Source organism: Sturnus vulgaris, chromosome 4 (genome assembly GCF_052056855.1).
Source record: "Sturnus vulgaris isolate bStuVul1 chromosome 4, bStuVul1.hap1, whole genome shotgun sequence".
Taxonomy (NCBI): domain Eukaryota; kingdom Metazoa; phylum Chordata; class Aves; order Passeriformes; family Sturnidae; genus Sturnus; species Sturnus vulgaris.
This window is the reverse complement of record NC_142246.1, coordinates 22,873,259-22,945,347: the sequence shown is the minus strand read 5'-3', so window position 1 is coordinate 22,945,347 and position 72,089 is coordinate 22,873,259. Positions and strand designations below refer to the sequence as shown.

The 72,089-nt window shown below is 42.5% G+C and overlaps 1 protein-coding gene across 2 annotated transcripts; it reads left to right on the top strand.

Annotated features, from left to right (window-relative positions):
* The first annotated feature begins 56,602 nt into the window (after positions 1 to 56,602).
* RBM47 (RNA binding motif protein 47) lies at positions 56,603 to 67,055 on the top strand. 2 transcript variants are annotated; one of them, XM_088163296.1, is made up of 4 exons: positions 56,603 to 57,763; positions 59,199 to 59,402; positions 63,622 to 63,824; positions 64,205 to 67,055. In XM_088163296.1, exons 1-4 carry the CDS (start codon positions 56,635 to 56,637, stop codon positions 64,451 to 64,453), a joined length of 1,785 nt encoding a protein of 594 aa, XP_088019422.1. In that variant the 5' UTR covers positions 56,603 to 56,634; the 3' UTR covers positions 64,454 to 67,055. The 2 variants fall into 2 exon arrangements, with proteins under 2 accessions (XP_088019422.1, XP_088019421.1); XM_088163295.1 differs by having other exon boundaries at positions 59,196 to 59,402.
* The last annotated feature ends 5,034 nt before the right edge of the window (positions 67,056 to 72,089 follow it).

Sequence of the window (72,089 nt, the reverse complement as noted above, 5' to 3'; positions counted from 1 at the left end):
TCATCTTATCTGTTTTGTGTTGCAATCCTTGCTATGCTTCCCTATTTCCAAACCAAAGCACAATCTTTCTGAAAAAAAATCTGAAAGCTGCTGCCATTTTGAAACATGGTCTTTTTCAAACAAAAAACATCAGGTGGTAACACATTGGTTTGTTAATCCTTACCTGGAAAGTAACCGCTGCCAAAATCATTGCATTCTTAAAGCTCCCACAAATGTCAATCACTATTAAATAAAGGTTTCTTCTGAGTTCACAAGTACTATTGTATGCATATGTGCAACAGGGTGTAGAACAAGCCAGGCAAGAAGCAAAAAGTATACCAATGACTGGTTTTGCAGGAAAAGCACCAGTATAAAGCTTAGGAAACCTGGGTTCATGTCCCTGCTTTGCCATGGAAAATAACATGCATGAGTTAGCAACGGTACAGTCAAGTGGTTTTTGTGGATATCTGTACTGGTCTCTGCTGGTATAGCTGAACATCCCATCAGGTTGTGAGGTCTACTATGGCCAATCTGTGGGGAACTTCAGCAAATCTCAGGGATTTTTGTGTGTTTGGCTTATGCCTTCATTTTAATAGGGCTGGGCTGTTGTGCTGTGGGAGTCCTGGGGAAGGATGAGGGAAGGTGCCAATCGCAGCTGGACACCAAACCCAAACCTCTGGCAGCCCCTGGGTTCCTTGCCTCAGCTCCCCTTCCTTCAGTGCCACAGCCCTGGGGTGAGGGGGACTCCATGAAGGATTGCAATGGCACAAGCTGTCAAGGGATGGGGAGGGGGCACTGCCAGCAGGCTGCATTTCATCATCCATGAATCCATGATCCATGATTTCATGTGTCACTGTGAAGTGAGAGCAAGGTCCTGCTGACAGAGCAGTGAGCAGCACTTGCTGTGAAACTCCAGGGACAGGGGACAGCCAGGAGTCCCCGGGGTGCTGGTGGGACAAGTCCTAGGTTTCTGCTTCAGATCAGTGGTTTTGGAAAAGCAGTTTGAAATGTACTGCTGAAGTGCCTGTAGCTTTAGTTTGATAAATAGATATAACTGTTGTAGCCCACTCCAGAAAAGTGTCCGCACAATATAACATACAGAGATCTGGGACTGTAGCTGCTTCAAGTGCGTGACATTTTGCATCCAAAAGTTTCCATTGTAGAAGCAGATGTAAAAGGAAGAGGACAGAGCAACTCTGGTTAAAAAGGATGTCCTGCATTTTCTATTAGGAGACCATTTTTATCTGCTCATAATGTTGCAAAACTTTGCACTGCATGGCAAGACACCTGAGGCCTGTGAATTGCTCTGCATTTACCTGTATAGAGGCCCAAGAGGCACTTAACCTAAAAGTCTTTGACAATTTCTGAAAATCCAAGCTAGAGAATTTGCTTTTTTAAAAACTTTTGCAACTTCTTTCTAAGGTTTCCTAAGTTCTTGACCTCAAGCAGGGAAGTGGCTCTTTTGCAGGGGTCAAAGCAGGATATTAACTTTTGAAAACAGAGTTTTCATGCGTTTCGTGGAAACTTCAGTTTTTAACTTCCAAGTCCCCAAACCCACTGTTGACACTGCCTATACTCTGAGAAAAACTTGAGTCAAAGCTCTAGTATGAGCTGGCTGGGCTCTCTGCCCTGAGTTCAAGAGCAGCCTATAGGGCATCTAAAGATAAAGAAAGCAAAGAAACAGGTACTGGGGTGTGGGGCTCCTGAAGAACAGGCTGAACCTAGTGGGGAGGGGAGAGAGAGAAGAGAGACAAAGAGGCAGGAGAGGGAAGACCACTGTCTGCCTTGGAAAGCTGACGAAGAGTCAGAAGGCTGATGGAAAAAGGGATTTGATAACTCAAACAGAAGTGACTGAGAAGTGGTGGCTGGGCAGGGAGACAGCACATTTGGGAGCAAGGTCTGACATGGGGGGGGCTGCACTCAGAGCCAGCCAGGCAGGGGTTCTCAGGGCTAGAGACAATGACAGGAGAAAGGAAATGTGGGAGTTTGAGGCACTGCTATTGGACAAGGGCAGGATCAGAAGAAAGGGCAAGTGATCCAAGGAGACTGGATGCAGCCCAAGCCAGAGCACTTTGGGATGTGAATCCAAGGGTTTTCATCACTCCAACTTTCCCTCAAGAAGTTGTAAGGAGTCCCCTAGTCCTGCCTCTTCCCTCTTTCTCTGCTGCTGCCCTGACTTTGTCATTCACTGTTCCTTTGTGAAACAGAAGTCCATGCAGTAAATATCATGTGCTACCTCTCTGGTGACACACGCATCAGTAGGATGCCTCATGATGGAATTTGGGGTTGAGTTTCAGTTTGCATCCAAAAAAAAAAACCGGGAAGCTTAGGAAACAGTGCACAGATATATCCTACTCATAAAAAATATGAACAGTGGAATTCAAATGGTGCCAGATTCATACTCTGCACAATCCAAGTGAGCTTTCTGTTATATATATTATTATAATATGATCCTGTTTTTTGACACATTCGGTACTGATCAGGTTTTTTGAAGTAGCCTTGCCATATGCCATGCATAAAAATGAGGGTGGACAACGAACTTTATATAATTTTTTTTCTCCCGCTGTTCAGGATGTAAATGGTTCATGCTCTTAAATTCCTTTGCTCTGAATAGAGATTTATTACTCTTTGGCTTTTTAGTGGTGCTCATTGCTATAACATTTAAATATTTACAAACAGTAATGAGATAATCTGCATAACAACCATTTGATATTTATTTACTAAAAAATAGGGACACAGGATATAAATTAAGAAGTTTGCCGCAATTTTGATTATACAGTTTAGGATGCCAGGACCAGGCACAGGTGAACTTGCTTAGTTAAAGGTCATCTTCACTGAACAGTATACTTAAGGGTAAGCAAGCTCTAGCTATAGGCTTATGTCAAGCTAAGATAGCTGCCTGAAGTTAAGCTGTTTTCAGGTGAGGAACAGGAGACTGGTCAGAGACTGAGATAATGGGACTGTGGGCTCAGGGTTGTGCACCACACAGGGCTGTGTTTCTGTTTTGCACTTCGCCTTCAGGCAGCCTTGGGCTGAGGCACAGCTGTACAATGGAGCTGCTTTCCCTCCCATGAAACCATCCTAAAAACAACTCTGACTCAAGAAAGGTGCAGGATCAGAGCATGAATGCATTACATTTTCCTAGCTAGTGCATACTGGCAAAGCTTTGGTTCTTTTTAAAGCAGAAATAGATAACTGAGAAATGCTTGTTGCACTGGGTACCTCAGGGAAGGCATCCACTGGTCAACCAGCTTAAGTCAGAAATGAAGCACGCAGAGCAACCTCCCTCATTCATAGAAAATGGCTCAAGGACAAAAACTCCTGTTCTCGGTGGGCTGCAACACAGCAAATCATGCTACAGCCTTCATTGAGCAAACCTGAGGTGTGAACATGTTTGTGGTAACTAATGGGTGAATGATTCACAAAAAGAGAAAAGGACATCCCAAAAATATAGATGAGTATGCACCTCTAATAGGGGACAAAGCAATCAAACTCTTCTCCTAACCCAGGGTGGTAGCAGTATTTCCCTTTCATGCACCTATGCTTGTGCTCATCTGCACTTTCTCTGTTCTTCTGCAAGGCTCTGAAGAGGACCTGCAATGCCTGGTGATTGCTTTGTAACACAATAGTAGCTTTCCAAAAGATGCAGGACTGACATCATCATTTAATGTCTGTCCCTTCCTCTCTTCATTTAATAGAACAATCATAGAGAATGCAAACCATGCTCTTTTCATCTTCAAAGCTTTTTCATCAGGTCTGTAGGCTGGCCCAGCTGTGTTGGCCAGATCATATTTAGTTCCTTCTTCTCTGTGTGCTTCACCCCTGCTGCCTCACACTGACAATACTAGGGGCCATACCTGACCACCATACTAGGAAATGTTCTTCATCTACTGATCAGATTTTGCCTGTCTAGGCTGCATGTGAAGTGTGCTGATACAACAAACAAGGAAAATGCAGTCTGAGTTTTGTGTGAGCCAAGGCACACGTAGCTACAGCTTGCAGTAGCTACACCAAGCAGCAGCTCACAGCCACCTGGGTAGTGTAAGGCTAGCAAGAAGAGCCTGTGTCTGCACACGTTGTGTCCACTTACTAGAAACTGGTGAAAATCAGCATGTGGTTTTCTGACTTTCAAAGCTGAATTGGTGTCAACCCCCCCGGAGAAAATATGTATTATTACTGTTGTACTAGAGCAGGGTGTGTTTTTTTTCCCTTTGTATTCCCTCTCTGTTCTGACTTTGATTTAATATTCCTTCTCTCCCTCTGTTTTGGTTACTTTGTGTCTTAGAGCTTAGAGATTTCCTGCCCTTATATTGAAAGTTTTTAATGAAGAATTTCAGCAACACTCAGAGTAAAAGCCCTCCGCAGATTTTGACAGAAGGAGTTATATGAAATTACTTCTAATCTCTTTATCCTTGTCACACCACTCTGCTATGCAGTAATACACCAAAGAATTTCCAGAAAGTGAAGGTTGGCGACCTACAATACCTACCCACTTGGTTGAAAAAATAATTAATAAAGGAATTGGGAGGTGAATTCAATCTGCTGCTTTGTTAGCTAGGGGACAAAGGAGGGGGAAACTGGGGAGAGAAGACTAGAAAAAGTAAACGTTTTCCCAGTTTAATTTTTTTTTCAAATAAAAACTTGAGGCCAAGCAAGCCATTTCCCTCAAAAGTTTAGATTATGTTCTGAAAGTTAAAAAGTGAAGTGTTTTGGTTGACTTTATCATGGCACCTATCAATGGCATGTGGTTAATCCCTGTTATAGTGGCAAAGCTGCAAAACAAATCACAGTATGTCCTTGAGTGCACCAGTTCAGTGCCTGACAGGTTTTCATTTTTCACCCCGTTGCATAATGCTGGCACGCACATCCGACACGTAGTGTATGAAACTGTCTGAGCAGGGCTTGGTCCTGCTTCCATTCAAGTCAAGGCCAATACTCTTCCAGTTCTCAACAGAGGCAAGGTCATGGCATGTGCTGGAGCTGACAGCAGCCCAATGGGGAAGCCAGGCAGCAATATTTTGGAATAGGTCAGCTGTCTCCTACTCTAGTCCAATCTTACCTGCACTTGTGTTAGGACTTAGCATTTGAAATCCCATGGCAACTAATGACTTTCATTGCTTGTTTTTTGTTTTCTCAGATTTATTTCCTTGAAAATAAAAACAAGAAAAGGGGGGAAAACCCCAGGTATTATTTCCTCCTGAAATACACACATACAGAAAACAACATATTGATTTTCTTGTAGTCTGTTTGTCAATCTTAGCCAAGCATTGTGTGTAGGTGTAATATGATTTAAAGAAATAAGATGAAGTGTGGGTGGGACTGAAAATGCAGTTGCTATTATTCATCTGTTTATGCCAGCAAACACGTGTGATCAGGCTGTGATCTTGTGCAGCAGCCTAGGAACCTACAGATTGCTTGAATCATCTTCTGTAAAAGAGCCAGGAGATTTGTTATTTAATACTTCTATTAGATCAGCAAGATCTGTATATACTACATTTGTATTTCATAGCTACAGCCAGCCTTAGCCCAAACATGTGATGAAACATTAGCATAGAAATCCATACCCATTCTTTTTTCCTTACAATATGCAAGCTCATCAGGATTCCAGCTAGGATAAAAATATGTGTAAACAGCTTACATACTTACCAGAAGTGAAGATTTTGTAAAAATAAACCTATTTTAAAGTTTGGGCCAAGTGTACAAAACAGACTGATCTGTATAAAAATTAAAATTCCAAGGAAAATATTTTGAATTTTCAGTTGTGAGCACTTTATGTGGAAATTGAAGAAACCTCTAAAGTGCTGGGGGAAAAAATTAAACTGAAATTGATTTTTTTTTCTTTGGTTGAGAAAAGCAAGTAAAAAGAATTTTTCTTATTGTTGCTCCTGGGGTCAACTTGTGATATTAAAAAAAAAAAAAGGTTGTTTCTACACCTTTAGTTTTGATACATCTCAGAAGGAGTAAAAACGTGCCACTAGCACTTGCTTGCCAAGCCATCCTCAACTGGGTAGAGTAGGGAGTTTTTCCATGGGAATCCAGTCCTGAATGCTCCTTCAGCTCTGTGGAAACTTACCTGTGACGTATGCAGACCATCCAAAAATCTTAGGTACAGATCCCTTATCAGGTTTTTGCAGGCTCAACCACATTCTTGCTTCCATGGAGAGCAGTTCTTCTAGCTGCAGGCAGTACAAACTTGCAGTGCTAATTATTTGATCATCTGCCTCAGTATTTCCAGATGTAAAAGATTTCTTTATTTTGCTTGTTAAATTAGGAGTTTGGTTTTCTATCTCTGTTCCCCATTAGCTACATCTCTGCTAGTAAATCAAACCTGCCCAGAATTGCTCTCTGGCACAGGGGCTGGTTGCCTCCAGAGGAGGATGCTGTGTCACCTGCCAAAACCAAATGACTGCACCCACACTGTGTGTAAGGTACAATCCAGAGCTCACTCTAACCCTCGGTTTGTGCCTGGGAGAGTGATGATCTGTCCTCTGGGTTGGGCAAGTAGTATTTAAATGACATGGGTCTAAAAGTGTGTCAGCTGTTCTGGACCTTAAAAGGTGCAATTGGTTTCCATTTCAGCATCGAGGAATGCTCACTGACGTGGTTTGACTTCACTTACTTTTGTGGAGGTAGTTCTTACATCTCTCCCTTCCTCATTGGCACTGATCAGCTCAACAACCTTCTTTCAGAGGCTCCAAAATCAGGTGTATACTTATTATGTCCCCAAGCAAAGTATTTACATTCAAATAAAAGTATAATTAGTGCTAGCAGTTTTAACAGGTGTTCCAGAATGAGGCTGGTAGGGGAGTATGAAGCCATCAAGATAAAAACCTGTGATCCATGGGATGCCTGCCCAGAAAAGAGTGAAAAAAGGCAAAATGATAGGTAGCAGCAGATGATGATGGAGAGGGCTGCTACTGAACAGAACAGTTTCACTGGGAATAAAGTCAAGAATTTCTAAGCAAGCATAAGACATGGGTCTGTTTGCAGAAGAGGAGAAGGAGGAGTCTGGAGGCTCTAGAGGCCTGGGGTTTGTGGGGTTTTTTGTAGGGAGGAAACGCTTGTTCAGCACAAATATGCTGTAGATCCAAGTTCAATTTTCCCTAACCTATTCTTACTGGGGATGCAATTGCAAGCAGTACCCTACTGGAAGAAGAAAACGGCTGATTTCTGATTCCTATGAAAATTTAAAAGAAGCTGATTCTTTTTAACTGAGACCCCCCTGGAAGGACAGGGTAGAAAGTCTTTGAGAGGTACTGACTTCCCAGCTGGTACTCACTGGTACAGCAAGAAGACCCTTCCAGTTTCTCAGTGTAGTAGCAGACAGTCTTTCCGATCAAAGTGTGGAGTTGTGTTGTGCTTAGCCAGTTTCTAGGGCTATTTGTATATGCCTGTTTAGTCGATGGGCTATAGTAGTAAACCTACAGAATAACAGAAAATACCTGCATGTCCTTTGCAAGAAGAATACATGAGATCAAGACCAATTTTTACTAAAGCTGTTTTTTCCATCTGTATGTAGAATAAATATATTCCCCTGTTTCATAGCAATATTGGATTCAATGAAGCACTTTTTCTGATGGCATATATCCATCATCTGAGACTTGTGTTTCACCTATTAATCTTGTTATCCACTCCTTTCACCCACACACAGGGGGGTAGCATTTTTAAGAATTAACAGCAGCAACTTTGTTTTCTCAGTTATGTCTAGTTTAACTAACATCTAATCTTCTTAGCTCTTATACCCTCACAAACAGGGATTTGTTTGGCTAAAAACTTTTAATTAGCCCAATCACATGGAGCAGCTATTTAACAACCCCAAGGCAAACCCATTTCAGACATCAGAGGTGTCTCACCACCAGATTGGGAGAGCTAATTCTAGGAGCCTTCTGCTGCAGGCTGCAGAACTTGAATTACAGGGTTGGTGAGCGGCTGGCACCCAGTTTTTCTACATAAGTGGGCAGCATTCTTTAATGGTAATTTGCTGACTCCAAACAGCGTTTCATGATCTTTCACTAACCCCTTGTCTCTGCTCTGCCTCCAAAGCAGCCCCTCAGTTTGTGCCTGCACAAGTCAAGCCAGCTCTGAACAAAGGCAAACATCTTCTCATGGGATTGTTAAGACCTGTGAGACCCGGCAGGTTACTCAAACAAATAAACACATAAACAGACAGATAGAACCTGAGGATAGAACCTGTTGAAATTTTGATCTTAATAATTTGAATCGAGGAGAAACATGTCTTGAGCAGTATACAGGTTCTAACCCAGGAAGCACAGGGTCACTGCTGCAGGACAGGCAAGAGAATTCTGGGGGGAGAATGCTGATACCAATGGGACCTGTGCTCCTGTGATGTGTGAAATCAGTGAGAAAAGGAGTGGCTATCACAAAGCAGAAGAATGGATACTTGTGAAAAAGCAGGAATAAATGCTTGCATAATATGCTAAATATGCAATTACTAACTTGAGACTAGCTCTGCCACAGCCCATCCATAAGTGATTCTCAGGTCTAAGCTGGTTCTCAGGAGTTTCTCTCAGAGGGGTCCTGGGGCGCTATGTGAAGTATTTAGCAGTGCCTCTCCCGCAGGTCCCTGGGTAAACCAGGGCAATATTGTGATGGGTTGAGAGTGGAGGGAAAGACCATGAGTGGTGACTCCCAGGGGTATCACTTCACTGCACTTTTAAAGCAGTATTATCTTCCTCCGCTGTGTCTGCTTTCACTGAGGTGTTTTTGAAACACCTGTGTCAGTGGAAGTGATGCTGATTTCTGGTCTATTCTATCACCTTAAATTTGCTTTGGACAATTGCTAAACATACTACACATAAGTAGGTAAGTAAGTGAGAAATAATATTAGCATCTTCTACTTAAATTTGCAGAAATATAAGCCCTCTGCATCTAGCACTTCCAGCCCTGAGTTTGCAATATCATGAAAGCTTTCCTAGGCATTAACTTTAATTGATTGTCAATTAACCTGAGGTATTTGATACGTTTGTTCCAACATTCTGTACATATTTGTTCCTGGCTCCAGCTGCTCTTCTTTAGGATGCTTCTTTACTCTCAGGGCTAGGTGGCCCTGCCTCAGCAGGGGAGAAGATGCCTGGAAGGTCTGCATAGTGAGCAGGGCAGGATATGCTCTTGGGATGCTTCACAGACCTGTGAGGAATATGACTGGCCAAGCTGAATTTTACAGATGTGATATGATGAGCTGTCCCTGCTGTAAATAATTTAAAATGCCCTCCTGTCCCAGTATGGGAGGTAAACTGGGTAGCCATACAGTGCACATGTAAACACGGGGTACCTGGTTTAAACATATTTGCTTGTGTTTTATCTAGATGCAAAATCGGTTTTTAAAGCAAATTATTCTGATGAATGGATGTAAAATAAATTGAAGGTATATTGCCTGAACAAGATCTGCTTGATCAGGCAGGACTTCCATTCCACCCCACTTACTGAGAGAAGTTAAAACAGCAAAAATATGGAGCATTAGAAATCATTCCTTAGGAAGCCAGCTTTTAGAAAAGTCTGCTGAGCTCATCCTGAATTTTTGGTTTCCAGAGGGCAACTGAAAAACCTATTCAGTAGCATCACGTGCAGGTATTTGCAGACAGCAATAAATATATGAGTGCTTGCAGTGCTGATGACCATTAAAAGTTCTGTTTTCTGGCTTACTTACAGCTATCAGAAAGCAAGCCATAAGGCAAATTAAAACGTGGCAGAATGATGTGATGGAAGGGAAACATGATGTCAGGTAATATAATTAAAAGCTACTGAGTGCACCTAAGTAATGAGGGGATCTTAGCTTTAATATCCCAAACTCAATACACCAGGTAAAGCAAAATCTTTGTTACTTTGTGGAGTACCATGAAGAGAGCAATTCAGCACTCACACTCTGGCAATTAAATATTTGAGACCAGTGGCCCACACCAAGCTTTGCGTGGCTGTTGTGCTCAGCATTCTCAATGTCCAGCCAGTGGGTGAGTGCTGAAGTTTTGCCACAAGGATGTGCAGAGACCCTGGGCAGCAAGAACATTTCAGTAAATTCCCTAATCCCTTGGAAAAAAGCAGCCAAAACACATGTGATAGTCAGCCTCTGGCTGAGTAGGCTCAGGCTCAGGCAGAGACCACCACGGGGGTTTCTTTGATTCAGGTCTATAAAATCCAGGGTGGTGTGGAGTGCATGGTTTGGGGTGTGCTGTTCACAGTCTCTCCCAATGCAAGAGGTAGTGACTGTTAGACAAAGATTTAGGAGGCTTTTTCAAAAGAAAAGGAGATATTTCTTCATGCAGCAAATATTGGATTTGTAAAACTCTTTATGGAAGACAGTTGCAGAAATTTTTTCAGACACTCAAGGGAAGACTGGGCAAGCTTGGAAGAGGGGTCCACCACGGGGCAATCTAGACCAGGCTGGAGGAGTCCCTGAGCTGAAAATGGTTGGAGGCTGTGAGACAACTTAAAGAAAAGATCAGTTATGTTCATCCTATTGCTGCTGTTCTTCAGGGATCAGGTTTTGGTCACTGCTGCTACATGAGCCCCAAAAATCAGAAGTAATAACACTGCTCCTATGCTCTTATATTTTTATTTGAATTGTGAGCCAATTGCATATCAGGTTTCTGATATGTAGATGAATTTAAGGTGCTCTGTTTTCCCATCTGTGCCTGAGCTGGAGGGGAGAACACTGCAGGGAGAAATGGTGCCACAGTTCCTCTGGGAGGCAGGTTGTTCTGTCAGCTACACCATGGCTATAGGTACCAGATGCTTTGGGCATAGGAGCAGGGCTCAGTGGCAAGGGCAGCATTGCATGACAGTGTATTTTGTCTGGGGTCCAGTAAGTTGCAGGCTATGCTTTGTGCAGTCATGTGCTGTAGTGTTTCCATTTATTTACACTAGGATGGTTTTTAAACCTTGTTAAACTAGCTTGACAAGATTACCCTAGCCAAGAGGACCTTCTTCTCTGTCTCTTTGTCCCTCTTTTCATGCATAGGGAGAAGTAACATCTGTGCTTTCTTTTATGAAACTAAGATAATTTTTGAAAAGTTTGTGGATTAACAAATGACCCCAAGTTCCTCTTTTGTCCTCCAAATAAGTAAAACATACATCACAGCAATACAGCAAAACTTGGATTGCCCTTGTGCTTGAGAACATATAGCAAGAAACATTATATTCAGTAGTTTAAATTAACTTACTTATCTTCAGACTACCAGAAAAAGAAAGTATTATTTATCCCCCTCTCTTATACTGCAGCAAAGATAAGCGCTTTGTTAAAAACATTGGTACAATTCCATTGCCTTAAAGCCTGAAGCTGTGAGCAGGGGAAGCTCTGACAAGCTGCTTCTGACCTACTGTGTTGTGTGGGTTTATCATTGGAGTGCCAATGTGGTAAAGTACAAGCAAGATGTGTTATGAAGAAAAAACCACTCTGATATTCCTATGGCTTAGTAATTGTAATTAAATACTATTTATTATTTAAATAATAAACATTCTAAAATTTTGAATCTTTAAATAAACATTCTAAAATTTTTTAAATCGAATTTTTTTTATTTACAAAGACTTTTAAAAAGGGATACTGCAGTTTTTGTGCACACATATATACACAAAATCATGAGAATTGTGTCAAATATGTGCACAGCCCTACACTGGCATCTAAGACCTTTTATTTACTAAAAGAACTTAAAACCCATTCTACTTACTTGTTTGCTTATGCTAAAACTTAAACTTACACCTCTACTTTATGTGTGAGTGGCTTAACATACTTCAATCCATCCAAAGGTTTTAATTCAATCCCTGTATTCTGATTTCTCTCTGAAGAATTCAGAGAGACTCCTGACTTACTGACTCCAACAATGTAAGCTTCTTTTCTGTGGCTGCAGGGAGCTAAGGCATGTTTTTACATGGGCCTTTTTGAGATATATATATATCTGTACTGCCTGGAATACAGGTTTTTATAAAGCTTTTATAAATGGTATCTGCATTATTTAAGGTTTTATATAAGCATTAACTGCTATAGCTCTTTTAGGTTTTGTTTCAGAGGGGATAAAGCAACTTATTCCTGATATTAGTGACATTGCTTAAAGCTCTGCTGTGAAGCCCTCTGAAACAGTACCATTACCTTGACTCTAGTGGAACTGTGATAATTTGTTTTAACGAAGAATGCACACTCATTAGGTTAAAAAAAGTTGTGTCAACCCATGATCTGATATCCCAGGGATGGCAGTGGATTCTGACTGACACATGAATTTGCATGACTGAGCATGGTATTTTTCTTTAGGTTAGAAATGCAGACATTTAGCTTGGATATTCCTTCAGCATCTTATTCACAAGGCAAAAAGGATATTGGAGACACAGGTTTCTGAAAGAATGTCATCAAAATATGATAGGACTGAAACCTCTTTTTGAGTGACTGCCATAGTCCCACCTTTTCCTTCTTCATTCAACTGGAATGAAATCAATAGGAAATTTAGGTTCTAGAAATCAATTTCCCAGGAATGTGTTCTTAATGAGGCCATAAGAATTCCTCTCACCTTCTCTGGAACATCATATATCTTCTTTTCTTCCTTGCATATACTACTTCACATAGGCCTACAGGTGGCAAGGGAGGGATTTTAGCAAAACTAAGACAATTCAACCCCCTTGCCTCCATTTCCAGTTATTGTATAGAAGGAACAGAGCTATAAGACTAAACAGACATAGATTCCCTGTGTTGGCTTATCCCATCCAACACTCAAGGGATGCTAACCCAGGGCATGGGACATGTTAGACTGTTTGCTCACTAGAAATAAATTCCCTCAGAATACCCACCAGCACCTCTAATGGCTGCAGAAGTCCAGAAGCTTGCAGAGCTCCTGATAGTCAGCACCATCATGAGCAGGGATGGAGTGAACTTTGTCTTAACAGTGACAATTCCTCGGTACAGTTCTGGGATTATAAATCCATCTCTCCTTTGCTTCTCCCCTCAGAGATACATCATCACAGGTGAGAGATCTGCTCACCAAAGGAGCTGCACACTACCATTTTATTTACTCTTCCTTAACAAAGAAAGCAATCAGCAAGATGCTAACACCCAAAACATTGATTAACACACTGATGAGAATGAAGTTTCGACAAGGCTTACTCCATTTTTGTGCAAAGGATCACTAAAGGCTCTGCCACACAGTCCACAGTGATTCACAGTCTGGAATTTCAGGCTCATAAACAGTGTGATCCCACAAGCTTATATTCATTGATGCTCTGCCTTGTTCATGTTTTTAGTGGGTTTAGCACTGCAAGAAAATAAAGATTTTCACTGATGATTTACTTAACTACAAGCAAATGAAATTATATTCAACCTATTAATAAAGTGACGTCAGTGAAGAACAAGAAATGGGCTCAGTAACTTGGATTCAATCAATAACTGAACCATGGCACCCACTGTAATAACATTTAAGTGTGAAATTAAAGTGCACATGAAGAGCAGCAGCAAATCCAAAAGGTGCAATTTTTCCTTCCTCTGTGCTTCTATTTGTTTGTTTAGATGGGCTGAGTTGCCCTCACTTGTTTGTATGGAGGAGTGCCGGTGTTCCAGCACGCCGTTCCTGACAGAGGCCCCGTGAAGAAACACCTCACCTTTCCCCTGCATGTGCTGGGGTTCCACCTCAGCCCAGCCGGGCTGGCAGGCGCTCCCCAGCTCTGGCTGCTCTCCCAGCACCCTCGTGGCCATGTTGGGAACCAATGCCGGGGCGGAGGGAGGATCACAGGGGATCTGCCTGGTGGCAGCTCTCAGGTCCAGCTCTTGAGCCCCAGCCTAGAAGTGCAGAGGGGAGTGAGGCTGGTCAGAGCTGGTGCCAGCTGGGAGGGCAGGCTCACACTGGCTTTGTATCCCTGAAAAAGATGCTGAGATGGTAATTCTTACCTTGGCTCGAATAGACCCGGTGTCTAGCAGGAGATAATCTATTTCTTCTAATGAAGCAAGTATAAGTGGCAAATAGGAAACTTTTAGCAGCCTTGGCTGCCCCCAAATAAAACACAGCAGAGACGTTGCTCCTTGTTGTGTTGGACCTGTTCTTGTCCTCTACAGTTCTCCACTTTTGAGCAGTCTGGTGCCCCCACTGCCAGCCCAAGCAATGGGTGAAGGTGTGGAAACACTTTTCAATTTCAACCTTAATAATTAAATAGATGAGAGAATTCTGACTTTTCCTATGATGAATGGTGCATGCTTCTGGTATGTTTTGTCTGGAGACAGTATTGCTCTTTAGTAAGAAGAAAATCTTTAGAAGTGGCCAAGACACTCAGTTTCCCATCCCTACATTTTTAACCAGTAGAGATAAGATAAATGGCCATCCTATACTCAAAATTATCTCAGTAAGCTTAGCGAAAACAAGTATTATATTTTTTTAATTTCTGATTTTAATAATTTCAGTGTTCTCCTTCAGAGCTGACTGTATTTCAAAGGAGATGAAAGTACCATGTGAAAAACAAGTGAGCTGGGATTCCTTCAAGGGAAAGGCTAAGGAAATGTACACCATTAAGAGGATTTGAAAGCCCACGAGTACGTAGCTGTAACATGAAATACCAACTATCACTGCAGAATACTTCAGGATTATGCCAAACTACCAATCAAGTTTCAGTCTAGATTCAGGTGATAAATTGCAAAACACAAAAACCAAAAAACAAACAAAAAAATAAAACACAAAAAACCAAACCAAAACAAAACAAAACAAAAAAAAAAAAAAAAGAAAAAAAATAAATCATGAAAAAGCCCTGCTAACAGGTTTGTAGGTTTGTAGCACTGTTCTCATACTTGGGGACAGGACACAGGACACTAACAGTTTGGGTTCAGAATTTGATATTTTGATGATGATAAATTGAGTGACTTAGACTCTGCCCAGCAATCTTTACTAAGGCATCTTCTAAGACCTTTCTCATAATCTGGTGATGCTCAGAGTCTTGGTAATCATTAAAACACAATTCATCATCTCTCTTCACAGTGGTCTGTGACATCCATTTAGGACTCTATATATGTTATTTCTGAACAGCTATTTTCATATATCTATTCCGTTGTTTAAAAGCCAGGAAAAAAATGTAGCTTTCCATGATGTGCAGTACCATAAAAATGATTCAGCTAGGAGTTCACAACACAGGCAAAATTTCAGTGCTCTTCAGTATCCTCATGGAACAAATGGAGTTGTGTTGAATCAAATTAAATAATTTCAGGTGTTTAAATCCTCACTGTTTTGAAAGCACAAAGCCAAAGAGTGCACTCTCAGCAAATTTGGAGATGGCACCAAGCTGAGGCATGCTGTTCATATGCCTGAGGGATGGGATGCCATCCTTAGGGACCAGGACAAGCTCCAGAAGTGGGCCCATGGGAACCTCATGAGGCACAACAAGGCTACATGCAAGGGCTGCCCTGGGTAAGGGAAGTCCCTGGTGTCAAGACAGGCTGGGGGATGAAGGAATTGAGAATGGATCTACGGAGAAAGACTTGGAGGTGCTGGTGGATGAGAGGCTGGATGTGAGCTGGAAATGTCCTCTCAAAGACCAGTAAGCCAACCACAGGCTGGGCTTTATCAAGAGAAATGTGGCCAACAGGCAGAGGGAGGTGATTCTCCCTCTCCACTCCCATGAAACCACACGTGGAGTGCTGCATTCAGCTCTGAAGGTCTCAGCACAGGAAAGACATGGACCTGTTGGAGCAAGTCCAGAGGACGGTCATGAAGATGATCAGAGGGCTGGATCATCTCTCCTATGGGGAAAATCTGAGAGTTCAGGTTGTTCAGCCAAGAGAAGAGAAGGCTCTGGGGAGATCTTATAGCATCTTCTAGTAGCTAAAGAGAGAAAGATGGGGACAGGTTTTTAGCAGGGCTTTTTGCAACAGGGCAAGAGTAATGGTTTTAAAGTAAAAGAGGGTAAATGGATATATCTATTGATATAAGACTAGATATAAGGAAGATATAGACTAGATATAAGGAAGACTTTTTTTTTATGATGGTGGTAAAATGCTGGAACACGTTGCCCAGAGAGGTGTTAGGTGCTTCATCCCTGCAAGTGTTCAACTTCAGGTTGGACAGGAGTCTGACCAACCTGATCAAGCTGATGTATCTGTTCATTGAAGGGGTTGGACTAAGTTTCCTTTAAAGATCCCTCCCAACTCGAATTATTCTATTGTAAGATCTTGCCCTAGTACAAATGAAGCTAAACTCAAATGCAAACTGTTGTCCTCTGAGAAAGTTTGTTCTAAGCAGAAGGCTTGCAAGAACAAGCTAGTCCTGAGAGTCCCTCCATCTTGTGCAAAGATTAGTGAGAGCACAATGTGTAATTCCAGTTCTAATGTAAATTAAATCCAAGACTCAAATCTGAATCATAGCCTGCAGCTAAACTGGACTGAGACCCAGCCAACCACAAATATCTGTGACTGTGCTTATAAGTAGATACCACTTTTTTTTTTTTTTTTCACGGATATACATGTATAGAACAGCTCCTGATTTAATAGTAATGAGTAGAGCAGAGTTCTCTACGTCAGCTCTCAAAATACATTGTCTGACTAAGATGAAATGTTATGAAGTGAATTCTGCATAATCTGGTGAAAGGTTTTTAAATTCTAAAATCTTAAGCAGGAGCAGGATAAATTTTGTAACTTGGGAGTTTGAATCATGATTTTCCCACTAGCCACGCTGCTGGCCTCAAGACAGCCAGATTGAAGATCAGTGTGCCATTGAGCTCAGAAAATGTATCAATGTGCTTGCTGGAGTAGGCATTACAAATTTGCTCTTAAATAATTTCTTTACATGGAAAAACAAATCCACTTTCACTGTTACTAGAAGGTTTAAAAAATAGAAATACCATAAAATTACTCAGGGGAACCGATTGGCTAAATGCTCCAGTTTTCTGGTACAGAACATTGTGTTACTCAACTCTCCAGCTTTCATACAATAGATGGGAACTCTACAAGCATGAACTATTACTGGTTGTGTGTGCATAGGAGTAAATGATATCTGGTTTTAGCCTTACATAGAAAAAACCAAGTTTAACAATATATTTTGTTTGCACATGTGATGTAGCTATTGTAGAGAGGGTATTGTTGCTTCTCCTAGGCACCTTTTATATGAATATTTTTAATTAGTATGAAAATCTGCTTGAGGGTATTTTTATCATAAAGAGGAAAAAGGTTCATTGTACATTTTTCTTCCTCAACCGCTACCCCTGCAGTTCCCTCTCCTCTTTTCACTCTGGCACAGCTGGACCTGCCCTCCCCAATCCTCCCTGCTGCCTTGGCATGGCCCATCCCCTGCAGCAGCAGCAGCAGCCACAGTGGCCACCCATTTCTGACACTGCAACTCTCATTGTCAGCAAGGGTTAATGAGCTCAAGTCCCTGCAGCCCGCACCCAGCACTGCCTCTCTGTCCTCGATCAACCATCTGCAGACACACTGCTCCTCATTTTTTTCCTCCCAAAATTTACCACCTCAGGCTCCCTCCAGCTGCCCCAAATATCTCTGATTTCTCAGCACAGCGACTGTCATTCATTGTCCCACGTCCCTGTTAGCTTTCTACCTTCTCAGCCTCACTGCTTTGCTTGACTTCATGAAAGTGAAGCAAGATTTCACCCTGGTCACAAAAATGCTCCCTAACTGATCAGATCCCCATAGGCAGTTTATCTTCTGATCTTTAAACCTCTGACCTCTCTTCCCTTTGGTTTTCCCACCAGTCCCTCTTGAATAATTTGCATCACCACACAAGGAATTTTGTTCTTAATATCCCTGGTTTAATGTGGTCAGGCCCCATTGCACTGTCCCCTCTGACCCTTTTCCATTTCTCTCTCTAGATGGACTCTATTTCTTCAACTTTTGAGCAGTGTGGCTTCCAGAACTCAGGAGAGTGGTGCCAGATGCATGGCTTGAAGGCACATTAGACACCAATTCTTCCTTCACTCAAGGACTAGATGTTCTTTTGGTAATGTTCTTCCAGTATGCTATTATTTTACCTGACTCACAGGCATTCCTTCAGAGCCATCGTCTGCACATCCTGTATTTACTACTTCCTCTTTCCAATTCAACCCTTGTTTTCTTCCTTCTCACAAGCATTACTATGTCTCGTCAGCTGTCCCTCTAAAACAACTTACTTCACTCCAGTAGCTGGGTTGCCCTATCCTATTTATTTTCCCTTTCAAATACTGTGGATTTCCTCCTATCTCTTCTACCCACAAGTTGCCTTCCATCTCTATCCCACCTTCCTCTGCATCTATCACTCACCCTGAGAGCAGTTCCCAATATCCTGTACCTCCTGAACCATGTCTGTTAATCTCTGTGATTTTCTCTTAACTTCCTTTCAGTTATCAAGTCAGTCAGTCTATCCTTGGCATCCTCAGCTAACTCATGTTTTTGTGGTCACCCATCTACCTCCAGCTGTGTCTTAGCCATTCTGCAGTTTCTAGGCAGGAACTCTTCATTGGGTTCCACCAAAAGGGAGAGGTGAGAGGCAGCCAGACACCTCTTACAGGCAGATGATAGGAAAACCACAGAGCAAGAGGTCCACTGTGTGGGTCCAACCTTCAGATCTTCATCCCACTCATCTACAAATGTTTTTTCTTGTGCCTTGAATTTGGTGATGAAGTGGATGTGTTGTAAAAGGCATCTGTGTACTGAAGCTCTGGGATGTTTTGGGCTGCATGGAGATAATTAAGTAAATAATAGCTTCTAAATACGTAAGTACAGTTCTCAGGAACTGGCCTCACGGAGATCTCTATCAATATCTCCTCTGAGATTTTGAGTAAAGCAAATAAGAATAAAAATATTTCATTCATCATCTTGGCAGTATGTTCTGGAAAGGCTGATTCAGACCCATTCTTTTCCATTCAGCTATAAAATCTCTGTATGTACTGTCTTCTTAAGTGTTATTTTAAATTAGAAACACTGTTTGTCTCCTGGGGTTCATTAGCTGCACTTGTGGAGTCTAATGAAGGTGCTTCATGTCATCAAATCTTAGGAACTGAATTTGAGAGCAAATATTTGCCCAAATTTAACATAAAGTGCAAAGGACAGTGTAAGAAGAGTGCTCAATCCTAAAATGGCTACAGGCTAATTTCAGTTCCAATGTTAATGCTCAAGAAAGTAGAATCAAGGTATTGTTAGCAACATATGTATTCTCTTTTATTAGAAATTCTAACTTTTTAGAGCTCCACGTGTTCAGTCAGCCCTTACAAAGCATTTTAAAACCTAATCTATCTTGACATAAGGATAGATAATAAATAAATTAATGTCATGGTCTCTACACACCAATGCTCCAGAGACACTGCTACCTGCCACCAGTGCCATCCCAACAGCTGCCAGGGCAGGTGTGCCTGCCAGGCAGTCCTGGTGCCACAGGTGCTCCTGAAGGCATCTCCTCCCAGCCCTGTCCATTTGCTCCTCTGCACCTGGCCTCCACAAGTGGATACAAGGGTCCAGGGGTAAGATGTTAAAACATCCAGGCCACAAATACCCCTCCCAGCTCTCAGTGAGGATCCTGACAGTAACACCAAAGCCTGAGCCTGAGATTCTCCCTATTTACATAAAATTGTCCCATCAGCAAATCCCAGAAGCAGCTTAACTGAGAGAATTTTGCATTAAAATCAAACCCATGGGGTATGTACAACCCTGATTTTAAGACATTGAGTTTCCTTTAGGCCCTTTCCTAAGAGTGACTGTGGGTGGCATCACAAAATGCAGCAATACATGTAAAAGTGGTTTAACAGCTATGTGTTCAGAAGAAGGGAATATTTCAAAATATTTGTCCGCAGTATGAAGTTGCCAAATCACTGCTGTAGTGTGGTCTTACAAAACAAGATAGAGTAAAAATAGGCAATGCTCCCTGAAAGCTTTGGATGATAATGTTTTGTAATACTATTTTTGAAAAAAAAAAAAAAGCTGTAAATAAGGGAGTGAACAAGAAAGGTGGGATATGTTGGGTTTTCTTTTAAAAAAAGCCTCTTTTTGTAGAGTGTTTTCTAGCCTGACATATGATTTTGTATCTGTGTTGCGCATTCTTTGTTAGCTCTACAGAAACTACTTGCAAATATTCTTTTCCATCAACATTTGGTTTCTCTGTGAATCATGAGCATGTTTACTTACATATCTTGTGTATTTTGCAAAGTCAGCTCCCTCTAAGAGAATAGTGATGACTGAAGCTCCTATCCATTGAAACCAGAAGCCAAACCACTCTGGGATCAGCTAGCAGCAATGTTACACAGTTTCCTTACCATCTCTTTTATCATCCAGAGGAGTACTTTGTCAAGTGCTGAGGATTCATTCTCTAATAGATGAGTATCTACAGGGTATTTTGCTCTGAAAGCTCAGACAAGATACTAAATTATGGACCAAAAGGATGACTAGGTATGGCAGGACTGTAGATCTTGCACTGCTGGCATGTCCAGGTAGGATTTCCAAGAGCCCTGAGACCCAGTCAAACCCACAGCTGGAGAGGTGTCTTCATGTATGCAGCATTCAGGCCACTGTTGAAAGAGTGCTCTCAATTCATACTTCAGGTCTCTGCTGTTTTACTGTGATAAAGATCTTCCACAGCTCACAGCAATTATTTTTTCTCCTCCCACCTGTTTTTTAGCAGCAGGTAGTTGCTAGTCCTTCTGCTTCAGAGAAGGGGATGTAGCTCCTGTCGGAGGAGATCAGTACTGTACCAGTATTTCCTGGGGAGGTGGTTTCGACACGTTGCTTAGGGATGGGTCTAAACGTATTCCTAATAGCCCCATGTGCTCAGATACAGGTTCTTTACTGGGAATGGAAAGTTTTCAAAACCTCCGCAGTACCTCTCTGGATCTGCCTGTACTCTTTTCCAAAGTAAGTGTTGCCCTGCAGGATGAAATACAAATGCATCTGCTGAAAAAGAACTGGAACAAAATTAAACCCTATTTAAGATTCAAAGAAATTTCCCCTCTGTTACCTGATACCCATGTTTCAATTTTGTTGTTTGGTCTCGTTGTTAAGGTGCTGTTAAGGTTGTTAACAATTTGTAAGTAATTTGGTGTTTCATTGAAAGAGCTTTGTGAATTTTAGGTGCTTTCTCACTTTTAATATTCCTATATATTAGTTGCTCCCGAGACGGTATGAAGTTATAGGATGTCTGTATTAAATTAATGTTTGACTTTACAGTCTATATGCTGTCCAACCCGGCACCTCCTCCATTTGCAGTAAGTAAATATGCAAGTGTTATATTGCCCTTGAAACCTGTGCTCTGTGACAAAGGTCATGTGCTAGAAAGAGACTGAAATGCCAAGTCCCCCCTGGGCCCCAGTCCCTTCTGTCAGCCCTGTGTTAATCAGAAGCCCACCCCCAGTGATCTGCAGAAGTGTGGTGCAGCACATTTCAGACCAGGGAACACCAGGGCAGACTTGGCCTCCTCAGAAGCATCCACCTCTCTCTGACCCCTGTGGAAATCTCATCTCTAAGAGAGGAAAACATGTGAATAACAGACTGAGTTTTCTCAAGGTGATGACTATACAGGGAAGGCCTTTTTTTAATTTCTTGTGCAACAATGAAAAAAAGGTTTGGTTTCTGTTGCTTTATTATCAGCTAATCTACAAGGGCAGATTTAGAGGGAGGACCCATTAAATTTTCCACGGCCCTATTTGCCCAGGAGGACATGATACAACTTTAGCTGTGCTGTAGTAGAGCCATCATTTTTCTGTGGTAGCTATACCTGATAGCTACAACTGATAACTGAGTTTCTTCTAAGTCCTCTGGCTCGGAGTGTCAATACTACACACTATTTGACTCTCTTAGGTTTGTACCAGGCTAACATCATTTGCAGAAGTGGAAAATTAAGTATTTGTACAACCTTCCCATAACAGTCAGTAACCTTGTCTATGCTGCCAGGCAAATTTGAGCTGGCTCCATAACCCAAGTATCGGTGTGCTGCTCTTCTACTTCCAAATCTCACTCCTCAGTTTTCAACTTGTCAAAGACCAGACCATGACATGGAATACAGCAGTGACAAAAAACTATATCTGAAGATGTGTGGTCAGGTCTCCTCCTGAGTCTTCTGCTGAAATGCTACTGCAACCAGGAAAATCAAACTAGCAAAAGCAAATCTTTTCACAGAAATATGGTCTTTTCCAAGCAGGTTTTGTTGGGAAAATCTGAGATCTTGAGTGGGCTCCTTATCCAAACTGAAGAGAGAAATAGCTTGACTGGGCCTCCTCCCTTGCCTATCTAGTGCACCTCTCTGAGAGCAGCACTTTTTATCAGGTGGAGCAAGACTGCCACGAGAAGTTCCTGCTCCCTCCATCTGGTTAGGCAGGGTCTTAAGCCCAGATAAACTCTTTCAGATAAATTCCCTCCTTATGCCTGGGGGTCTTGGAGGTGTTAGCCACAGCTGAGACTCCAAGCAGCTCTGTGAATAGCAAGGTGTTCTTACGTCTACTGGGGTATCAGCAAGGCACAAAGAGGCTAAAATAATGCGGCTTACAAGCCTGAGAAACTGGCAGAAGCAGATGAGTCCTCTCTCCAATCCGTGCACAATTATTGCACTCTTCTTCACAGGTTGAGAGCAGATGCTGTAAAGCAGCTGGGGGTGATTTTCATCCTGAGGGTATACAAATAGATGTTGGGAATTCATGAGGTTTATGCAAAAGATATTGATCAGTCTTGCAGGTTGTCCTACAGCAGCAGGATTGTGTCTAGCAGCTGTAGGGAAGTCCATATGCCTTTTCTAATCATGCCAACATCCTGCCCATTCCCAGTAAAGAACCATCCTAGCAGGCAGTCACAGGCTGCTGCCATGGTGGCATAGTACCAAATGTGTGAGACATTCCCCTTCTGCCTCTCCTTTTCCAGGCAAAAGGGGAGGGGAGATGAATGCAGACTGGCAGGAGGGAGCAACATACCTGAAAACACACAGAGCAAACTGACCTTGAGAGCTCAGCCGACTTTTGTGTGCTGGGCACACTGGGCATCTGGTACAGGCTGTAGCCACAAGGCTTGTGTTGCTGCAGCAAGTGGCCATGCATCAGCCCTGCAGGCTTGCCCTGGGCCCTGAGGACTCCTGGCTCAGGGAAGGCACCTGATTCCAGTGACACATCTGCTCAGGTTAAGCCGCAACCCATTGCTGAAGCAACGGTGTCACATGTGAGCGCAAGCTGTTGAGCTGGATGGAGCTGTGCTGCTTGCCATCTGTGAATACATACACAGCAGTGAAGCCAGCAGGCAGAGAGCGCCTCTCCAACCTGACTGGACTCAGCTGGCGTCCCTCAGCCCAGCATCACTGGGTATGGACATCTCCAACCCTGTGCAAGGCTGTACAAGATCCAAATCAACAGCAATCCCATCAAAGGGACCCCATTTCAGTGATTGTTGTTGCAGCATGTGGCAGGTCTTAGCAGCTAATCTGACTAGCTGGAGCAGCTGTGGTGTAGATTTTCTCCTTAAACATGTACATAAAAATACATGCTGTTTAGGCTGGGAATCCAAATTAGACAAAATTAATTGCTCTTCCCCAAACCAGGATTGAAATCCCGTGACAGACAAGGCAGTGTCACAAAACCAGAACATATAGAGTAGCCTGGATTTTCCCATTGTTCCTCCATGAGCAAACATCTGTGTACCAGGTCCAGAAAATGTCTTCCATGTTGGGAGCAGCCACCCCATGTGGAGTCCCGGCCTCTAGGTGCTTCCCAAGTTCAGCAGCTACCCTTTCCTCCTCAGGGAGCAGCAGTGTCACCTTATCAGCGCTGTGCTCAGTTGCCAGCCCATTTCGTCTGCCCTCTGCTTGTAATTGTTAACTTCCTGAGAACAGGAAAGCTCTGTTTAGCACAGGTAGAGCTTTAACTCTGGGGCACTCCTGAAAAGCCAAGATACAGGAATAGAACAAGGTATTGCAGATTGCTTTGGCCATTTCTTTCCCGTCTTTGTGTTTAGGCTCCCTTTGCATTATTTCATCATGCAATTCAGGTCTTTTTTATTATGATTTTGGAGTTTTAGCTGTCATTTGAATGAGTGCTCTCATGCCACAGATTTACTTGGAAATTTATGTACTCCCACAAATTAAGCATTCCCTCTCAGCTCTCAGCAAGGCACGCCTAGGCTTGCCTGAAACCTTAGAACAATACAGAGAAAGGTTATCATGACTTACCTGCCACAAATTATCTATTAATAGCACCACTTATGTACCTTTTTTTTTTTTTTTACCCCTCGTGACAAGCTTTCCTTCGATCCCCCTCTTAGCAGGTTTTCCTTTACATTGAGTGCTTTGTTTTCCCCGTGGAGAACCGAGCAGGTAGAAGAGGAGCGACCTTTGCAGCCTCGGCACTGCCTTCTCGCACAGATGTTTGCCAGGAGGGTGGGACACGGCTGGTTGGCAGCCTGGTAAAACATTGACCAGCGCAGGGCGAGGCGGTGGCAGCGCAGGGCTGCCCAGGCAGGCAGGCAGCGACAGCCCCAGCGCCCACGGGAACGCACCAGCTTCTCCCCAGGTACCGCTTTCCACTTCCATTTTGCCAGCCTCGAAAGGCAGAAGGGACATGGTGCTGGGTTCTAGCGTTTGCCAAAGCTTGTCTCCTTGCAAGTGGGAAGAGGAGTTAGCTTTGTTGTTTTGCAGTTTGCTTTTATCATCCGTAGTTGGCTGAACGGTGTCATCTAGACCTCGGGATGATTAACTCACGCTTGATTAGCTAGTTGTTTGGATTTTGTTGTGTCTTCAAATAAGCAAAACGAGTGCATAATTGCATTTGAAAACTTCATTGTCTTCTAACAAAACTCAAACCTGGCCTCTGCTCATTTTCTAACTGAAGAGTAGGAACAAGAGTCCGAGATTTTAATGAAAATGTTTAATCCAATTATTGCAACAGGGATGTGGGTAGTGACTCATGCTGAAAAATACTTGCTGATTTTTGACCGAGCTTTGCAAAAATAGGCAAAGTGACTAATTTTTTCAAGATTATTTCCATGTTCCTTGGAACATGGAACACAGCCAGAAAAAATACCAGGATTTAAGTTCCTAGTATGCAGATGCCACTCAGAGAGGTGAAGATGAATAGATTCAAATAATTGTTTCAATTTTGCTCAGTGACTGAAAGTTTCTGCCAGCCAGTGGAAACTGACTCATTCATGCAGGAACCATCCTCCATGTGTGCTTTGATGATCTGGATACGTCTTTATAAAAGTACCCATCTTTTGAGTGACTCCTCAAAAACTGCTTTTTACACCTCAGGCAGCTGTCAAATAATCTTGAAGAGGGCTCAGTGTGAAATGAATGAACGTGTCTGTGTTCATGATTAATCGTCAGTATGTTTTGTGTGCTAAACAAAATGCAAGAGATTTTTTAAAAAGAACCTGTCACTTCCAGTTTATCAGCGTCTGGTCCTAGCTGTGCTTGCTTCGTGTTTAAATCCTCCCTGATGTGACAGAGACTTTCCTGATATGTTTGCTAACTGTGCTTGCACACAACATAATATTTATGCTCAGTCCATGTTCTGTGGTGTTAGGTTGTAGTGAAGTGTGGTAACACATTTACTATATTAAAAGTAGTCTAAGTGTGGCTCCAACTCTTAGCAGTACCTAAAACTCCTAGAGCAAAGTGCAAGGAAAGGCTGCTGGAGAACAGAGCAACTGGGTCCCTACAAATGGCTGATTTAAAGGGTTGAAATATGATTCAATAACAATTTTGGTATAGGCTGCATCATAGTTTCAGTGTGTTGGTGAATTTGTAGACATAAAGCATGACTATGATTAAAACCTGTGATTTTCATCTGTGTCACAGTGTTGTGGGAGTCTTTCCCTCTCCTCCCAGGAACAGTATTTGACAGTAAATTGTATATTCTAGTATCTGTCAGTAAATTGGACTGATGTAAAAATTTCTTTTGCAGTAACAAAAAAAAAAAGTGGTAAAATCTTATCTGAGAGTTCACAGAGATTGAATTTTTAAAAAATAAGTATCTAAAACAAAAGACCGTGATGACAAAATTATCTTGTCTGTTTTCACACGAAGATAGGGTTCTAGCTGGTGACTGTAAGAGAGATTACTTGGCTTAAATGTCAGGAATATGGCTGTTGACAAAATCTGTTCAGTCTTTAAGTCCTGTTTGAGAAAGCTTTCAGGATAAGGGAGCCATAACAATCTGTAAATTCTGAACAATTTAAATTGTTTCAGTAAATAGTAATATATCATTGCATGCTAAAATGAAGCAAACCGGTTTCATTCCCTGTGCTTGGTGTTCAGCACAGCTGTTTACCAAGTTTCAGTTGGTTAAACCTGTGTACATAGACTGAAAGCAGCAGGGCTGTGCAGGGATCATGAGGACAATCTGGTCTGCAAAGTTGTTTTCTGGATATACAAGGCAAAAAAGGCTGAGACTAGTGTTTAGACTGGGCTAGTTATAGAGTTGCTAGTTAAAAACAAGTCTCTCTTCACCTTTAAAGGCAGCTCTTCTGACACAGGCATTAATGCTAAACCTATATGAAATAAAATGTCCTGAATCTCACAAAGTTCACATAGTGATGCTATTTTAAATTTCCAATTTATATTTGAACCAGAAATTATCATGTTAAAGGGGTATATTAAATGGGAATGATCTCTTCAGGAACTTTGTGAGTGATGCTCTCAATGTAAGGGCCAGACACTTGAATGGCAAAAAAAGAAACCCTGCCAAACAAAAACACTCATGCAACTAGGATTGCAGAATCGGCATTGCAAAACTCTGCTGTCTCCTCCCCGGAAAGTGTCAGGATTTCCCAGCTTGCCCATGCTTGCCAGGGCCCCACAAGGTGAGCAGTGCCCTTCTGGAGGCTGGAATAGCCTCAGTCCCTGCTCTCTGTGGGTGAGTGACAGGGCTGTCCCTGGGAGGGTGCCAAGAGGAGCTTCCAGGCCCTGTTTTCAGTCACCTCCTGCACTCGAGCACTCGTTCCAGTGGCTCACATTTGCTTACTGTATTTGTCTGTGTAGCAGCTATCACACCACTGCTGAGATTCCCCACTACAAAGATGTTGACAACAAATCACCTGGATCAGATGGGTAACTTGTGTCTTACTGTGCTGGACCTCTTTGTTTAAGAGCCTACCCCAAATGAGAACTTTGTAGTTACTATTTTTCCCCCGACAGCCACATGGCAGCTGATTATGGCCATTGCAGATGCTTTGGGCTGAGGCAGAAGAGCAACAGCTCTGCAGTCTCTGGCAGAAGATTCATTCCTTCTATGTAGAAAAGCTACTGGCTTTTCTTTCTAAGTATTGGACCATCTTTTCTGTAGAAGTCTACTTGTACACCACCCACACGACCAGAAAAATTGTGACTTTGTGTCACTTTGGGAGCAATTTAAAACACTGGGATTTCAGTAGTTTACTTCCTTAAGGCAGAAGTACAAATCTTACTGAGGGACACTTTCTTTTATAGGAGTAAGATTTTCTGAGGGAAGCTATTTACTTTTCCAGAGCCAATTGAAGAAGCATGTTTTTGAGACACTAAGCTGACTTTCCTCTTTCTGTTGCAGTGAATGAAATTACCAGATAAAATGCAAACGTTAATAGACAGTTATTAGAAAAAAGCTAACTTACCTTTGCACATTTGTAGCTGAGCAGAAGTACTAGCAATGCATTGAAATCCCAGCTTTTCAATTTTGCTAAAATAACACAAAGTTAACCTATGAATTGCAGCTGAATGTGAAATATAATTTCCATAAAATGAAGTAAATTTAGTTATTTTAATTACAAAAGTTATTTTGTGCTCCATGTATGTGTATGTGGTTCCCAATTGTGTCAAAGAGAAATGAGTGCTTAGATCTTGATTTCGTTTTTCCTTCTTTGCAATGTGTAATTTCAATGATAATGTTTCTTTATGCAATTTGTGCTTCCTGTAATAACTTTCAGAACTTTTATCTCCTCAGAAGTCAGATGTTGCCCAGATCAGAGTGCAGTATATAGTTGATGATTAAGCATATCTATCCAGATGAATGGCAGTTCTGCCTTCCCCTCCCTGGTGCAGGTCACAATGTTTCCCTTCAATTCCAGCATTAAATGATTATCAATATCAAACACCATTTGCTTGCACATTAGAAGGCAGAAGTAATAACAAATAATTGTGTATAGATGTTTTTCAAAGTCTGAACTAAACTTACTTTTCATACTACAGTATTCTGACTCAGAGATTTACTGCTCTTCTTCCCTGCAACTCCCAGGCTCCAAGAGTGAAAAGCAAAAAAAACTCTGAGCAAAAGTGGCGTGGTGCCATTAAACCTTTGTATTTTGAAAGAAACAAGTTTGAGAGGTCATCAGATTGTATCTCTTGCATCTAATGAGTATTTGGATTAAAAATGAAAATGCATTGTTCAAACCAAATTTTTTTGGGTTTTGCGTGAAGAGTCAGCCTCTACCAACTTCAAAACCCTTTTGAAGAAGTGCAGAAAACAGTCCTTATTCCCGTCCTTCCTACCTCCTGCAAAGATATTATCAGACAAAATGCTGTGGTACTATAGCAGCAATGTAGTTTTTAATGGTCTCCAGAAAGAATTGCCCATCTTGCTCTTATCTTCTTTCCTCTGGGAAGTCTCTGTTACTGCAACTGGAAGCAGCTCCCACAAGAGCCCTTGAACAAACTGTTAGCTGGGATCATGCTCTAAGCTTTACTGAACAGAATACTTTCACCTGGAATAATCGGGATGCTTTAAAAGGAACATTGCTATGTAAGCGTTCTGTAATGCACAGAAACAGCTTTTGCCACCCTGGTTTATGGCACTTTTGTTAATGCTTCTCCAAGTCCTGGTCACTCTATCGTGAAGCTCTTCTTTGAATGATTCCCAGAGATGATCAAACCACACCTGTAGTTAACTCTTTGTGGGCAGACAACTTTATAAACCTGAAACTAAGGACTTGACAATAGAAAATTCGTGGATAGACATCTTCAGGATGAATTTAAGAGGATTACTTAGTCCATTGGTGTTAATCAATGGGAATAATAGATAAAATCTTGATTCTGCAAACCTTCCTCCATCTGGTAGAAGGTTTATACCTCGTAACTTTATCCTGGGGACCTACATTGTAATTACATCCTACATACTGAAGGGGCTGTGCTTATGAGTAAATCTGAAAGGACAATGCCTGCCTGGGTCATTATATGGACATAATATCAAGGATAGCTCTGAATCGATTTCCAGGGAAAAACAGACTGTAGTACCAAAAAATTTGTAGGATGTGTCAATGGAACCCATTCCATATATTGCTATATTTTCATCTGCACAACATTTGTCTTAAAACTTCTTGTCAATCAGTATAGAAGTGCAAAGCTTAACTCTGCATCAGCAGTTGGGTGGGAATCAGTAAAGGGGACAGTTTGAAATTGAGTAATGCTTTCATTATCATACCACAGTGTCTGCAAAACCAGTGTCATAGGGGAGAGTGGGAGATGATCAAGCACATCTATCCAAATGAGCACCATTGATCCCTGTGGAGAGGACTAGGTATGGTGGTGAGCATGGGGGAGCCCTGCTGCCCTTGGCTGAGAGAAGGTTGAAAGGCAGGAAAAGGGTTCTGGACACCTGGTGTATCAGGACAACATTGAGAAAAAATTCTACGGAAGCAAGCAATGTCACTGAAACAAACAGGGAGGATGGTGGGAGAAGGGAGTGGGGAGCAGTGAGATGGGCTGATTACCTGCCTGGACTTCAGAAGAGCTGCCTGTTTCAGGGGTATCACACCCCACAGCAGAAAGGTGTCATTTGGCTGCTGGAAATCCAGGACTAGAGTGCTGAGGAGCATTACGAAGGGCTTAAACAAACCTGTCTTCTTGACAACAGGCAACAGCCACCTCCTTTTCACAATCTGGAGATAAGGGTCAGTACATCCAGTGGAAATCTATTTTGACAGGCTCAACAGCTACAGTCCTCTTCCTCAAAGCCCTGATGGGGTTTCACCCTGAGCTAAAGTCAGCAAAGACCATCCTGATCCATTTTGTGTAGTGCAGTTGCTCCAATGAGGCTGAAGAAAACTTCTTTCTGATCAGCCAGAGTGAAAACCACCACTGTGAATCTGTACTACCACCATAATTACAGATAGTCCACATTAGAGTCATATACAGCTGTTGAATATTGCACAGTTCTATATGCTAAGTTTTTCACTCTTGTAGTATTCTATTTTGTGCTGCAGAATATTTTGATGAAAATGGGAAGTTAGTGTTGATGTTGGACACAAATGCTATGACTTCCACTAACTAGAATAATGTATATGTCTGCATTGGAGCATTTTTCAAGGTGACTGCTTTCTGCACACATGTAAAGGGTATGTTTCGATGAAGAGTATGTTTCTCTTTATTTGATCTTAAAAATGGCAAATGGAAAGGTGAGCAGCCCTGTCTAAATAGAAACAGGATGCATAGAAAGATTTCTTTTAAACTTCGTGATGACACATCTTCCCAACAGGAGAAAAGAGGGAAGGCATGGTAATGAAATCCGGTTAAGGCATTTCAATTAATGTTCATTCAACACTGTAGGCTCAGCTCTGCTCTTCATTTGCATTTAAACAAGGAAGTTTCAATAAAGGAATTGTTGAATTACTTGGGAGTGTCTTTAGGGCAGTGTGAAAAGACAGTGAAAACTTTTCTGTTCATTAACCACAGTGGTAGGAAGTTTACTGAGACTTGGCTACATTTTGGGAGATGCAGGGAGGGTCCACCCCCCAGAGCACATGTGTGGTTTTAGACACAGTGTAATTGTGTTAATGTGATGAGACTTAAACTGTTTTCACTTGCTTAGATATTTTGCTGCATCAGGAGTCTAATTAGAACTTTGTTTTGTGGAAAACGAAAGAATTATGTTAAAAACAAGTCAAGAAGGAATTATCTCAAAAACACACATAATAATAATTCTTAGTCAAATTTGAGAATTTCTGACGGACAATGGCAAAACTGGCAAACTCATGCTTTCATGAATTCTCTCTTTCCTTATGGTGATGAGCAGCCTTCTTAAACTCCTAGCTGATGAAGTGAAGGGACTCTGTGCTAGCACCACGAAACAAAACTTCATAGTGCAGATCTCCATTAGCCCTGGGTATGTAGGACACTCCAGCCACCTCACTAGACTTTGTGTCCAGAGTCCACAATTGCTCTCCTTGGCAAGTTATTAACTGGCACTTTATTTTATAAGCGTGCTGAACTTTGAGGCCTGATAGTTTTGTTCTTGAATATACCATAAAGTACGTTTAAAAAAAGGGGATGGGGGTGGGGGGAAGGTTATTTTCAAGAAGTCAGATTTTTAGGAATTAAATTTTTGGAATCAAGTTGTGCTAACGTGCCAGGCTATGGGAAGGGAGAAGGGAACTGTCTTCCAGTTCCTGGGATTTTGCTGTTTTGTTTAAACTCAGGTTTTCCAGAGTCGTAATTGTGTAAATTACTTAAAGTTAATGTTATATTTCTGTGACTGAACTGAAAGCAATTTTAAAAAGGGTTTTTCTGTCTCATAGATTAGTTTCTATGTCAAGACAGTGGACACTGGAAACATCTCTGGTTTTTGTCCTTCAGGCTGTTAGCAAGCAAGATCTGTGAGTCTGTATGAGGGAGACATACTCTAGGACCTGACCAACAGATGTGCAAGCAAGTCCCTCTGCTCCACCTCTTTATTCCCTCTGATCACATTGACTCTGGAAGGCAGTTAATATTCAATACCCCTGTATCTGCAGGTAGAGTTTTGGTATTAGAGATTATGGCAATTCCTGACAGAAAACCAATTGCAATGCAACTGGCATTTGACCATTCCAGAACTTTCAACTGATAAAAAAAGCAAAAAAAGCTGTTGTTTTGGGGATTTTTTGTTTTTGTTTTTGTTTGTTTTTTAATTAAGCAACTTCACAAATGTTAAATATTTTTAGCTGTGAGAGCACCTTTTTGAGACCTCAGATTAGCATATTACATTGGTGGTTTTCTTACATGTAATAGATTTTCCTGTTTGCTTATATAAATATCTGGTACTGGCAGTTTTTAGTCATACAGTTAATTCATAGTATCTAGAAGTCTCCTGTCAGCTCTATTAGTAAGATATTAATAAGGTCAAATATTTGAGTTTTGCTGGGGTTTTTTTGAAAATTAATGTGTGATTGAGTAAAGAGGATGGGAGGTGTTTTTTTATGAAAACCGCCAGCAGAACAAATGTACCCATTTGGATCATCTCTTCAGCTTTCAAATAGAATTTATTTCTGATTCCTGAACACACTCTATTTCTCATTTATTCCTCTGGCTGCTCATGTGAAATAGAACAGACACAAATACCAGGAAGATGGAACCCCTTCCCCAGCCATAAAAGCAAGGAAAATTCACAGGGAAGGGACAGGAGAGCTGGAGCCCAGGTCCCAGCTGTCAGGGGGCATGTGCATGGTGGCACCCTACCCTGGCCCATGACCAGATAGATCCAGAGGAGAGGGAGCAGTTTTGCCTTGCTGAGGAGGGCACCATACACAACCACGATGGATGTTGGCTGGGCAGGTACTGAAGGGGGAAGTGTTCAACCCTTTGCAGCCTCCCAGATTATTATACAGCAATTAAAATAGCTCCCCCCATGTAAAAACATGCCATCAGATAACAGGACACTCTGACTCATTAAATGGACCCTTGCCAAAATTGTTTCTGGAGTGTTCCAGTTTCTTGCTTGGGTCATGATGTTAGATCATTACTTGCACTCAAGTTCTATGAGCCAGCTACTCACTGGTTGAATAGATCCATAAACACAGCTGTGCTGGAGGCTACCTTTTAAAAGGTTTTCTTCAAGCATTGGGATTGACTTTTAAAAATAGCCTGTTTCTTTTGCACAGCCTCTCATCTTCAAAGCATGACCCCCTTGCTGAAATCTGGTTGTGAAATACGACTTTCCCATTCACCTGCTAGCAGTAGGATGCTTTCTGTGCAAGCTGGCTGTAATGGCACAGTATTTCATTCCAGTTTGGTGATTTAAGGCTCTCAGCAGCAGGCTGTGCCATGACGTGCTCTCTCTCCTCTTCTTGCCTGTCTCTTCCCAGGGCAAGATGCTTTAGAATCACAGAAAGTCATTTGGAGGTATGCCACCAACCATGTGCAGCTTGCACCTGAGACCTCCAAATTTATTTTGCCTACTAGACATTGTTTTTGTTTAGAGTAACTTTTGTAACCAGCAGTTTTCACTTACTAACTGCAGTGTTGCTTAAGGAAAATAAAAGTAGGGAGCAGACAGTTTATTAATTTAAATTAATACAATTTATTATTTGTATCAGAAGCTGGAGGTGGCCTGCTAACCTCTCTCGAGCAGGCTGGCTCATCCATATAACAGGTGTCCCATATATTCTCTAGTACCTGTGATGACCCTCCTAGTTCTGAGTCATAATTATAATTTCTCATATGCTTTTTGTTTGTTGTCAGCTCCTGAAGTATAGCAGAGGGCTGTTGTGAAACTGAAGGTGTGCATTTTACCAGAGTATAGGGTCACACAGGGTGACCTGGGAGTGCAACAATCCTCTTAGAAGATTCTGCTGTGTCAGCCAGGCAACCATTCCTGGCACTAGCTGATCCATGGAGCCTGTCTGTCCCTGGAGCTACATTTGGACTTTGGTTGGGAAGAATAGGTTGATTCTCTCTAAAAAAGGACCCAAAAGCAAGCACTGATACCGTGTGGAGGCTCAGCAGACCAGGACAGAGAAGGACCTGGGGAACCAAGCTATCACATGTGCTGATGTGCAGAGGGCACGAGAGTGCCCTGAGCTGCTCCAGGAATCAAAGAGCAGAGGGTTTCACTGGCTGGGAATGGACAGGACACATGTACCATCCCCTGATGTCTCACAGGTCAAATGGAGGTGCAGACAGTGGGCCAGTCCTTCCTCCACCAGGAATCTCCTCCTAGAAGTAAAAGTGATCCTTGTTTAGAAGGGAGTTTCTGCAGCTCCTCCTCAAGAGATGAGAGCTAAAGTCCAGGTGATGTGTTTATGTTATAGCCTGTTGAGAACTTTTTTAAGCCAAAAAGCTCTGCACAGTTTTGGTGCAGAGAATACATTATTAGAACCAAAAATGTTCTTTTAAGAACTCAGTTTCAATTGAACTTTCATGTCTAGACTGTAATTTATGGACCAAACCAAGAGAAAGAAGTGCTGCAAAACAGGGCAGAGAATCTATCTGAGTTGTGAGCCCCATCAGTAACCTCTATGCCAGCTACAAAAGTTAGGGCTCTTGTAGCCCTAACACTTCTTGTGCCACTCTGCACTGAAATGCAACATACTCCTTTTCCCCATGCCACATCTCCAGTTGTTGGTTCCTTTTTCTGAGCTAAGAATTGGCACTGAGTTTTATAAAACATTGTGCCACTAGCTTGACAGGCACTTAGAGAAACTCCTAACAGGTTTTGCTGCTATCATAAAGTTGTCCTGCTCTCATGCTGTTCCTTATTTTCTTTGATAATCCCAGTCTAAATGTATAATTATATTCATTCTGGCTGTGCAGCTGAGGAAGCACTGACTTCCCTGTTCTGATGAGAAACAAGAGTATTGTTTGCTATTAAACAGTATGTTGTTTTGGTGCTTTTGCTGCTTTTAAGTGTAATGACATCAGAAACAAAGCCCTATAAGGGGATAATAAACTGTGTTTTCCCTTTGCTGATATAAAGGCACAGTAGTGTGCAGTCTATTAGCTGTCAGGGGTTTCCAAACCAGCAGGCAGACAAGCAGTGGGATTGTTCCTTTAAACATCCTTATCAGAAGATATTGTCTACTCTTCAGATTTCTACCTATCCTTGGTGTTTCTTCCTTGTTTCATCATAAGGTCAGCTCTTCCGGAATATGTTTCTTTAAGTCTCAGTTTATTTAAACATGTTATATGCTTAATGAAAAAAAGTGCAACTCAGCCTCAGAAAATTGATTTTTACTCAGGGTTAGAATGTACTTTTTTTTATAAAGTTTCTGTGACCTACTACGTGAGTGATTAAAGTTTGTGTTTGAAAGACAGAACTGTTTTTTATTTGTTGCTGTTTCAAGACATGAGTAATTAAAGTCAGATCTCCCAAGCCCAGTATCTAGGCACCCAGGTAGTCTTCAAAGGCTCTTGAGCATGCTTAGTTCCTGCTTATCTCAGTGTGAATTTGACAGACAAGTACTAGAGGATTTAAAATCATTATAGCAGGCTGATCTATGACTAACACAACTTATTAAGTCTGCTTTTCTACAATACCACTGTAGGAATGCAGAGGAATTCCAGCTTTAGTCCAGGTTCCCAGCAATCCCCATCCTCCCAACCTTTGTCCTTCTCCTGAGCTCCTCTCTGCACCCTGTCCTGCAGGCTGTGTGGCTGCTGAGGGCCACAGGTGCTGTCACCTGCAGGTTGTACAGCCCTGCTGACCACCACTGCTTCCCCAAACAGCACTGGGGAAAAGCTCAGCTCCGACTGCTTCTCTCTCAGCTTCATATAAATGTAATCTCAGAGTTAGTTCTGGCTTTCCCAAGGCTGCATGAACTCTCTGAGACCTCTCTCCACCTGTGAGCAGTTTGACTGCACCTGGTGCAGAGATCCACAAGTGGCAATGTGCAGATGAAAGACTGGCAGACATGTCACGAGTTTGCAGGCCCTGCAGGGGCAGGGTGTGGGACCATTTTTAGGAAACCAGGATGAGAACACCACATATCCAGCAAAACCAGGAAAAGCATGCAAGTGTTAGGATGTGCAAACAGGGAAATTAACTCGGGCAAAGACAATGAGTCTATTATTGCCTGTTTGCTCAGTTACAGCAGCAAATGTTTGTCTTTGGTGCCAAAATGCACTCTCTCCTGTTCCAAATTTTACAGTAGTTTCTATGTATGTTTTTCAGTGTCACAGCAACTTTACTGCTAGAGCACCTGCCATAAGCCAGGGTGGCTTTAGCCTTTTAACCATGAACTACTGCTGGACTTTGTTCACTTTGATGTGCTAACCTTTGGCCAGCTGAAGCAGGAGAGAAGCTGGCTGCTCTTGGTGAAACACGGTCACAGTGTACCCAGGGAGGAACCTTCTGTAAAGCGCCCTTTAATCAGCTCCAGTCATCGTTAGGGGTTGTAATGATTTAGGTTTCCTTGATAGTTTCAGTAAAAGAGCATCTGAAAGCACAAGGTCTGTCCTGCTGCTTCTCTGTGACCTCCAAAGTCGCTGGCTGAGGTCTGGAATCAGGGGACAGCCGGGAGCTGGGGACACAACGCTGACGGAGGCACCGGGGGTGTGACAGCTCAGCAGGGCACGAGCCTCCTTCTGCCAGCCAGCTGAGGAACCACCTGTAGGTTAGTAACCATACCCCATGGCAATACTGTGGTCATGGTTCTATTTCCTGTGCTATTTAGGAGGGGTTCAGGCTGTGTCAAAGGACAGTGAGAGAGCTGTTTCAGTCTCTTGGGAAGTGGTAGATGCTCTAAAATTCAATGTTCATTGAGGAAGTGGTTATGGAAAATCTTGCTTCAAAATCTGTCTTCTTAGCCACTAAATGCATGAGACTGTCTTATGCTTTAGATAGGAAAGTTGATCCTTTTATGAAGCTGACTATGATCTGAGCATGACTGAGAATCCCTGTCAGAAACAGGCAGTCGCTGTGGAGGCTCCTGTTCTTCCAGCTCACCAGTGTCCTGTGCATGTACAGCAACCCTCATGTTATGCTTCCCAAGTGCTCTTTTAATATTGTGTTTCATTCCCTAAGGTGATCAAAAACAGACCAAAAGTAAACTTTTCAAGTGCATAAAATGGTCTTTTCTGGAGTAAATACACAGAGAAAAAATATTACATTTTTTCCTCTGTGAAATTATATAGCTCAGTAGCCGCATAAAGTAATTACTTTTCCTTTGTTGGCATCATCAAGGCAATTTTAATCCACTTAGATTTCATTTCTAGCAATAATTGTTCCCAAAAGAATTGAGAGATTCCAAAGAAAAATAGTTTTAAAGCCTCTTCATTGGTCTTGTACTACATCTTCAGAAAATAATTTTTGCTTCACTTTTCAAAGACCAGAGATTAGAACAAGGCAAACCTCACCACCTGATAGCTTTATTTGCTTTTTCTGGAATGTGCTCTCTTTTACCTACCATCAGTTTCATACCATGAAACATATGAGAAGTCTAATTAAAATCCTGATATGACATAGTTCATGTCAAGCATGATGATGTGGCACCAAGACTGTATTGGTTTCATTCAAATCAACTTATACACTAGCAAAATTTCAACCACCTCTGCATATACACCCCTAAATATAAACAGAGCAAATACTTTCTCCTACAGATAGAAAATTCAGACCTCAGAGGTAACATGAAAGTCTAAGTATTTGGATAGATGACAATCTGGTGGTTGCCAACCTAATCTATGTGATAGATAGCAATATATTTTATATTCATATTCAGATATTCTGTGCTAATCTTTTGGAATTATTCACCAGTGAGGTAGCAGGAAGGACAGTGTCCTCATGCATAGGTCTCTGCCTACCTCCTTTGGTTCTCTGAAGACAGCACACAGCCCTACAAAGGCCACATTTCAACCATTTTAGCTAGAATAGACACTGTTGCAGCTCTTTCTCTGGATATTTGGTAAAATGCTTACTTTGAAGATGTAACCTGTACATAGTCCCATCAATTAAATGTGCTTCCTTTAGGAGTGAGTTTACCTTGCTTATTTTTAGAAAAGGCAAAGTCACTGAAAAAATCCTTTTAAACTTCCTGAGAAGATTTTTATTTTTTTTCCTAAAGAAAGGGAATATCTCTGCATAGTTACTGCCATTTGTCACTCGTTTAACACACTGACAAGCTGCAATTTCCTGTTTAATTGCAGATGCATCCTTGCATCTCATATCTCAGGTGCATGGTGAGCAGTATTTCTGCCCCACAGCTGAGAACAGTTAATTATATGGGTTTTATCTCTTCTAACAAATAAAACATGCTGGGGTGTTTTCCTTGAACCCAAAGACAGTACAGCAGACAACCTTTTAGACGAAATCTTGTCCTCCCCCCCAAAACAAGGTGACCTCAACCACAGAGCCTAGCTTAAGCAGTCCACATCCACCCTGCAGAGGACAAGAAGTCTGAGAGAGAAACACAGCAGAGCTGAGAGTGCAGATACTGCTCAGAACTCATTTTGTGTCTCCAGCCCCTCCTTTAGCCAAAGTAAAAGTATCTCCCTGTCTCAGGACCATTTCATGTAGCTTCCAAGTCTGAACTTAAGGATTAACTTACTGCCAGTTTGGAAATGTCTTCTTGAAAATACAAACCTTCTCTTAGAGACAAGTGTGGGACTTAGGTTCTTCCTGAATGAGACATATCTCCTGCTTAGGTGTTGTTAATGGCTCAAGAGTGGCAGAACCTGGGTCATTGTAGAGATATTTTCTTTAGCGAGAAAGGGAAAGTGCAATTTGGCTAGTGGATTTAATAATTACAGCCATTCAGACCATTCTTTTCGTTCCTAAATATTTCAGCTATTATGGTCCTTGAAATCACAGACCGTTTGCCTGGTTTATCTAGCCAAATATCTGTTGAGGTAAGTTATGTGAACAGCACTCTGAGATTTTTTCTTTGAGAAAGAAGCGTTTTATAGCAGAAGTGTAGTTCTGTAAAAAAATCACATCACTGTGATTATTGAGAGCTGCCCATTAACACAGCCTTTGAGCACTTTCAAGTTTAATTAGATGGACTCTACCCCACAAGGAGACTTAGGCAGCTCTGTCAGTCAGGGGGATGATGCCTGAGAGTCCCATACCAGCACTGGGCCCTGGCCCAGGTGCAGCTGCAGGGGTGAAAGTCCCCTTTTACTATTTAAGCATGTTTGGTTAAGGTGAGCGTTTTTACCACAAGGTTGCAAAGTTTCTGTCAAGAGTCACTTATGTTACAGTTCTGTTTCTGTTTCTGTGCCGTGCAAGTGGTTTGGTATAGATGTAGCTCTAGGACTTGCCTGTGCTTTAGATAATATTTGGTGAATAGCAGGCAAATCCATCCTGTTTCCTACACTGCAGAAGCACATCTTAGACTGGCAATATAGTTCAAGTGACCCCAAAAGAGTGGCTCAGGAACAGCATACCTGCAGCTTGTTTCTGGTACAATGTTGGCTGCTGAGAAGAAAGCTCAGCTGGAGGCAAGCTTGCAGCCCCAGCCCTGCCTGCCATAGGGAAGGTCAGCAGTGGAGAGGAGCAGACAGGATGCAGATGCTGGCATAGGAGGAGCCAGAGTGCTGGGCTTAGGTAAGGCAAGGGCATGTGACAGCATGGGTAAATCTGTGCTGGACCACACGGACAAAATCTGCTGTGTGATGGGCCAGGAAATGTGATCCCACTCCTGCCTCATGGCAGCACCCACCACTGATGGGGATCCAGTCATAGCAAATTCCTTCCTTGTGAAGTCCCATCACAGGTGTGCTAACAATGGGGCTGGTATAAAGCTCAGTGTGCTTAACACAGACTTCTCTGGTAATGCTGCCTTTGCTGTGCATGCCAGTTCAGACTCTGCCGACATCATCAAAAGCTGCTTTTTCTAATCCTGACAGTAAATCAGTGTTCTGAGAAATGGAAGTTGTGGGAATGTAATAAAATATAAGAGATGCTGGAGTTAATGGATATTGTAAATTCCCTAGCAGATCCTTCAGTCTCCTGTGGTCTAAAATTTTCCTTCATGTTACTGGGAGGCAGAAAAATAAATTTGCCTTCCTAAAGAAAATTCTGTCAGTTTCCTTACTGGATAACCTCTTTTTATACACAATGTCCATATGATGCTCATTGTTTCATTTTCAATAAGACATTAAGAATGAAAATAGAAAAGCTTATCCCCTGGCCAAAGATGATGTCTGTTGGCTGGAGGAAAAGTTTTTCCTTTAATATACTTATATTCTACTGTGAGCTGTAAAAAAGCAAAGCAATTACTGGAAGAGACTGTGTGTGCTAACCACACTCATTTTCATACCCTGAATCTGAAAGCCACCTGTAAATACACGTTTGGAGGTCCTTATTCTACTTCTTGTGAGCATGTATCACAAAACTCTGTGGTTTTCTTTGCAAAAAGAAAACCCTGAAAGGAACCAGCAAGAATGTTGCTTGCCAGTAACCTTTTAATTATCAAAATTGGTTGGTACATGGTTGGCTTGTGCTGGTTGGATATCCCAGCTAGCCATTAGGTACCTTTTGGTGACCTATTGAGCTCACACTACTGTGCTGCCCCTCCTTCCTTGATCCCTCCAGGACCTTCAGCCCCTTAATAGCTACAATGCTAAAATTCACCATCTGCATACAAACTTATAAAGAGTTGCAATTTGCTATCTACCCTCTGGTCTCCCTGGTGATTCAGTGAGCTCCCCGGTGTTACAGAAAGGCTGTCATTTACCCCACTGTGGAATCTCATTGGCCTCTTCAGAGGAGGAGCTGTGCTGAGAAACCAGATTCAGCAGGTTTTAAAAGAAACCCTTCCCCTGTTTTCCCATGAATTTGCTCAGTGCTAGTGACCTGACAAATGCTTTAAGCCAGGACTGCTGGTAGAGGGACAGGCCCCACCCTCTTTTAGCCCTCCTCCAGCACAGGTGCTCAGGTGGTGTGGGTGGGTGCACGGTGCAGCTGCACAAACGCTTGTGGCAGCACATGCAGAACCTCCTGGGACCCTGTGTAGACAGCACCAGTTTAACGTGTTGGTGAAGCTGTGATGTGAAAGGGTGGTCTGGAGCAGCCACATCAGGCTAGCAAGGGCAAAACCTTTTCGTATGGAGTGTTTTATATACTTTAGGACTGAAAGGCAATTATTGTACTAACTATTGTACTAACCTCCCTTATAGATATGTCTATCCAGAACCCCCTCTGTATTTGTTTTAATGGAAAGCAAACATGCCACAGAAATGTAATGGCTATGGCCATATATAAAAACCCCAAGTTTGTGTTTTGCTAGTTTCCTTCCGTTTTGTGTGCTAATTAAAATCTACTACTCCATGTGTTTATTCATTATCTGTCTTCTTACATTTTGGAACCTAAAGCCTGCTTTCAAGTTTAAATGAAAACACAAAATTCTACATGGGGAAACTGAGCCTGATTATTACAGTGATCCTCTGTGCTGACTTTCATTGCAGAATGACAATAAAATAGATTTTTGCTAAAAATAGAAGAAAACCTTTGCCTAGTGACCGTAAAGGTTATCAGAGAAAATCCCACTGCCCATGAACCAGAGAAGCCTAAGACTGAAAAACAAACCGGGAAAGCCCAAGGTATCCTTGGCCAAATTTCCCCCTGTTGGTATTCCACCTTCAGGTCTGTGGTTTTATTATGTCCATGGTGGGATAAAGCATGTGGCTGGCTGGCAGAGCAGATGAGTCCATCTTTGAAAGGGCAATTCTCTGTGATGTGGCAAGGTAAAGTTCAAAACATTGACAGAGATTATGCACAGAAGAAGCTTGGATATGAGAGAACTTGGAAAGCTGTACCTGTTACAGACTTTTTGTTCTCTGAAGGATCTCCCCAGGTTTTGGTCTGCAATAGCTTAGGAAAGTCAGGAAACGACAAAATCTGCTGTATTAACTCACATTGTATAAGAACTGGTATAAAATAACATGTTGTTAATTTAAATAAAGTGGTGTTGTCACTTTAAACATTCAAATAGGCAATAAAATTGTTCTATAAACATGTGAGAACCTGTTCCACCAAATACAGAGTGGCTTTGTTAAAAAGAGAAGGAAATGATAGAAAAGGAAAAAAAATGTTGTTTGTTACACTATGAGATGCCAATTTTTGTGGCTGTATTGTGACTGATACTGGGTTTATGTGTGAATATACTGATCAAAACTTCCTGAGATTGAGATTAGAGACCTTACCAGTCACTCTTAAATTCATGTGTCCTTTCAGTGAAATATTTTACTTGGTACATTCCCTTCTCATTCCACTGCAGTCTCTCGGTAGTTTTTGAACTCTAAATGAAACCATAAAGGCCAACTTATTGCTCATTCCTTACTCTTCCTTCTCATTTCACTTGTTCACATGTCTGCACTGTCACATAATGCTAAATTTCCATCATGAAATATTTCCTGAAAACCTCTTTACTACCGTAATCAAAAATACTTGTTCTTATCCAGACAATGACATCTCGCCAATAAAATGATGAGCCTGTGGTCAGCCTCTGGATCTCCCAAAGCATTTGGGTCTGGTCTTTCTAAAAATCTCAGAAGGTAGATCCAATGCTTCATCAGTGCTTGTCATCATAGTGAGGAGCCCAGTACACTCCATGTGTAAGGGCCAGTTGATGTGTCTGCTTGTAGAAAGGAGACAGCTGAGGGGAAGCACCAACTTTTCTGCATCAGAGAGAAGGTCCCCATTCACAGGCATTACCATATTCCAATGAATATCACTTTTTTCTTCAAATTTCCAGCCTTTTTTATCACCGCATTCAGGAGAATAATTATTTTTGAAAAAATCTTTCACCTGCAATCCCACTACAGGAGAGAATAAAAGGCAATGGAAGGTTTAAGGGGAACACGGGCATGGACTGGTCTGGACTGTTCCCTTTCACATCTCTTAGGATTTAGCCCCTGCTTCGCTGTCAATATTTTAAATGGCAAAACAACGAAATATATATATTTTTATTGTAACTGTGGGTGGGTTTTATTCATTGTAGTCAGCTGCATATAAGGAAAGAAGTGCTTATGTTTTTACCCCAGAGCAATGGATGCTGTATGAAGAGAGGAATATGTGGTGTATATACAATCCATCCTCCCTGCTGCTTACATGGCTCTGCCCTTAACACTTCTCCATTCTTCCTTACATGTCACCATAAAGAAGTATATAAGGAGCCATGCAATCACAGTGGTTTTGAAGTCAAAGGAAACCAGGTGTCTAACGTCAGGGAAAGCCGGGAGACACACTGCAGAATTCTGCCCAAACTTCTGAAGTTCCTTACAAAAGCACAGCCTGCAGAGAAAATTAATATAATTTTAAATTCTGCCACTCAGAATGGTAACACCTCAGAATACTCTGCAACAGATGATCTGTTGATGATCCTTGCTTTAAACAGTAATGGGAAAATAGCTTGGAAACTAACAACAGGATGCAGCAAAAAATGAACATATGAAATGAAAGCCAAGGGTTTGCGGGTTTGAGAGGCGTCCTTACATGATCCTGATTGACATAGCATTTGAACAGCCTTCTAAAAATGAGCCCATCAGTTCACGAGCATCAGTGCTTTTTCACTTACACCAGAATAGTCTGCTCTGGGCATTCAAGTACACAGACAATTGTAGCTGATAGGATTCACTTTTAAATACTTTTAAGCTATAAGTTTTGTTTGTTTTCCAACAGAAAAATATGAAGTAAGAGAAAGATACTGAATTTTAGAAATCAATTAATTTGATGGAGTTTTGCAAATTCATAACTGCCAATTTTTTATACTCACTTTCTTACAGAGATGAGTGAGATTGAGGCATGGATCTTATTTTGGCAGAATCTCCTAGATTGTAACTCCAGTTTTGATACTGATTTTTTCCATGGTCTTGGGTAAACTATTTAAATTTCCATGCTGCAGCTTCCCTGCCTGCGGGGCAGTACCTGCTTCTCTGCAGCTCTTGTAGTTAATGGGTTAACATTTGCAGGGATGAATTCTGAAGATGAAAGACTTGCACAGTGGATTTGGGCTACCAGCACTCTGTGACCAGGATCCAGGCTCCAGGTGTGTTTGTACAGTGCCTAACACACCACAGCCCCAGTGCAGTGGATAAACAAGTGTAAAAATCCAGAGCAGAGTGATTGCAATCACCCATTGATTTGCAGTGTAAGTAGAACAGCTCTCCTTCGTGTTTGCCTTCAGAAACCGCCACAAAGATGCTTCTTTTGCCAGTCTTTGCCATCCTCCACATTTTTCTCTCTAACTTGGAGCCTGCTAATATTAGAGGGCTTATCTCTACACTCACTGACTCCCTTACCCCTCTTCCCCATTGGCCAGCCTCTGACTTGGCAATATAAAGTTGTTTGTTAAGTTTTACATGCCCAGACTAAAGGACTCAGACAAAAAGAAAAATTATTTTGTAGGACCATCTCAAACAAACTGACAGTGCATCCTGTGCAGAACATACTTGTATTTATGGTTTGTCACTGAGAGTTTGAGATATTTTTCCTTGCACATGTGGATGAGGTTGTTGCTAGTTTGTGCTGTTTGGATGGAGGTTTGGATCAAGCTTTCTTTTTAGGGTGGGAAAAACAGTAAAAAAGGAGAGAAAGAAGAAAGGAATGGTTATGACAGTAAAAAAACACCTGGGAAAGGACAGAAAACTGTAGGGTTTTTTTGCAGCTGCAATATGCTGTTTGCTTTTCACCTTCTTCAGGCTGTCTCCTTTCCAAGAAATTAGCCCTGCTCCCTCTTCTCCCGCCTTCTGGTTGTGCCCATTGCTTGCCAACCGGGCAAATCTATCATCCAAAGAGTGTTTCAGAGCAGTTCCTCCTCTTGGCTGCTTGAGAAGGTGTGTTGTTTGCTTTGCCTAAGTGCTCCCAGGGCCTAATGCTCCGTTGTTATGTACAGACCATTTCTACTGTCATGAATCATGTTTTACCACCCCTATGCTTTTACTTCTGCACCAGGTGCTTTTTTTCCTTTTGAGCAAACACATTGGAGTTTCCGTGTTTACTGCTGACACAGTGCATGTCGGGTACACGGCATAGGCTGAGTTATTCCTGCCGTCCCACCGCCGACATGATCAGTAAATCTATTTCTCACTCCAGGAGCTGCAGACCCTTTGTTTTACCTGCAACCAAAGGTAAATTGATTCAGCACAGCCTGAAATAATTTTGCCAGACAACACAAAGAAAACAAAATATTTCACTGAAAAAGCCTCATGCAGTCAAGCAAAATATGCCCTTTTCTTATCTTATCTGTTGTGAGTAACCCAAGCTATTTGCACAACGCCTTGTGCTAGGAAGGAGTTGTTTGTACATGTTTCAATCCTTTTTTTCCAAGTTTTGAATTTTAAATGAAATCTTTCTCTTCAAATTCTTATTACCTGTGAAAATGTTACAGTTTCTCTTTCCTATGCTTCCCTGAAGGTTGGATGCAGCCCTCCCTCCAAAGATCCCTTCGTTGCAGATAGTTTTCTATTAATCTTCAAACCATTTTGGAGAGCTCTCTGCGTCTGGCAGCACTAACATCCCCTCTCCCTCTGTCCCACCCACTTAGCCTCAGCCTAAGAGCCCTTAACAAATGACTCCCAAGGAATTTAAATGGCTAACGCTCGCTGGCCAATAAAGAGATGCATAAACTCTATAACCAGGTTGCACAGCTCTTGCCATTAGGAAGAAAGGTTGCTCGGGCAAAGGCACGAGTCCCCTTAACCTGTTGCACTTCGATCGCAGGAGCGGAGAGGTAGGGAAATCTTGTTTGCTCTGTAGGGCTTTTTATCTGGGTTTCATTTATCAGGGAGTTGAGACTAAAAGTGTGTCATCATCAAGGTATGGGTTCAGGGGTTTGCCTTCCTTTAGAGGGTCCTAAGGGGTTGTTTGAGAATTAAGCAACTGCTTGTAAGATTGTGAGACCAACATGTGAATATCTAAAAGAATTTGCATAGCAAATACCAAAACAAATGTCAGAACAATGAACGCTAAAGCACTGATATTTTAGACAGAAGGAAACAAAATCATGTTTCAGAGATATCTTTTCTGCTATCTTAAATTAATGAAGTAAAAGGTAGCCGATTTCAGCTGCTTGACATTGTGTTTTCAGTCAGTCTGGCTCTGCCATTGTCTGCGCCGCCTGGTATTTTGTTCTGCTTTTTTTAGAGATTGACATAAAAAAATCAAACTTTGAAAGTGGACTATCAGTTTTTGATGCTGAATTTGGGGCTTGTAGATTGAAGGTGGTTAGGAAGTTTTAAGTTAACAGGGTATATGTGTAAGTATTATTAATATATAATCCATATAGCTCAATCGGCATTCTGAAAATTTGACAGCATTTAAAGAAAGTTAGCTTTGATATTATTCTACTCTTATGCTACTTAAGCAGCATGTGAAATGTGTAAGACTTGTATGTGACATTGGACACGTGACGTTAATCTGTTCACCCTTCTTTACTTAATTATTAATTTATTGTTTTATTGGGGTCAGTGCTGATAACAATAGTGAAGTTTGAACTTAAACCTGAAAAAAAAGAAATGTAGTTGTTGAAAGTAAGGTTCCATTAAAATCAATGACAAAAAAAGTCAGTTTACATGTGGACCAGATGTAGCAGCTGTATATAATGGTGTCCTGTCCTGAGCTAGGTGGGATTGAAACCATGATTCAAAATGTATCTGTACAGCATTCCCCTCCCTTTGTACGTCCAAGTTTGCCATGGATGACAGCCTGTGCTCAGAACATTTGAGGGATGTCATGGCAAATGTTAGTGCTGTCCCCTGCAGTGCTCCATGGCCTGGCAGGCTGGGAGGCACAAAGGACATCTTCTTCAATTGTACCATCACAGCTGATCTCTGAAGGCTTTCACACCCAACACAGTCTGCAGTTGGTGTTAGCTGATGGTGTTGCACCAAAGACCTTGCCAGTGTGTGTAAGAGTTGAGAGAGGTTTTTAATTAAATTGACATGGTTAATTCAACAGAACTTCTTTGTCAAGACAAGGCCGCATGACTATCTGTCAAGAACTTGTTGTAATGATGATGGTTTGGTTATTTTTCCATGGGTTTCTCATATAGCTTTGCACTATATAACCAAGATTAGATAATCTCTTGCATAAAAATAAAGTTAACAAAGGAGTCATCATTTTGCTACTCTTTTTAATAATGTCCATTCAATCCTGCATTTCAGCTCAGTCTTTGCTGAAGAAATTATATTGAATCAAATGATCCTTGTCTTCTTTCTTCAGCTTCTAATTAAAAAAGAAATAATCTCACTTAAGGTCAACAAAAGGTGAATTTCAAATTATAGCTGTCTCAAATCCCACTCCTTTTCTGGAGTGAACAGAAATTTCATTTCAAAACCATAGGTATTTCCAAGTGAGCTTTTATTTCAGTAGACTTAAATTGTCTTGAATTAACCCAGCACAGGAGAGTTGCCCCCTCAGAGAGTTCCTGCCTTGGTTAAACATTTTTTTAAATTTATAATATTAACACTGGGCACAGGTAACGAGTGCTGAAAATCTCTTCCTTGTACTTGTAAATCTTGTTTCTCAATTCTCCAATCCAGCGTTCAAAGGTCTGTACAAATTTCTTAGATCAGAGGTCAGTACAAATTGCTGCACTTTGCAGCTCCTTTCTGCCGACATGACAGAATTTCACAGGAAAGACGATTGACTTCCAGCCCCCACTCCTGGGCAGCGCCAGGCAGTTAAAATGGTGATATGTACAAGTCAGCCATTGGTACCTGAGTTTAATTAATAACTAGCTGGGTTTCAGTGGTGCAAGGTGCATATTATAAAAAGGGTCAAATGTCAGTGCACAAAGGAAAAAAAAAGGACAAAACCCCAGCCACTGACTAAGCCAAATCTTTGAGTTTAATGTACTTTCAGTAGCGAACATTCACATCCCGACTGTGGTCTGCTTTATGTTGATTTTCATTTCAGTGACCTGAGGGGGAGGGAACATGTTGAGCCACTTTCAGCTTTCCTGGAATCTCTGCCTCCTGCTGAAAGCAGGGTTACAGGTTGGGCCCCCTGTTGTTGCAGAGTTCACGTGGTATACACAAAGCTTAGAATGTTGCAATAAAAGTAGTGCATGGGATTAAGGTAAACTGAAAATTCTGAAGCTATTTTCATTGTAATAAATTTAACTAAGCAAGTAGACTTTATATGAACAGGCAGGATGTGTTATGTTTCACTCTGGGATCTCCAGGAGAGTTAGAGGAAAACGTTTGATCAGAAAAGCTGAAAAGAGAACTGTAGGTTATGAACTTTTTAAGATACCATTGATTGCACTGCAGAGTGGAACGTATTACTCTAATATTTATGTAGACAGACAGCTGGATAAAGTGTCCTGTGTGCATATCCCTGCACCACAGAGTTCAGCAAGGCCTTTGACAGACATTTTCAATGATTAAATTAAATCACCATGTTCATATATAATATTTTCTTCAGGATAAGAAGTGAAATAAGCGAATGTGTTATCTTTCCCACGTAATGATTAACAGATGAGTCTAGTTATGGTTTCGGTTTTTTCAGTTGCAGAACATTGCTTCTCCTGTTCTTCTTATGGCAAAAGCTTGTGAGCTTCTAGTCCATCCTGAATAAAATTTCTCCCTTTCCAAGCAGAATGTTTTCTACAGCAGACAGTTAATGAGGAGGACACACCTGTGTCAGTATCTCTGCGGAGAACAGTGTTTAATCACATTTTTGGTAAAGAAACACTGCAAAAAGTTTCCCATCAAGTACAGCTCATGCAGAATAGGAAAGACTACACTGAAATTTATATATCTCGCATTTTCCTGTCTGATCGTGGTAATTATAGACTTCACTGACTACACTGAAATATGGGAATATGGGGAGAAGGGAATGGTTGTGCTGTTTCCTGATTAGACAGCTGATAATAGTGATTACACAAACCATGTCTCATCTTCTCAGCTTCCCTCAACATGTGGCTTCAATATATTGCAGGGTAATATCTTCAGCCTCAGCCACTAAAAAGCCCTATCAAAATAGGTGAGAGTTATGAATTAGTATCTACTGGAGTGGGTAGAAGATGGAGCTGGGGCAAACAGGATAACACAGGGATTACACTACTTTTTTGAACAAAGTTCTGAATGACTTGCAGAAAAGTGCATTATAAAATAAGGGAGGTGACTGGGTTTTACTTACCCAAACTTCCTTCAGAAGTGGTTTAAGTAGAGGTGGCTGGTTTGGCACTGCAGTAGCATAAAAACGCTCAGGAAACACACATTGCATTAACAAAATAGACATTGAAGAAGCAGGGTCATGTTAGTAGGATTCTCCAGGTGTTGGTGGTGCTGTGATACATCAATAACTTTTTCATCAGCATGGACTTATTCTTGCCATAGTAAAACCATATATTTCTGAACACATTTTGATTTGTGATCGTCAAAAAGCCATGGCAGGAGACAAAACTTCACTCGGGAAAGTTTTCTTACTTTATTATTTGAAATATCATAACTCACATCTCATTGAATATAATTTTTGCAGTTTTTAAGCAGGAGGTCAGTTCATTGAGGGACCCTCCTCCTGGGAATGTTCACTGCTAGGCATGGATAGTGCTTACAGATAATGCAAGTGAATCATACACAAGATTAAATACACCATAGAAAGACGATGCAGAGAGGATTGATAACAGAAATAGGCAGGACATTTACACAACACAAGGTGACTTTATTTCATATGGGAATCATAATTTTAGCTCCATTTTAAAAACTGTAAATAAAATTGCTGTGAGGTAAGGTTAATAGGCCAAGGGAACTGGTATAATAAGGTTAAGGGAATTAGATCTGTGATTGTTATTTTTCTAACGATAATGGTGAAAATAATAAGTTTAACCTTCAGATCCTAGTTTGAAGCTGTAGCCAATTGTTGGCTGTACAAAATCTTTGTTGAATTATCTGATTAGCATTCAAGTTTTAACATGGGAAATTCCAGGATGTTAATTTACAGAATAATTTCAGGTGTTTTCCTCCTAAAAAGGAGCAAGAAACAAAAGAACCGATTTCTGGTAATTTTGTTACAATTTTTTAAGCCAAATACATCGCTTTTGATTGGTGCTTGGAGAACATAACCTGTCCCTGCAAGACCTTTAAAGTCGAATTTTCTGTAGTGCTTATCCCTATGTTAAATATATCCTTCTTGTAGCCATTAGAGTATTGTACCTGATGTCAGGGGAGTCGTGTTACGTGTGAGTACTGTTACAAATATCACACTTTGTTTTCTGTCACTTTCTTTGACTCTAATACAATCAAAAGTCAAAGTCAACAGATTTTGGTGAGTTTTAAATGGAACCAACCATTTTTAACATGTTTAGCCAGTTAGGACTAAGCAATTGAAAACTGTGCATAGACCATCTCTGCAGTAAATCCTCCCTAAAAACTGCTTTTCAGGCCCTGAACATTAACTTGTCCCATGCAAAATGAATGTAACTAACTGACCAGAATAAAATTGGAGTTTAAGCATGAAATATGAACTCTTGCAATGAAATCAATGATCAAAACGCTGATGATAGGCTCTAGATTAGAATGCCAGTTGTCACCATAGCAGAAGTGGGAATTTCACAAAATCATAGAATCTTTAGGTTGGAAAATATCTCTAAGATCATTGAGTCCAACCATTAGCTGAACGCTGCCAAGTCCACCACTAGACCATGTCCCTAAGTGCCACATGTACATGTCTTTTAAATACCTCTGGACATAGGAACTCAACTGCATCCCTGAGCAGCTGTTCCAGTGCCTGACAGCTCTTTGGATGAAGAAATCTTTCCTTCCCTGGTGCAACTTGAGGCTGTTTCCTTTTGTCCTAATTTCAGCAGCTAGCCTCAGGATGTAGTAGGCTGGTTTTATCCTACCTCTCAGGCACTGTTGCTCTTTATATTATAGTACTTCTAGTGGGCAGAGAGCCTCTGCTTGTACATGTTCTTGTCTGAATATACGTGGGAAATACGTGGTGCAGCAAATGCTGCTCCGTGCACATGTCACTGTGTTCTGTGCAGCACCTGAGCCAAACAGTTGAGGAAGGACAAGTTCAATGACCCAACTGAGGCATGCAGATGATGATGAGAATAAGCAGCCCTTTGGCAGTGCTGGCAGCAGGGTACATTGCACAGCAGACAGACACGTCATTGTCAATGATCTCTGAGGTTGCTTTCTTCCAAGCTGCTCATCACAAGCTACTCAGCGAGTCTCTCGCCAGCCATTGTTCCTGCCCCTTCAGGTCTGCTGACGTAGTTCACCACTTTTCCCACAGAATTTTCCAAAGTGGTCCAGATTAAGAAAATTCACCTTTTCAAAATGTTTCACCTCGCCTGGGGCAACTTCTTCACTCTGTTCAGCTGCAGGCAAAGAAGTGTGTCTGGCACATTGCAGACATTGTCATGGCCTGTTGGCCTCAATATTGCCTTTTTATAAAAGGGTGAAGGCATCATCCATCCCATGTAACCTTGCCTTTCCTGTCTGAAAGATCTTCAGAAAAGGGCCTTGGCCAAAAAGCTGTGCTGAAATGCTGCAGTCTCTTTCACTGACCCACCACAAGTTTCAGCTTTGGACGCCTGCATTTTGTTAATGGCAGAATGTAGGAAACCAAGAGTGATCCAGTTCCTATTGATCCCCTCGCTGGCTCTGGATCCTGCAGTTGGGCATGGCATGGCACAGCTTCAGCAACAGTCTCAAAGACACCTGCTTTGTTCAGCTCATTTATGAAAATAATGAGGAGGAAAAGAGTGACAATCTTGGCAAGAAAGAGCAAAGTGATGTATAATGATACTGTAATTATCTTTAAACTTGCACATGACACTTGAAGCAATGCACTAATCTCTTCCTTATTTAGAATTGATGAGGCCATTGAATTTTTCTGTTCAGCCAATAGACCTCTAAACAGGCTGCTGGGTTTTCAGCAGGAGCATTTCTGGGGTGTCTGATGTTTGTCATAAAATTACATAGTTGTTCTTAGTAAGTTGCTGTTTCTGTATGCATTTTATGAATATAAAGTTGTCATGAGAATAGAGTCAGGATTTGAAAATAAAGAACTTTAATGACAGCCATGCTTTTAGAGCTGCTGCCTATCATCATCATCAGGATTAACATTTTTCCTTATTATTTCAAGTAAAATACTAGGAAGGTCACATTTAAACCAGTAGCTCTTATTTTTCTCTGCCAAAGGGGTGTATTTGAAATTTCAGCAACTGTCTTTCCTTCTGTGGTTAAAAATGCAAAACTGTGGCAGTTTCTTGAAGGAAGAAATAGCTGTGCAGTGTCCATGAGGACACACCCTGTCAGCTCAGTGGGAGTTGTTACGGTTCAGGGTCTCCAGGTGGAGAGGTGATCTCACAGGTGTCCCCATCCCTCCGCTGGACAGTCATTACAGGGCCAGCACATCTCCCTGGTCTCTCCTGTTGCCTGTGGTGGTGCTGGCACCTGTCCCCGGGCTTTGTGACTGCTGGCAGTTGTGTCACACACAGAAGGACTCATGATGGCACTGAATCTATGTAACACAAAACTGGAGGGATGAATTAAGTCCAGACATAAACAACCTCATTTTATAGGAGCACGTGAGTGAAGTGGACACACAGTTACTGCCACAAGGACACTGGCTGTGTCTCTGTGTTTGTAAAAGCCTATTTGGCCACACTAGGATCAACAGAGGAGAACGTGCCTGCCTAACTTCACAGGGCACTGCCCAGTGCTGGACTAACCCAGGGACAAGTTGATATGTGGACTTTGGGCATTGCTTTCTTGCTGGGGGCCCAAGCTGCCTTTGCCCTGGGACAAGGGACATCACCATTTGGCCTTGTATTTTTGTTGATCAAGGTGTGGTATTTCTACTTAATAAAATACCTGTCTCAGTTAATCAGCCTGCTCACAGTATGCTTTAGGTCAGTCACTGCCAACACAGTAGGTTTGTCATTTAATATTCTGGGATGTGGGGGGAAGAATACCTTTAAAAATAAGGTAATTAATATTTAGGGTAAGAACAATTTATACCCCTCCTACTGGCAGCAGAGGAGTTTCATGAGCAAAGTGAAGTAAAATTTGAATGGTTTCAGTGAAACATATATGTCTGAGAGTTCACCTGTGCAAGGGAGAGGAACAGAGATGCTGAGCTGAGGTGCTCGTAAGCCTCACTCCTCGTAGGCTGGCAGATGTTAGCATCCATCTAACATGGTGTTGAACAATCAAGCAGGATTTCCCTTTTTCTAAAAAGAAGCCAAGGACTTGTTTCCTGATAATGAGTCATTTAAAACTTAGCTGTCTCCAAAACACAACTTTTCTTGTTAAAAATATTTTTGTCTGTCTCTCTTTTTTGAATCTGTGTTATCAAGATCAGGTGTACCTTCCTCCTCAGAGCCTAGAAACCAAGCACTTACATTTCACAAGACACTTCATTTTAATGGAGATTAAATGTATGCCTTTTCTATCCTTAATCTCACGTATCAGATGTTGGAAATCAGCTTGGCTTTATTAAGGCCACTAGACCCATAGTACCAGCTCATGCCTTGTGTAGACCTGCAACACATGATAGCAAGTTTTCACGACCAGTTTACTGTTGACTTAAAAAATGCACAAGCAGGTTTGAGCACTTTGGAAACTGGTATTTTCGAAAAGTGTTTTCTTGAGAGGCATTACATTTCAGTCTGAAAAGAGTTAGATTGGCTTGGTAGCCCATTTTGAAAGGCAGTAACAGCAGGAGAGAAGAGCTCTCAGACCAGACAGCCTGTGCATTTTCTCATAAAGCTACAGATGATCATTGATGACAAATGTTCTGGTACATGATACCTGAACTTAGTCAAGGTGTTGATTGTATAACGTGGCAATGAACAAGTTGTTAAGTGTGTATTTAGTTACAACAATTAGGGCTATATGGGCTCTATTACTTTCTTAGGTAGTACCTACTTATGAAACGCAGCTCTGTGTAGCTGCACAGGGAAAAAATCCCAAACCATATTTGATCATTAATCTTGATTCTAAATAAATTACATAGGGATAAATGCTTTTTAGGTTCACAAGGAATTTTTAATTATGCACTATCACAAATGGTGTATAGCAGTGTCTGCAGCAAGGATGGCCAGCAGCAGTTAGAAGTAACTTCATGTACAATTTGCAATATGAGAAATCATCCTGCTGGTGCAATGCAAAGTGCTGGAGCACGTGCAATATCCTGCATGGCCATCGAATTACCAACTGGTTTTGGGGGTCAGAGGAGATGCTGTTTCATCTCCCCTCATTCCAGAAACCCAGCAATCATCTGTAGCTTTCCAGACTACAGCCCCAGACACTGAGCCTTGCAGATAACAGAGATATAGAGACTTATGTTGACCTAAAACAGGTGGTTTGAATGGAATTGCTAATTTTTAAACTTAGCCTAACTTGGGGTGATAAGTATTTCACTTGCCAACAGGTGGCCCACGTAAAGGTAATGATTATTTCCCACCAAAGTGTTTGTATAAGTACCTTTGCTTCTATTCCAAGAAAGGCGAAGTTGCACTACTAGGGGCAAATTGTCAAGTGAAAAATGAAGCTGTTTTACTCTGCCTTAATTTTCTTAATTATTTATAATAATTCTGAGGAACAAAATGTGTGACTGTTAAAGGGTAACATCTGAATCTGAGAGAAATGTGTATCAACAGCAGTTCAAGAAGCTATCCATGACAGACCTGGCTTCAAAGGAATTGTGTTTACTAAAGTATTGCCTGAGCATCAGCATCACTATTACTGCCAGAAGCATCAACATGCAACACTCATGGCCCAAAAACACATTCAGGATCAGGTCTAACCACAGACAAAAGCTCAGAGGTCTGGTTTCCCAATCCCAAACGCATTTAGGAGATGAACCAGGTTCGGTGGTGTTTGCCCTGCTCGTGCAGAGGCATCTCTGTGTATACACAATTCTGGGCAGCTCAGGAGCTTTACTGAAAAAAATCCGAGGTGCTGAGGTTACCAGGATTTAAATGGATTTTGTGAGCCATACCAATTAGACTTTGGTGCCTAAAATTTGTGCCAATATTTTTGTGGACTTGAGCTTGCTGTACTAATGGAAGATCTTCCTTGGTGGTAACCAATGCAATGGACAAATAATTCAGATGAAGGGTATATGAGTCCTTATGGAACAGAGAGAAACCTACGTCTCACTGAATAAGACAACTATATGCAACAAATATATGTCTCTGAAGTTTTGTCCTTTTTTAAAAAAATAAATAACCCTGTCAAACCCATATATTGGGAGCATTTCTTACGGTGGTTTGCAGTGTCCTGTAAGGGTCAGTGCATTTTGATAGTTCCATCAACAGACTGGTGATGAATGCAAATCATGACAAATAAATCAGTGAAGGGAAAACTGATGGAGTTGTAAAACAAAGTGGGGAGGAACCAATTGTGTAACATTCAATAAGTGGCATCTAATGAAAAGGCAGTCAGGATAGGGCTGAATGCAAGGTTGTGGCATTCAGGAGTAATAAACACAAGTCATGCCTGCTATATGGGACATAACCAGAGCAAGAGGTGCTTCTAGAAAGGATTTGAGGTTAGAATTGAAAAAAACCCACCCAACTCCATGTGACTTGCTAGTGAGGTGTGAAGAAATGGGCTTTGGCAAGACAGCGACATGGGGAGAAGAAGGAGGGATAATCTTCAGCCCTGTATATACCAAAGGTGAAAAAGGCTGAAGCTCTAGAGAACTGTTCAAAGACCAACAAACAATAATTTTAGGTGAAAAAATTACTAATTGTGAGCTCAGCCTGCAAGTTTTATTCAAAAGACAGAGTTGTGCCTTAATTAAATGACTTAAATACTGCTACAAGGCATGGGCAGAGGTCTTGAAAGACTCTTTAGTCTATCTAATCCTATCTGGAAGCAAAAGCCAGCCAAATTCTCATGAGAAATACTGCACATTTGCTTGTATGATGGACTGGTTAGCAAACAAGCCATAGAGGGATGTGGCAGGGTCCACAGCTCTCTGATTCCTTAAAGCCAAGGTCCTTGTGGAAGATACAATTTTCTCAGATAAATGAAATAAATAAATTTACTCAGGCTATAGCATTTAATGTGCAAAAACACTAAAATGTAATGGTCCATGTCATATACAATCACTTATATTAAATTATCTGATGGACCCTTGCAGCTTTAAAAGTCAATGAACTAACTACTCTCAGAGTCCCAAGGTGTTTTATTTAATTGTGCTCCGAAGAAAATCCCACTGTCTTGCAGTTTTGGTTATTAGCATGGTCATTTCCTGTGTGTCTGCATTTCCTGCTCTCTGCCTGTGTTCAAATGCAGAGTAAGGTTTCTGAGATTTGCCTTCCTCTTGCTGGCTTGCAGTGCTGTGCTGTTTGTTTGGTCTAAAGCAAGCTGCCTCTCATAAAGGAGTGATTCTCTTCAGCTTTTGTCAAATCCTGCTGTAATAATAGAAGGGACAAACCTGTCAGACATTGTAACACAAGCAGTAGGCAACTCAGAAGCTTGCTTTGGCCAAAAGAACAAGAATTGCCCCCCACCCCCACTGCTAAAGTGTATTTATTATTTCCTACTTGACAGTTACTGTGGAGGTCTAGAGGAGCAAGGGGTTGTTATCAAACAGAAACTGTCTGGTGCTTCTCATGCATTTGCCACCTTTCATCATGGAATATGACACCTGGTGCTTGTGCTGTTCAGGAGTAAACGGATTAACTGATGAGTGACTGAGAGGGAGGAGAAGGCTCTGTAGATGGGTGCCTCTGGCTTCCTGCCAGTATCTTCTCCCTCCTAATTCTATGTAATCACCTTCCTACCATTTCAAAGAGAAGATAAGGGTCTCAAAGGTCTTGAGATTTTGAGGTACTTGTTGGCATCCATTCATTTACCTGCCTTCAGTGTCCTGTGACAGCAGCACTTGATGCCTGGGATGTGTGGGCAGGTGATCCTCAATCATTCCCTCAAAGAAGAGTTTTGCCTATGTCCAGGATGCACTATCCCTAAAGTATCACTCTTCAGGCTGATGTTGCTTGTTCCTCTGTTCTTCTCCAGCCTTAGTCCCAGTCTGAAAAACAAACTTGCAGAACAACTACAGGAAAATGAAAGAGAGAGGTGGAATTCCGATGGTAGTTAATAGCTTTTAACAAGTGTCCTCCTTCTCCATTTGCCCAGGTTTCATCACACTGTGAATGAGTTTGACACCATGACTGCTGAGGATTCCACTGCAAGGATGAGCAATGATTCTGCTAATGTGGCCACCACAAAAGTGCCTGAAGGTGTTGCTGGTGCGCCCAACGAGGCAGCTCTGCTGGCCCTCATGGCCCGCACTGGATACAGCATGATCCAGGAGAACGGGCAGCGCAAGTATGGGGGCCCTCCTCCCGGCTGGGAGGGGCTGCACCCTCCGCGTGGCTGCGAAGTCTTTGTGGGCAAAATCCCCCGCGACGTCTACGAAGACGAGCTCGTCCCCGTCTTCGAGTCTGTCGGCCGCATCTACGAAATGCGCCTGATGATGGACTTCGACGGGAAGAACCGTGGCTACGCCTTCGTCATGTACACACAGAAGCACGAGGCCAAGCGTGCCGTCAGGGAGCTGAACAACTACGAGATCCGCCCCGGCAGGCTGCTGGGCGTGTGCTGCAGCGTGGATAACTGCCGGCTCTTCATCGGAGGCATCCCCAAGATGAAGAAGAGAGAGGAGATCCTGGAAGAGATTGCCAAGGTGACAGAAGGCGTGCTGGATGTCATTGTGTATGCCAGCGCCGCAGACAAGATGAAGAACAGAGGCTTTGCCTTTGTGGAGTATGAGAGCCACCGAGCAGCAGCCATGGCCAGGAGAAAACTCATGCCAGGAAGGATCCAACTGTGGGGACATCAAATCGCTGTTGACTGGGCAGAACCAGAGATAGATGTGGATGAAGACGTTATGGAGACTGTTAAAATCCTATATGTGAGGAATTTAATGATTGAGACCACAGAGGACACCATTAAAAAGGTGTTTGGTCAGTTTAACCCTGGCTGTGTAGAGAGAGTGAAAAAAATACGCGATTATGCCTTTGTGCATTTTACAACCAGGGAAGATGCTATTCATGCCATGAACAACCTTAATGGTGTTGAACTAGAAGGCTCATGCCTGGAGGTTACTTTGGCCAAGCCAGTAGACAAGGAGCAGTACACTCGCTATCAGAAAGCAGCAAAAGGAGGGGCTGCAGCAACCTCTGAAGTAACCCAGCAGCCTAACTATGTTTACTCTTGTGATCCATACACACTAGCATACTATGGATATCCTTACAATGCCTTGATTGGGCCCAACAGGGATTACTTTGTGAAAGGTTAGTAAGCACAATTAGGGGATGTGATGGGCAGGTTTGATCTTAGGCTGATGCCAGATGTCTCAGTCAAAGAACAGCTAATGCCATGAAATTTTTTATAAGACTCTTTTATAGGCCTTTTTGTCATATTTCTGTTTGATCTTACTTTAGTTTATGACTACACAAAGTGTATTTATAAATAATTGTTAATGTACAAAATAATATGAGAGAGGTATCAAACATATGGTTAAGAATAGGTAAAAACCAAGCATGGGATGGGGAGCAAAGGGATCTGGGTTCTATGAGTATTGTACTAAGTTTGAGCAAGTCTAAGGATTCCAGCTTCTGATGTCTCCTTTCAAAGAGGTGGATCCCATGACAGAGTGCTCTGGAGGCATGGGTACAGTGACCTATCCAAATGGAGGGAGGTTAGGGAAAACCTTAGTTAGGAACTCTCTAGGTGTCATTTACCTTCCACATTAAATTGACAGTAACGCTGTCCTTCATAAAGTCATTTGAGAACTACAAGCAGAAGGAACACATCAGTGAAAAATAATTTTTTTATTATGTATACCTTAATTAGTTATCAGTTACCATCATTAAAAATTAACCAAAAATCACTTATTCATAAAATCTCTAACAGCTATAACTGATATTATAATTACAATTATCCTGTACTTACTGGAATTAGAATTTCTTGAAATTTGATGTGTATTTCCATAGAAGAAGCAATTTAACATCAATATATTCTTAAAGCACCCACATAAACTGAGAAGTATTTTTAACCCTAGTCATTCAAGAATTTCAGCTTCTCAATTTCCAGATTTGTACTTGCAATGAACTATGACAGAGTTGAGTAACAGTCTAACTATTCAAGTAGGCCATCATAAAGTACATCAATACTGCAGTGTTCAAAGTACTGTCATAACATGTGGAGTCACTAAGATGAATAAAGGCAATATTTTTGGAAGTGAGTTATATGCACCTAATAAAAAAGCAGAGAAAATAATCAAACAGCATAAGTAAAAATACATGCAGTGGTGGGACAAAGTTGGTTAAAGGGCAAGTATGATGTTGACAAGTTGACAAGTTGGGTCTCCTCTGGAGGACAGCTGAAAGCAGAAGCTGTTTCTAGTGCACAGAAATCACCCTGAGAATCCCCTTGCTCTCTACTGACTGCGTTGAACCTGTAACACTTGCCACAACAGTTCCATCAACATAAATGAGCAGTTTTTATATGCTCACAAACATCAGAAGCTAAACAAGCATAGGCTCACTGGATGTTTCTTAGGCACTTCTGTTTTCCTAAGCGGGGTCTCTATGACTCAATCATACTGACTTCAGCAGCCACATTTCTAAGCACAAGGCTCTGGATTTCAGCCTGGGGTCACTTGTGCTCCCCACGAGGCTGTCACTCTCCATTATTCACCATCTTCTGTGTTGTTTTCATAAGCAGGCAGCATACGAGGCAGAGGGCGAGGTGCAGCTGGCAACAGAGCTCCGGGTCCCAGGGGTTCCTACCTGGGGGGATACTCTGCCGGCCGTGGAATCTACAGCAGGTACCATGAAGGCAAAGGAAAACAGCAAGAGAAAGGATTTGAACTGGTTCCCAACTTGGAGTTACCTGCAGTCAATCCAGTGGCCATTAAGCCTGGTGCAGGTTAGTATGTGTGTAAGGAGGGGAGGAAAGCAGGGGTGGTGGGCAGGCCCCCATTCCATGCCCATCTCAAGTATGTGAGGACTCCTCCAGGGCCAGTCCATGACTCCAGCTGTGGCAGTGGGGACGGCCCCAGGGTTGGGGCTCAGTGCTCCCTTGTGCTAAGTTCCTCCTGGCCCTGGCCAGACTTTCTTCACACAAGAGGCACACAGTGGGATAGGGGACATGAATATCTGGGAGCTCTTCAGGCTAAAGAGAGAAGGATTAAAGCAATGCCCACTCCTCCAGTCCGCTTTTGCATTTGCTTAGAAGGAAGCAGACTTTCCTCTCCTTCTAGTCATGTACACTAGAACATGGTGACTTAGACCAATCTTCCTCTCTTTTAATGTCTTCAATGCTAATTTCACCCTGGGAGATTCCTATCCTAGATTTCCAGCCAGGCTGGAGCCCTCTCCTGTTTAATCCGTATTTCTCCAGTGATACAAGGCTGAGAAAAAGATCTGGGGCTTTCCCATTGCAGGAAAGTCCCTGACTGAGGCAAACTCCTCCACCTCCATCAGTGGCATGGGGAAGGAGCAAGGCAGGGAGCCCTCGAGGTGCATCTTGCAGCAGTGCAGTGCCTACAGGAGAGCTCTCATCTCTGCTGGGCTCTGATGGGACAGTCCAAGGGCTGGGGCAGGGATTGCCTCTTTCTGCCACTTTGTCAGCTGAGTACCCAGCCCTTGCCATTCCCAGGTGGACAAGATGAAAGCTGAAGCTCTGCAATTCCTCAAGATCCTATTTGGAAAGATTTTTATTTGAAAATGTAGCCTGAGGAAGAAGGTCCTTGCAGGTGATGGGCACCAGCCCTCTTGCAGAAGTGCTGATGTCTTCTCTCCATTTCTCTTCCCAAGTAAACTGCAATGGCAGGATTAAGCATTGCTTAATAATAGAGCGACTGTGTTTTCCCAAAACATGTTTCATTTATGTCAGTGAAAATTATAGCTTGCATCTAATGAAGTCTGTGAAGAGTTCTTCATAACAGCTGGATGAGACAATGTCAGAAGTCTAGAGACAAAGGAAGGCTGTTAAGATTAGAGTTGGAGAAAGATCAGACTTCCTGAGAAAACTACTCACTCACCGTCAGAAAATATTACCGCTATGTGTGTTTGCAAAGGTACTTTAGGAATTCCATGTATTACTAAAGGATACTTGAAAAGTGAGCTTAGAAATGCATGCTTATTAGTGGTGTCTGTATTTAATTCGACTGCCAAACAAAAGCTTAAAGCTCAAGTCAAAATGTTTCTACACTTGAAGCATGTTGAGACTCAGGTTTTTTTATCAGATCTTCCCCCATCGTATGGTTCCAGCACAGCCTCTGAGCACAGAAGTGCCTGGTCTGTTTTCCCCAGTCAGATCAGCTGATCTAGTAAGAATAACACATGCAAGACTTAGCTCTGCTATGAAGAGGGTATGACTTTGAAAGCACATTATCAGAACAGAGGAGTAGAAATGTACTGACTGCAAAGTTTCCTGCCTACTGTTTAGATCAACCTTAAATCTCATTTCTTTGCAAATAGTTGGAATATTCCTGGGAAGTCACCCCAATACCCCAGATGCCTGCTACTGTTATTCTGCCAGAACTTATCACAGAATGGAGCATGTGAGCTCTTTGCCTTGGTAAGAAATTATCCAGGATATTTAAACCAGAGATAAAACAGGTTTGACCTGACCAGATGGACTTGGTGTATAAGGCAAGCTGTAAAACTTCATGAGTTGGGGGTCTCTGCTTGAGGAAACAGTGGTAGTCCACTGGTGGAGGACACATCTCTGCCTGAAAGATATCTTATCAGCTTCCTTCTTGCAGTCTCCAGGATCAGAGCAAGAGTACTACTTTCTGTCACCTCCTTCCAGCAGGCATAACTGCATACTTTAACATTGCAAAGTTTCATTGCACAGAAAGAAACCTGTGTGTGCATATTAGGCTTCATTTCTGGCTGTACCTCCCATAAGTACCAACATCACCTTTTATCTATCATCCATTATTTATAATCTTACTGCTAAAAAGTTTGCAAGCTGAATGCTGAGGTGTGCAATATGTGGCAGTTATGGGAATCATAGTGTCATAGAATGGTTTCCATTGGAAGGGACCTTAAAGATCCTCTAATCCAATGCCCCTGTCATGGGCAGACAAAAGCTCAAAGCTCCATCCAACCTGAACTTGAACACTTCCAATAATGAGGCACACAAAACTTCTCTGGACAACCAGTCCAGTGTCTCATTCTTCATTATAGAGTATTCCTTTCTTATTGCTAATCCTTTTTCAGCTTAAAACTGTTATCTCTTGTCCTATCACTACAGGCCTGACCATAAAGTCTTTCTTATAGGCCCCCTTTAAGCACTGAAAAGGTCCAGTAGAAGTCTCTGTCCCAGAGGCATCTTTTCCCAGGTTGAACAACTCCAACTCTCTCAGTCTGACTTAAGAGCAGAGGTGATCCATCTCATTTAACATCCTCTGAATCTGCTCCAACAGGCTCACATCCTTCTTATATTGGGGGCCCCAGAACTCAGCATTCCATTCTGCTCATCTAAGCAGAACAGAGGGGCAGAATCACCTCCCTTAACCTGCTGGCCACACTGTTTTTATACAGCCCAGAATACAAGTGCACATTTCCAGGCCACATGCAATTACTGTGATTACTGGGAATGTTCAGCAAAGAATGTTTCTTCCCTAAGCAAGCCATGAAGCTCCATTTTGGACCATGTACAAACTCACCATCCTGAATGCTATTATTCTGACCAGACCCTTTGTCTGAAAAACTATGGTTCAAATTGTACCATATTGTCCAATTTTGGCATGAGGGAGAATTCCCTAAAGAGAAGTTTATTTTATTTTATTGTCCTTAAGTAGATTGATCCTGTAGCAGTAGATGGGATAAAACATATTTAGCCAAGCTAGTCCTGGGAAATGCTGGTAAAAAAGCTGATATTTTGCAGGGATGGCCAAAGGATGGTATGTAAAGCAGACCAGTTGCTGCCTGTAACTTCTGCAGTACAAACTACAGTTTTCTGTCCTGGAGCAGCTCTTCCTATGGCAGCTACTTATTCCTTGATGTCAACAGCTAGAGCAGGGACCTCACTGGGACATTACACACTCTTACTCCTTGTGTTCAGACCATATTCTCGGCCAGTGGGAAGGACAGCAGTGGTCAGAAGGTGCTGTGTAAATCTAGGTGTCTTGGTTTGAAAGACAGGTATTTTGCTAAGGAAAGGCGAGAACCCCTTTCCTGAGATGCAGAGTGCAACCCCCTCCCTTCTAATTATTTTAGTTTCAAATCAGAGGCTTTCAGGTGAAGATATGGGAATAGGAATAACAGTTCTTTACTGATATCTAACGAGGCAAAAGAGCAGAAACAACAACAGCTATAAAAATTGTCAACAGAACAGAGCAGTGTAGCTCAGTTCCAGTCCCTTTGGCCAAGGCCTCTCTCCCTGCGCTCAGTTCCCGGTGCTGTGGGCAGGGCAGGCCCCGCGCAGCTGAAGGCGCTGGGTGATGGCGGCAGCGCCCAGGGCTGAGAGGGATGGAGGAGCCGCTCCCCCCTCACGGTGTCGGTCGTGGTGCTCGGCAGAGTGCCCGGAGGCAGCAGGATGAAGTGAGAGAGGAGCAGAGCGGTGTTCAACGGCAGGGAAAGTGGATCTCAGCGCAGGGATAGCGGGGAAGATGCTGGATCGGAGCACTGGCTGTTCTCCTTCCACTCCACGAGCCAAGCGAGAGCGAGAGCCCGCCCCAGACACCTGTCCCACCTTTCTTTTTCTGGTGTCCCACTATCCCTCATCCCCCTGCGAGAGAAAACTATTGCTACTAAGGTGTAGCCACAAATACTTAGCATAACAATGGGAAAAATTCCACAGAAAGAAAAGGGAACAATTCAACCCCCAACACTAGCTCACAGCTCCCAGTCTCCAGGAGGACTCTGGCCCTAGGACACTCATGGCAGGAGCATGGAGGAAAATGCTGGACCAAATAGCACTGAGCCTGTCACTGTGCATCACCTATGGTGCTCCCATGCACAGGGAGAGAAGAGGTGCCCCAGGTCCCCTGCCTGCACACAAGGCAATATCCCCTGATAGGAGCAGCACAGGATCACTGCTGGAGAGTTTGCATAGCTGGGAGGGAGAGCTCTTTGACAGGAGGCCCTGGAAACTCTCTCCTGATGTATCTGATATGTCTGGTCTCTCCTAGTGGCCATCCCTGCCATCGGTGCCCAGTACTCCATGTTTCAGGCCGCACCACCAGCCAAGATGATGGAAGATGGCAAAATCCACACTGTTGAGCACATCATCAACCCTATAGCTGTCCAGCAGGACCCAGCTAGTGCAGCAGCTGCTGCAGCAGCTGCAGCTGCAGCTGTAATACCAGCTGTCTCAACACCTCCTCCCTTCCAGGTGAGTTCAGCACATGGGAAGTTCCTGCTTCCCATATTTCCAGCTTCCCATGCATCCTGCTATGCATATCCAGTGTAGGGGGAACTCTCTTGCCCTGCTTCCATTCAGGACATGCTCTTGAGGATGTCACATGCCCTGAAGTTCATGTGACCTGTCTTAGACATCTGCACATTGGGCCGTTGCTTTCCCCACTAAGCGGGGGGGCAAACTGTGAGTGGGGGAACAGCCTCCCATAACAGCATAAACTCTCACCCAACAGGGCATGGACTGCCTACCCTCCCCATTACCTCCTTCCCTTCTAGGGGCTTTGCCATTCAGGGCATGGGAGTGGGATGTTACAACAAAGTTCTTCTTTTGAGGTCGGAACCCTTTCTTTCCAGGGTCGCCCCATCACGCCGGTGTACACCATGGCTCCCAACATGCAGCGGATTCCTGCCGCCGGGATTTACGGGACAAGTTATGTGCCATTTGCAGCGCCTGCTGCGGCCACAGCAACAATAGCCACGCTACAGAAGAACGCTGCTGCTGCTGCTGCTGCTGCCTACGGAGGCTATGCCGGCTACATCCCCCCGGCATTCCCAGCCGCCACCATCCAGGTGCCCATCCACGACGTCTACCAGACGTACTGAAACTGTCGGCAGAGGAGGGTGCTGGAGAAACACACACTGAAGGAACACTTTACTATTTATGAAGAAAGAACTGTCTGCGAAAGAGTAAACATTTGGGCTTGGTAAAACAATGCAGGAAGTGAAGAATGTCATAGAAAAACATGTTTGAAATATTTTCTATGCTTGAAGTTTTCACTAACTTTTTTAGGCTATTTTTAAAAATTTAACATGCCTATATTCATACATTTCCAAAGGACCTCGGTGCATCCGGCCCACCACTGACGTGCATTTATAAGCATTGTAGTGGGGTTGCATAGGGTCTTTTTTTTTAGCGGTTATATTTTCAATATATTTGTGGTATGAAGGTTATTTTTTAGTAATTTCTGCACTCCAGAGATGTCTATTTTGTAGTGCCTTTAATAATATATCAGCTATATATTAAAAAGCACACCTGAGCAGCTAGGGAAAGTTTTAACAATATATTTTGAAGAGTATATTCAATATTTAAAGAATACATACCTTAGTTTTTTGTTTTGTTTTGTTTTGTTTTTTTAAGAAGAAAACAACAAGTATCTTATTTAAAAATTATACTGGAAAGTGCAATTTGAAAAATGTGCAAGACCTCTGCATTTTTGTGCTGGCATTAATACAATCTGCTCATTTTCATTTGAAATCACAAGTAACTAATATTGCCTGTTTGGAAGAAAGAGAAAAGGTAAAAAAGCCTCCTCATACATACCTCTTCACAGTGTGATTTGCAGGCTTGTTTTCAGCTAAAGAAAGGATCCAAGTTTTCCTTAGCAACTGGATTTTCTATTTATTGAAGCTACTTGTAGTTGGAGCGTGTTCAGAAACGAGTAGCTGATGTTTCGCGCGAGGTGTCTTGACTTAGATCTTCATCCAGTATAAAGCCAAGGCTTTTTTTCAATGCTCTTCATTTTATTCTTTGAAGTATATGTTGTAGTGACTGAGAACATATGCTGCTGTTGGCAAGAGTAGCCACCCTCTGGCCAAGAGGATTTGCAGCGTTACTTACCCATTGCTCCATCATGCTCCATGAGAAATTTCAAAGGTACTAGGGGTGGTAGTGATACTGGAACTAGTGAAACAGGGCTAGCCTCCCTCCCAGCCTCCCTTCCACTCTTAATTCCCCTTCTCCACAACTGGAGTTGTACATGCACATCAGGGTTGGGAGTGATTAGACCCAATGATTTTAAGACATTTTAGAGCTTGTAAATATCTTTTAATATACATTTTTAAAGTCATTTTATGTTGCAAATTTACATGGTATGTGGTTTGCCACAAAACAAAAACCTTTTATTGCAATGTTATAAAAAAGTTTGTTTTATTAAGAAGTAAATATATTATTGCAGTGTTTTGTGGCCTGTTTAAAGGCTTTTATTTAGTAGTGCAGTTAATGTAAAATAGAGTAAAATGGTAAAAAAAAAATCTTGCCCTTTGTATGAAGTTCATCAGCTCTGTAAACACAAGCCTGGTGACAAAAAGTGAGGAGCAGGGAGTCAGTAAACAATGTTCCTTTACTTTTTGTGGTATAAGTACATACCAAAGGGGTTTCACATTGGCCATATTTTGACAACTGAACCACTTCCAGACCGCATCAAGCTCAGTTAAGTGACCTTTTTAATACACTTCTTTTGCTTGCCTCAAAATTGAGCGGTTGTATTTTAGGTGCTCTTGCTCAGACAAGCTGACCTCCCCTTGGCCCTGTCGACCCATTAGCAGAAGCACTGTGAGGTTACCCATTAGGTTGGACTCTGCCCCTCCACACCCCTTCCCAGGAAACTTTTATGGTCTGTACCTGCACATCTGAAAGCACACCCAGACCTCAGCCCCAAGGTCTTGCCCTTGTGCAGGGTGAGAGAGGAGGAGATCTGGGCAAAGCTCAAGGGGCAAGTCCCCAGCCAGAGTGCAGCACTGCCTCCTCCAGTCCTGCAGTCTAAGGCCTTACATGGCTCAACACTAGACACCAGCATGGGTCCTTGGGCCATGCACAAACACCCCTGGGGCCAGGAAAGGGCAGTCCAGTGGTCTGGGCTTCTGCTGTCCCACTTCCAGCCCCACACCATGGCTGAACCCCAGAGGAGAGAGGAAGGGTGATGGCTCCCTTCCCACTAATCCTCTCCCTGCCAACAGGCAAGGGACCTGCCACTCACAGAGAGGGCAGGAAGAGAAAAGAGCCAATGAGGGAAAACCCTGAGGTGCCCCCGGCCAACAGTGGGTGCTGCCTGTGCCAGGGTAGTAGCAGGCAGCACCCAGGGATGGAGGCAGGACCCAGGCATGCAGGCAGCCAGGTCATGCTGAGCCTCCTGCCCATGCCTGTCTTGACACTTGCTTCTAAACCATTTCATGTACACTACTACTGAGGTAAGTCTAATAACTTGAAATGTGAACATCTTTAGGTTAAGAACAAACTATTCTAAGAAAAGAAAAGTATATATAAAAAAACAAAGTTAGTGTGCCTTATTCTCAAAAGAGCTGATATTTTAGATATTTTATTGTATCTCTCTTCTCTGTATTGTCAGAAGCCTCTGAGTTTATTTAGTTCTTGCTCCATTTACGGTACATTTCTAGGATGTAGTGAATAAAGCATTCTTTAAAAACAGAGACTGTCACTTCATTGCAACATCCCACTCTGCCAAGGCTGTGCTCCCCTCCAAGCTGGGAAGAGGGTGTTTAGGGCAGGCGGGGAGCAGGGCACTGCAGCCAGCATCCCTGCAGGCTCCTGCAGGGAGGGAAGATGAACTACTCCACTGACTCCTCTGCCCCCACCATCTGCAGAGGACAGTGACCTTCCCAGCATGCATATTGGGCATCTCTCCATTCTTCCAGCATCCTATGAACAACGTAAATCTCTCTTTGCATGCAGTTTAGAGTCTGTGCCTAGATGTGGATGGAGCTGGAGCTAACATCCCTCTGTGCTTTCCATCCACCCAATGCACAAATTCCTGTATCTCTGTTGTATGCCAGGCAGGAGCACTGGGAACTGGTTCATCCTTTTAATTTCAGTATGCTCCATGCTTCAAACATACAGAAAGCTAAGCTGCACCTCATTTGCAGTGCTGTAGACTCCCTGGCTGTTTCCTTGGTGTAAACACACCTGGAGAAAATTTGCTGCAAATACAGAGTTTGTGGAGAAGAGTAGTCTGAGGCAGTAGTCCTGGCTAATCAGAGAGGTCCCAGTTGCTGGAAGATACAAAATCTGACAACTATGTACAGGAAGAAATGGAAAGAGAAACCAGGGAACTATCAGGAGTGACTCGGTGAGGGAAAGGCTGTGGAAGCTGTGTAACTTTATTTTAATAAAGCCTTTGACACTTTCTCTCACAATATTCTCCTGGAGAAACTGGCTTCCCATGGCATGAAGGAGCATACTCTTCACTGGGCAAAAAACTGTCTGAATGGCCAAGCCCAGAGTTACATCCATGGATGGAGTTACATCCAGCTGACAGCCAGTCAAGAGCAGTGCTGTCTGGGGCTCACTGTTTGGGCCAGTTCTGTTAAATGTCATTGTTGATGACCTGAGCAAGGGGATGGAGTGCCCCTCAGTCAGTTCACAGATGACACCAAGTTGGGTGGGAGTGTTGATCTGGTGGGCAGGAAGGCTCTGCAGAAGGACCTGGATAGGATGGATCAATGGGCCAAGGCCAATCTTATGGAGTTCAGCAAGGCCAAGTGCCAGGTCCTGCACTGCACTACAGGCAGGGGCAGAGTGGCTGGAATGTGGCCCAGTGGAAAAGGCCCTGGATGTGCTGGCTGGGAGCTGCTGAACATGAACCAGGCTGTGCCCAGGTGGCCAGGAAGGCCAATGGCATCCTGGCCTGTGTCAGAAATAGTGTGACCAGCAGGACCAGGGCAGGGATTGTCCCCCTGTACCTGGTTCTGGTGAGGCCACACCTCAAATCCTGTGTTCAGTTCTGGACTCCTAACCACACGAAGGACACTGAGGTCCTGGAGCATGTCCAAAGAAGAGCATTGGAGGTGGGGAAGGGTCTGGAGCACAATTCCTGTGAGGAGCAGCTGAGGCAGCTTGGGGGTGTTTGTGCTGGAGGAAAGGAGGCTCACAGGAGACCTGATCACTCTCTGCAACTGCCTGGAATGAAATTATAACCAGGTGGGGATTGGTCTCTTGTCCCAAGTAACGAGTGACAGGACAAGAGGAAATGGCCTGAAGATGTGCCAGGTAAGATTTAGACTGGGTATTAGGAAGAATTTCCTCACGGAAAGGGTGGTGAAACATTGGAAAGGCTGCCCAAAGTGGTGGAATCACCATTCCCTGATAGTGTTGAAAAAGCATATGGGTGTGGCACCTGGGGACAGAGTTTACTAGTGAACATGGCAGTGCTAGGTTAGCAGGATTCAATGATTTCAAAGATATTTTCCAACCTTAATGATTCTATAATTCACTTGGATGAGAAAGAAACCACCAGCAAACCACTGCCCTTTATAGATGTTTAAACATGAGGCATGACCTTCACAGAAAGCAATGTTTTCCAAATGAGATGAACTGTGCCACTTTGAAACGTGTTTCTTCTCTTTTATTTTCTCTTTATCCAAGCTACCCAAGATTAAAATTAATCTCCATAACTTTTTTTAAACATACACTTTACAAGATAATTTCTTTTTCTAGGCGGCTGATTTCTGTCTTCAGTTTTGTAAGATCTTAATTAATGATTAACTCACCGTAAGGTTGAAATATGCAAGTCATTCTCAGGATATTAACATAAACAATGCCAGAAAAATGCAATTGTGCTTTCAAGATGACCTTGCTGCCTTGGGAATGTCAGGAGCTCTGCTGAGGCCTTGGGCACTGTGACAACTCAAAATGCAGCCAAGGTGATCCCATTCCCCTTTTGAATGTCTTTCTTCATGGTCTTGAAGAACAGATGTGCTCTCACCTGGCTGGTATCATCCTAAAAACCATGCTAAAAGCCAGCTTTAGCTTTCTTCGGGAAACAACATCCAGTAGCACAACTGTGATACAACTGTTATATGAACAGATTTAGAAGCAACTCAAGTGTACCACTCTGATATGCCAACATCTCATTTATAAAAACATTCAGAGTATATGCAAAATGCATTTTTCATACATACAAAAAGGTAGATGCAGTACTTCATCTCCTTTTCTGCAGCTGGTGTTACACCCCTAACACTTCTGGTCTGAGTGAGTCCTGAGCACTTACAGGACTCTCTGCTTCCTGGATGCCAATCAGCCACAAAACTGGACCATCATGCTGACCTGTAAAATAAATAAACTCGAGACCTACATTGTAACAAGAGAAACTACCTCTGCTGTGCATCTAAAAGCCAGCAAAAGTCAGGTTTTATGCTCCAGTGTGTCAATTAAATGCTGAATCACACTTGACTGAGTTTTAAAGCCAGGTCCTGCCTAGCAGCAAAATGGTTGGAACAGTGTGCAGGGAGGTGCAGGGAGGAGCTGCAAGCTAGGGAATGAAAAAGGTGGTTTTGTGGCATCAAGTCCTCTTTTGGCACAAAGACAGGCTGTGCCATGCAATTATGATTGTTCAAGTTGCTAAAGAGGAAAGAAGCTATGGAAAGTTTTAGAAATTTGGTACCGTGGAAGTACTTCCACACGAAATGTTTTGTCAAGCTGATGAATTAGATCAGATGTTTTTTCCTCCAGCCAGGAGACAAGACCTGGAGTTCACTTGATTCCTAATCAAAGATAGGAGTTCTGTCTCACAATCCTTGCTCAGGAAAAACTGCAAATCCTGGATGTGGGAGGTGACCAGTCAAGGCCTGTTTGCACCAGAAAACTTTACAGGGAAAAATCCTCAGGTGCACTCAGCTTTGTCCCACATATGCCTGTGTCTTCCCAATATGGTGTCAGATGTCTTTGTCTCTTTGTCTGAACAGGCTGTGTCAGACACCTCCATCTAACAGACTCTGGAAATTGAAACTCTGCCCCACAGTGAGCCCTGGGGCTTCACCTCCTCAGTCCAGAGCTCCCCACAGCCATCTTTCCCCATGGCATTTGGAGACACACAACCACAAACCTGGGTTGTGGGCAGGTGCCCACCCTGACTGCTCCTGTGTTTCTGCATGCAGCTGGTTTGTGGGGTGGTGGCTGCCCTTGAGGAAGCTGGGTCACTTTGCATGTTTTGGCTGATACCACCGTACTTTTACTGTGAAGAAAAATATGCATTTGTTTGGTTTTTTTTCACCTCTTTCCAAAGACACACACATAATTTTTGCCAGCCAGGTTGCTCTTAGAGCCCATTCTTGTATGTTTTTGCAATGTCACAGAAGCTCATCATTAGCTCAGCCACTGCCTGCAATCTGTACACTGGTGGGAAGCAGGAAGCAACAGGTAAGCCTGAAAATCTTCATGAAGCATGAAATAAACCCCTGCAAACAGCCTACACAAGCCACAAGAGTGACCTCAAGCTAACCAGCAGAGAGAAAAATGCACTTGAGTCAGTCAGAGGCAAAACAGCCTACCCTTAGAGCAGGTCCTTTGTTCCAAAACTTTGAAGCAATAACTACAATAAGCAATTCTCACTCCTGTAACAAATCTGTAGGTTATAGACCAAGGTATCTTACAGTCACTCCAAAGAGCTTGCAATGACAAGGGGTTACTTATTAAACTTGTTATGCATGCACTGGCTGTACACGGGGCATCCTCAGTTTCTTGAGCCTTTAACTTTTCAGATGCTGTCCCTTCCAGGAGGTTTTCTGGCCACATGGATAAGCTAAGAATTCCCTTGAAGCTTGGCTTCACTCCAGTCGATGGGTCTCTTGGCTCACCAGCCTTTGTGTAGGACACAGAGGGACACAGTCCTAGTCAGCAGCTGTAATGCAAGCATCCAAGCAGCAATGGGGCAGCCTGGCAGAGCACTGAAGCTGCTTCCACCACAGCAAACATAAGCTGCTGCTCTTGGAAAAAGAAATTATGGAAGTTTGCTATGATTTGTAGCTGGGAAGAAAAATCAAGTCTTGTATGACACTGTACTGTCTCTGACTTCCAAACTCCTTTACACCCATCACCCTTAGGAGCCAAAGTCTCAAATGCTGATTCAAACCACCAACCTCCTCAGTGTCCTTCCAGGCAGGTGTTCACCAGGTTCAGCCACCTCACCTTTGCCTGAGCCCCCTGCCTGGGTGTATAGATACCCCAAAACCACAGGGACCTGCACTGCTCTTTTCACAAAGGGCTACATGGTGCATGAGGGTCTCACCTCATATTTCTGGACCCACTCCCTGCAGCTCCTGTGAGGTTTTGAGACACTCTCAGAATGATTTTGTTACACACTTTGGCTTTTGTACAAGTTTATTTCAGGCTGTTCCTTTCGGATTTGGGAGTAGGACAGGACCAAGGTCTAAAAGGATTAGATTTAAGGATAATAACTAGTACTTTAAATTTACACTAAAAAAGAAAATCTGCCTCCTGAGAAAATGAACTTCCTTGTCTTTCTGTGACATCTTTGTGAACGATAGGAAGGGAGGGAGAACACGGAAATGTACAACACTTGGCACTGGCTACACCTCAAACTAGTATTTCAACATTTTACAATCAACTTTGGCCATGTGACCTATGTGGAAAGATAAACTGAGATATTTAATCCTATTTTTCTTGTCTCTCTTTTTTTCAACATAAGGAAGTGAATTTCATGTGGTT

Excerpts from the sequence above, each read along its gene's own strand:
- RBM47 (XM_088163295.1), top strand. The coding sequence starts at position 56,635 with ATGACTGCTGAGGATTCCACTGCAAGGATGAGCAATGATTCTGCTAAT. Across the intron at positions 59,403-63,621 it reads GGCCATTAAGCCTGGTGCAG|TGGCCATCCCTGCCATCGGT; the intron begins GTTAGTATGTGT and ends GGTCTCTCCTAG. Across the intron at positions 63,825-64,204 it reads CAACACCTCCTCCCTTCCAG|GGTCGCCCCATCACGCCGGT; the intron begins GTGAGTTCAGCA and ends CTTTCTTTCCAG.